Below are 72,089 nucleotides of genomic sequence, written 5' to 3'. Positions count from 1 at the left end.
GCTTACCGTGGCAATATCTCGCTTGCGGCAGACGGTGTCTCTGGACCTCGGGACAGGGCAGGCAGAGAGGTTTGCATGCACAGACGGCAAAGCGGTAGGAATTAACTTCGCCATCCTCTCACTCTTTAAACCAAGTGAGACCATCTTGGCATCCCCTGAGTGGTAATCCTCCTCCTTGAAATGTGCGCTGCATATTCTCGAGAAGGCGGTGACGGAGCTAGCTGAAAAATCTGCCCACCTCCTTGACAAATTGCACCTAGCTTCGGAAGATCCCTTTGTCCTTGGGGAAGCAATGGACCCTAAGTCCAGTTTTGCTGGAGTTCTTGCACCCGGCACAAACACAGTAGTAAACCATTTTATCTATTTATTTATATATCTACTCTCTCCCTCTCTCCATCAGCTATCTATGTTATGTTATGCTATGCTATCTCTCACTACTATCTATCTATGCTATCTCTCTCTCACTATCTATCTATCTCTATATATCTATCTATCTAGGCTATCTCTATCTTTATATTTACTTATATATCTGACACTGTTACTATCTCACTAGCTGCTACTCTCACTAATCGTAATCTCTCTCAATGGTATCAAGGCAGCCTTTCCTATGTCGTCCCAAAACGAGTACCTCATGTGACGTCATGGAATGCATTGTGGGAGAAATAAGAATCTTCGCAAACCTGTTGCTAACTGCTAAATATCACCTACTTTTCCTTATTATATTTCTTTTTTGTGATACTTTACAACATCAAATACAATTTATAATTGTTTAAATGTTTATTACCAACTAGAAAATTGCCACAGGCTTTAAGATGCTTTCGGGGAAGTGGGCCCTGTTCTAGAATCTTTGCTGCTGTTAGAAGTTCAGCTTTTTTGAAAGTGAAGCCCTTGAGCTTTGATGACTCAAACAACAAGCAACTACTGAACACCCTAGCTTTACTACCACATCAGTTAACGTCAGTTTAACATTCACCTAAGGGTAAATGACATAGGGAACAGAGCTCAGGTAGATATACATTAATTTTGCTTGACTTTAAACGAATGTAGGTGTATTCAACATGGAAGATAATGTTAGGCAAAGGTACGTTCGACTACCGACAAACACAGAGCGGGTCCAAAGAGCTCGCCCACAGGAGGGCTATATTTGTGAAGATTATGACCCAGTGGATGAATTAAAAAAGATGGTGGAAAGCTACAATGAGGAAAAGAAGAAACGACGGGTATGTTGGTTAAGGTCACTAGAGTTGGCTGAACAGTTTAACATGAATGACAATCATTATGTAAATCATAAAAGTATTCTCCTAGCAAACCTGGTGTTGATGATCTGCAGCTGGTCAGCTAAGCTAACGTTAGCTTCTAGCTGGCTAACGTTAGCATTCTAGAGTTCAGTGGTTAGGCTACAACACAACAGTACAAGCTAACGTACTTTCTATCCATCCATTATCTTACTTTGCCCTTAATTAGCCTACACTTTTTGTTTTTAAAAAAAATTAAAAATACTAACTATAATTAAAAAAAAAAAAATCCTCTTCCATCCCATATATTTCTTTGAAAGTTTAAAATGACTTAAAATTACACTCTGTTTCCTTAAAGGAACCGTATGTAAGAAATGTAATTCAATCAATCATAAAATGGCCCTGATTAATCACTAGACATTAGGAAATCATGCTAATTTCAAATACTTATATCACTAACAACAGTAGTCCGGCCAGGATATTGTCATTTAAAAAAGTGAAGTTGCAGCCCTCAACTGATGTTGATGTTTACATATTTGTGTTTTAGCCTGATCCGCCACCCTCCACCTATCTAGTAATCACAAAGTCAGTAGTGTTTCAGCATCTGGGTTGCCAGCTCTGCTCTAGTTACCACATCTGCGGTGTACACCGCTCTACAGTATTTTGAAAGTGATTGTAGTACCAGTTTTGGCCAAAATCCTACATACGGTTCCTTTAAAGTTAAGTTACAGTATGACCTTACAGTGGGTCATGCTAAATGAATAAGCTGATGAATATGCAACCAACACAACTAATAAACTTAGCCTAAAATATTCAAGCATAAAGTATAAGTATAATATTCAAGTTCAAGTTAAAGTAGTTTATTGTTATGTACTCCACAATTATAAGTAATGAAATTATTTTTGCCATGTTTCCTACTAAAAAGGAATGATAAGTAAGTCCCGCCCTCCTTAGTTACTGTTGCTATGTCTGACAAGCTTTAGCACCCTGCACGTCTATTACATAGGGGGAGAACCGGGACTTTTCAATGAAATGTAATTAACAAAGACATCGTACCACACTGAAAGCTAATATTTTGTCACTAGCAACCTACATCTGTCCTCTGTCAAATACAGTTGGAATTTCATCTCTGAACAAAACCGTTCATGAGTTATTGAAGCAAAAGTCGAATGTGCGTTTTGTTTCATTCGACACTCCTGGCCAGAATGAATGGAACAGGCATGGGGGACGAAAGAAACATACCATTTAAGCTATGTACTTCAATGCCACAACTTCAATATTTGACAACATATCATGAATGATACTTCAAATAGGTGTTATTTTAAATAGATTGCTGATGGGCTATACATCTTGGTGAACCTCTGTTAACAACTTCTTGCCGTTATCGTGAAGCGTGTATCTCGCGGTTATGGAAATATCATGCAATATGCCGTTTTTTTTACAGTTAGAACAATATGTGTTCCCAATTATATAGTGTTTCTATAGTGTAACATGTTATAAAAGACATAAAGACATGTTATTTCACTGTGTCTTTACGTGGGTTAGGGCACCACACATCCAAATAAGTGCCCTTCATGACCCACAGGCTTTCAGTCTCCACAGGTTAACATGGCAAAACTCGAAAAGCTTGTCAGACCTCCCATGCCTAGTGACGGGTTGCCAAGCCACTATTGGCCTGTGGCGGTTTTCGGGTGTGGCTTAGCAAAGACCCAGCTCAACTTTAAAGAATACAATTAAAAGTAGTAATAAAAACGAATATTGTCATATATACATACTTATGTAAATGGCATATTTCAGTCTTTTATTTTTTTTATAATTTTATGAAACACTACAAAAATCTGTTTTTTTTTGTGGAATGTTGGAGTATTGTAGATTAATGGGGGGGAAATGTGGGGAGTCTGAAACAACAAAATGTGGAAAACTTGAAAGGGTCTGAAAACTTTCCGGATGCACTGTATTTAAAAAATGTAATGATTTGTTCAGCTATGAGTTTTTCAGAAACTTTGAACACCACAGTAAGGATGCTGATAGGCCTGTAAAGAGACAGTCTTCACCTTATATTGGGGAGACGGCAGACACTCTGGGGACAGCAGACACTCTGGGGTTTCCAGCCACTCGGCTATAATTGAGAGGTTTACTATTTTTGTGATGGGATGGACTAGAGATGTAGAGAGTAACTGTATACCAATGGCGTTCTTAGCTCTTGATGACTTGAGAGATCCAACCACTCTAATGACATCTGACTCAGCAATAGCTTCCATATTAAATAATGGTTCTGTTTGTGTGAGATTTGAGATATTCCTGTGTTCAGTGCCAAACGATTTTACAATTGTTGCTACTGAATCAATAAAATACTCAACAGGGGCCGGTTCCCCGATAACGCTCACTTTTTAGTGCGCTAAGAAAACTCAAAAGATATATCTTACCAAAGTTGTTTATGTTCCTAAGTGTGCTCCCCGAAGTGTCCCTTAGGAAGCTTCTTAACACGCTCCCTCTTACGTTCGACGTTACAAAGGCGCTGTCCCAAGTGAAGGTGCTGAATTAGTTGGCATCGATTGCTCAGGAATTTATTTTCTACTTCACGTGAAGGTGCATGACAGCATTAGGAAAGACAACACGTTCTATGCAAATGAAACATTCCTCACATTATTCCAGTAACATTTATTTTAACATAGTTTAAGTTATCAGTAAAATATAAACTATTAACTAAATTATCAAATTGTCAGTAATATGTTCACACGATATTGTGACGGGTAGACTAACCGGGTAGGCCTATTCCTCGCTAATCATCCACCCTCCTTATCCCGTTGTGCCACTTGTGCCACTTCTTGACATGGGTTTAACAACTTCTAAAAATTATGTAATACACTTTTGTATTAATGTTAAGGTACCTTACAATCAGAATTGGCAAGCAGCTGCAGTTACTTCTGTTAAATGCGGTATTGATTGCCATTGGTTGATTTCTATTGGTCCATCTACAATGAACAGAGAGAGAGTTAGATACAGTATGGTGGGGAAGCAACGTAAAAAAAGGGCACCAAGCTTCTCGTCAGAGGAACTTGAAGTTTTTCTGGACGAGGTGAGCTTGCACAAGGACACTGTTTTCCAGCTTTCGGAATAACTTGTGCAACAGCAACAAAAAAGAGCTATGGAGCGACATGGACACGGCTCCGCGGCCGGCGCTGTTTTTGACACGTTGGATCGCTGCCATAGGCCTAGTTGGTCGCTTACTGGACACCACCATGCTTTTATAGAACTTAGCCATTTAGAGGCAAATTCTTTGCCAGCAAAAGTGATTGCCAATTTGAACGCTTTAATGACATTACGAAATAGCCTAGGCTAATTACCACCATATTAGTTCTGATACCAAATAAAGTTCATAAATAGGCCTGCATCCATTGCGAACATATTTTATTATTAGTCTTAAAATGTCCATAACATAAAATCATCGTTGAGCCACAACATTGTCAACATACTGTACCATAGAATCAAGTCCAGTTGGAGTGCTACCAGGAACTTTGTAAAAACTTTGTAAAGATGGTGCTCTTTGGTGACAGGCTTAGTTCATTTTAGAAAAGTTGTAGAATACCAAGGCACTCATCTTCTTTGTAGTTAAAATGCCTTTATTTTAATGGGCACAACATAATTAAAACACTTTGACGCGTTTCGGCATGAAGCCTTCGTCAGGAAGTGAGCAGTCTCTTGTGTGGCACACTAGCCTGGCAATTTGCCATCCCCTTGGTACGCTTCGCTTCTACAAGGGTCTGGGATCTCGGCTATTGACGAACGTTTGCAAGCTGGATGCGTGGACTCTGTAGAAGTTTGAAACGATTGGATCTGATTTCAACCAATCGCTAAAGTTTGGCCGTGACGTATGTTATGCGCCAGCTCGATCATGAAGTAAGCTACACTACAACACTCAGAATTTGTCCACAACAATCATTCCCCACCAAAGCGAACAAGATGGATGTAAATGACCATGCCAGCTTTGCGATACAAATGTAAGAGTTAGTGGAAGAATAGCAAATAACTATTCAACAGTAAGGTTGAAGATAACATATTGTAACGCCGATGAGAAGTTAGGAGACGGGGAGGCTGATATATCGTTCCAAAACTCCGGTAGTTTATTTCCTATAGATGTACAGGCTAGTGCACGGGCAACAGGAGGTGTCCACTACAAAACAACAAAATGATCGCTGATAAATCACGGTCTCAATCACTCGTCATTCACACTCATCGGCCAACAACACAATGCAACACAACTCAGTCGCACGTAATCCAAATCTACTCTGACTAAATTTAGACGTCTTAGAACCCCCTATTCTATTCCCTCCCCTTAGCAATCGCTAACCTATCCATACACCTAAATATTCCCTCCCGGACACCTCCCCCCAATCAAAACACATCAGAACTCATTGACACATTCCATGACACAGGAGGGAGAGGGAGACACAAACACTCGCGCACACACACACACACACGCCGGGAACACAGAAAGCCCAACACTGGGGCAAATAGCCTAGGTGATACAATATCATCACAATTGTCAAAGCTAGATGTGATCATCATTGAAAACACGGCGCTTCATTCATACCGGGTCTGCCGCACATGCTGTAATTTAATATCGAGGCTACTGCGCGATACAAATCAAACGTTTCCCAAATCCCATAGGGAGTAGGGCCACGACATCTTTGCCCGGAATAAAATGTGTTAAACACTCTTTTTGTTCGGAGTTCAGTTCCTGAATATTTGGAAGCGTAGCCAGCACGGACTGAATTGCTTCATTAACTTATGCCATTGCCAAACTTCTCGAGGACTACAATTCAAACACAGCGCAGAATCTCGACGTCGTCTCTCACAACTCCCGCCTCCTGCTCGCTGATTGGCGCGGAGTCGAATCTACCGCTGCGAACGCGGTGGAGGGAGATGAAAATCGAGCGGAAGTACGTAGGAAGGCAATTAAGACCAGGCTAGTGGCACACTGAAATAAAAGACATCAATTCCATGAGTGTTCTCAGGTGTATGGATGGGACCACATTAATAGTTCTGAAATATCCTCTGATTTGACGGTGATGTCAGGTGACTGCACGTCACAGCTATAGTTTAAACTTCGGATCTACACATTAATTCACATCAATACGAAAATAGAAACACTTTGACATCTGCATGTAAGCATCCCAAGTAGGTTATATACCACACAGAGACATAAATAATTGTAATTATTTTAAGATTAGATTGTTGCACCATGCAATAATTTTTCGCGGTGTCACTTAAGAACACGTTTGAAGATAAGAAAGAAGTCGAGTAAGAAAGACAGGAAATGTGTAGGCTTAGATTTTGATGCAGTAGGCTACAGGCCTAATAAAATATTCACTTAGCAAAGATAATGTCAAACTATTCTGGCAACGTCTCGTTTCATAACTTGATTGCATTTTTGTCCGCTTTTCATCACATTATTATGACCATTAAATGTAGGCTATTTTGCGCGCTAAAATCTGATTCATCACAGGTAAACACAATAAAGTATGGGAACGTAAATTGGATTATGTATTCTAAGTTGTAATTCCTCTGTATGTCCTGTTGGTGACCTCAGTGAGAAGTATACTGTTAAGACGCTCTTAGCCGGTAACGAGTACTCTGGAGCACTCGTAGTTCTACGAGTGTTTTCACAACGCTCTTAAGCTACGATGGTTTCAGGAAACAGTCGGCAAATCTTAAGACGTTCGTATGAAGGACTTTACGACGCTCTTAAGCTTAAGATGCTTTTGGGGAACTGGGCCCTGGGCCCAGTTTCCTGATAACGACGGAGACACGCTCTTAAGAGGGTTTTCTACGATTCATCTTACGATCGTTCGTTTGGTTTTTCTGACTGTTTCCCGAACATGCTCGTAGCGTGAACGCGCGTGCACTGCTCTTAAGATGCTCTTAAGAGGAGCTGTCCACGTTAATAGTTCTGAAATATCCTCTGATTTGACGGTGATGTCAGGTGACTGCACGTCACAGCTATAGGCCTACCATTTAAACTTCGGATCTACACATTAATTCACATCAATACGAAAATAGAAAAACTTTGACATCCACATGTAAGCATCGCAAGTAGGCTATATACCACACACAGACATAAATAATAATGATTTAAGATTAGATTGTTGATTAGATCAGTGTTTCCCAAAGTCTGGGTCGCGACCCACGGGTGGGTCGTAGGAGATTTTATTTGGGTCGCCAGCACAATTTATGTTGTGTTATAGCCCTAACTGATACCATTTGTCATTTGATACCAGGAAAGCTAACAGTTTTCTATTAGGATGTAGTTTGCTAACTACCACAGTCACGGTTTTGTCATAAAAGAGGGGAGGGGGTGCCAGAGAATGGATATCTACCTCTCAAAATGAAACCGTTCTGTGGGGCGCCTGCCATACCTCGCAGTTGCAAACTACAAGGGACATGAATCCGCCTATTTGCACTAACATTAACAGATACCAGCTCCTCAACTTTACCGATTAAAATCTAGTGACCGTGCTCTCAACTAAAGCAGACATCCATAGACCGGACAGAAGGCCATTCAATTTGCATGTAGATAGTTTCGATTGTAGATGCAATCTTTAAAGTTAATAGCAACCTCCTCACATTCTTATTTCTGATTTAAAATGCACAACAGTGCATTATATTAGGCTACAATTTAAATGGACATTTTAAACACTATTCCTCTCGTTTTCTACCTCGCTATCTCCAAAGTAAAGGCGCATTCTTCCGGCAATTGCGCAAAAGCCTCTTGTTCTGATATAACGACTATACAATATAATATAATACAACAATACAATATAACGACTTGAGTTATTTGCTGTTTACATCGGAATTGACGTCCACAGTGTTATGGACCCATTTGTCTGCAACGCAACGTAGCCTACATTTTTTTTTTAGAAATACAGGAACAGCTTACTATGCTGACGAATGACGACTGCGCAACATGCGAGAATTTCCCCAATCTTTTCAGTAGTCATTTCCAACTTTTCACGCTGATGGTGCTCAAAATGCAACACAACCGTGTTCAAAGCAGGATCTATCTATAGAGATCCTATAGCAATGTATGGTTGGGGAAGGCATAGAAAAGTTGGAGAACCTGTGGCCTAAAACAATATTGGTGGTTGCAGGGTAGATTTGAAGTGAAATGGGTCGCGATGGTCTGTCATTTTTAAAAAGTGGGTCCCCAGAAAAAAAGTTTGGGAAACACTGGATTCCATTGTAGATTTTCGCGGTGTCACTTAAGAACACGTTTGGAGATAAGAAAGTAGTCGAGTAAGAAAGTGAGGAAATGTGTAGGCTTAGATTTTGATGCAGTACAGACTAAACCACATGTTCCTTTCTCTGCTTTTACCTCATAGGCCTAATACATTATAGCCTTCACTTAGCAAAGATAATGGCAAACTATTCTGGCAACGTCTCGTTTCATAACTGGATTGCATTTTTGTCCGCTTTTCATCACATTATTATGACCACGCTAAAATCTTATTCATCAGGTAAACACAATAAAGAATGGGAACGTAAGTTGGATTATGTATTCTAAGTTGTAATTCCTCTGTATGTCCTGTTGGTGACCTCAGACGATGTTCTTAAGCTACAATCGGCAAATTTTAAGACGTTCGTAAGAGGGACTTTACGACGCTATTAGGCTTAAGATGCTTTCGGGAAACTGGGCTCTGAACCGTTGCCCCAAGATTATAAAATGATTATGGTATATTAGTCTCAAGAGCCCGCATCAACCTAGCCCATACCCACTCATTTGTGATTTGCACACATACAGTACATGTGCGCGCGCGCTATACACACACACACACACACAGACAGGCAAGCACATACACACACACACGCACATGCACAAACACCCACACACACATAAACACGTACATGCATGTGCGCACGCACATACACACACGCACACACACACCGTTAGCACCCTAACACACACAGACAGGCAAGCACATACACACACATGCACAAACACCCGCACACACAGGCATGTACATGCATGTGCGCATACACACGCACACACACTGTTAGCACCCTAACACACACAGACAGGCAAGCACATACACGCACATGCACAAACACCCGCACACACAGGCACGTACATGCATGTGCGCACGCACACACACACGCACACACACACCGTTAGCACCCTAACACACACACACACTCTTTACACAAAAGCAAACTCATGCACACACTCATTTACATGCACATGAGTTGCAGGAGTAGAAGATGGAGACAAATTGACAAGCGTGATTTATTTTTGGGGAGAGAATGTGCAGGACCGAGCAGCGATCATATTTTGTACCGCTATGCGATACATCTAGTTTATTGTTGCAGTTACTCACGTCACTCTGAGGATCTGACACTTCAAATGCTGGCATATCATGTTGTAAACCTTTGTCAATGAGCATCACATTTCAAATTAAACTGTGTTAAACAGATGTGAACTGCAGGCTGAACACGATAATCCAGTTACTGTGCAACAACAGAATGACAATTACGGGAAGATAATCGCTCAGATTTTTTTATTAGACCACTCGAAAATAGGTTATGCCAATCACTGGAGGTATTTTAATATTATGTTTTGTTTTGCTAATGCTGAGGCCTTCCTGTGGTTTTGATCAGCCTAATAATCTCTGAAACATCAATTGTAAACACTAAGGTGAAATGTGTTGCCACCAGAACAGACAGAGGCATTATTATGTCACCAGAACAGACATTTGTCAGCTTTGAGGTAAAATAAAGTCTCCAGTCTTGTAAATTCACATTATGTAACATCCACAATGTCACAAACATAACGCACCATTAATAAAGGTTTTAAAAGTAAGAAAGGGGCACAATTTGTTAATCATACTTTACATTGATATAAATCAGCTATGCACAGACACTTTGGACATTGTCGCATCAACACTGTATCTGTAGCGTAAACTTTTCCGATAAAACGTTATGGATGTGACATGGCCATGGAACTTGCTGACTTAAAAACAAAAGCCTTTCAAATGTAAGGAGCTGTGCTCTTAAGGCAAACTGATACACATTGATCTACCATTCCCTTGTCAATCTGGAATTTGTCAAATGATAACAATTTGTTGGAACCTTGCGTCCATTTATCCCCTTTTTAAATATGTATAATATTGCCATGTGAAAAATGTTGTTTCTGTATGGTTGCACACCATATTTATGATGTAAAAAGAGTAATTCTCCATGAAATTCAATCAGATCAGTGTCAAACAATAAAATATAGACCTAAATGAACATTTTAACAATAGTTTTATTTGTGTGTGCACAACTTTTTTTTCCATGGTAAGGATGACCTTTGGCTAATGAGATCAACCGTTTTTTATTCAGGGAGAAATTGACTGAGCATCAAGCTCTTTTACAGCAATGCCCTGAGTTACAAAACAACAACAATAATCAAAACAACAAAACAAGAACAATAAAAGATACAAAAGGCAAATAATAATAATAATAATAATAATAATAATAATAATAATAATAATAAAAATAATAATAATAACAAAAATCAAATAAAAATAATAATAAATATAACTCACACATAATATGATTTACGGGGTCCGAGCAAAACGAACATGAGGTAGCATAGCTTTTTAGTTTTACATATGCTTTGATTGTTTGGGCACAATTGTTCAAAAAAACAAAAAGATTGGATTTCGGTTATCGGATTTCAGTTACCGGATTTCGGCTATCGGATTGGATCAAATCTTGAAAATGGGTTATTCAAAGGGAAACAAGGATCCTGAAATTGGATTAGATCACATAATCTATTCTTGGTTTTGATCTGGATAAAACCTTCACTTTGTGTTGTTCAAAACTTTTGAGTTAGATTGGAATAAATTTGATGCATAAAATTAGGATTACCCTGTGCTGTAACATTATAGTGTGCTAACCTCCACAACCTAATACTATTCTAACAATACCCTATTCTAGTGTGCTAACCTCCACAACCCAACAGTATTCTAACAGTAGTATTCTAGTGCGCTAATCTCCACAACTCAATAGTATTCTAACAATACTCTATTCTACAGGACTATGCATTTGTCATGAAGATGAAGGGTCTGATAATGGAAGGCATTGTTTCTCACAGAATGGAATTGTATTTGTGGTGGTAGGTGAAGGGGGTGGGGATGGGTTCTGTGTTGGGAGTCAAGATGAACAGCCTATAATTATACAGTTATACTTGCCTTGAACGACAAGACCTGACTAGTAGCTGTAACGTTATAGTGTGCCAACCTCCACAACCCAACAGTATTCTTAACAGTATTCTATTCTAGTATGCTAACCTCCACAACCCAACTGAAGGAACTGTAGGGGGCGATGTGGGTCGAGGTAGAGTGAGTGTGTGGCGAGCAGGCAGAGCCTCGGTCAGAAGGCTCAATGGTATGGAGTGATGACACGGAGATGGCAGGTTTCGGTGCAACACAAGTTAACTTTATTTGAGTTTCAATTCATCTGTTCTTTTGTTCTTTACTTGTATGTGTGCTGCATCAAAGAGGAAACAAACAGGAAATGGAGTAATCAGTGAAATGGGGTAAATCAGTACAGATCCCAACTCACAAACAAACCAATTGACATTTGAACAATAAACTGAAATCATATGGCTATATAAGGTACAACTAAACAATACTTGACATCCCAAGTCAACCAACATCACCTAATCATCTCTCACATGGGACTCCAACACACCAAACCAACAAACAAAGACCTTAACTTTACACATGATGGCAAAGCTACTCTACAAACTGATAAACATTACAAAAGTCATAGTGAGGGTCATTAAAGTGATGACTTACGTTAACTCAAAGACGCACAGAGAGCAGTTTCATTTTCGTGTTTCTGCAGCATTGTTTCATGCGTGACATCCTTAACCGATATAGAGTTGTTCTGTCAAGTGGAAAAGCCGACTAAATATGTATAAGAAATGACAAATATTATAAGAATAAAAAATAATTATAGGCTACAGCTTATAATTATACAGTAATACTTGCCTTGCACTACAAGTCCATATTGACAAGTAGCTGTAATGTTATAGTGTGTTAACCTCCACAACCCAACAGCATTCTATTGTAGTATGCTAACATCCACAACCCACTAATGCTTCAAGTGGGATTTGAACTCTCAACCGACAATCCTACATATTAGGCAGTCACATTCACATGGTGAAAATGTGTGTTGGCAAACACACAAGAAAAACTCCAAGTATACATTTGACAATAAAATGAAGGGCTTTCCTGAAAGAGTACACCTGAAAACTTTTGGATATTCTGGGGCAATTAGACATTTGTAGAGAAGAACACTAATGGATGAAATATAAATATGATAGACTTAATGATGAAGGAAAAATAGTAAACAAAGAAGTTCCCCTAAATGTCAGAGTGTCTCGACATTCTGATTCTTGGCAACTAAAGACTGTGTATGTTGATTGCCTGATGTCATTCAGGTGCTGTTCAATGGTGTGAATCTTCAATAACCAATAGCATATGTAGGTTGAGCCTAAAGCTCTACCAGGATTCGAACTCTCAACCTAACAAACACCAGCACTAGGCATTATCCCACTGCCACTGACAATCCAACACATTAGAGTTATATTATTTACTAAAATGCGCACATAATATACTACATTCTATAGCCACTAGCCTACTCATTTTCTATCTGGTGCAAAACAAGAATCATTTCAATGCAAAAACACTTGATAAAGAAATAACTGATTGTAAGTTAGCCTATTACTGTATACTCAAACCAAATAACTCTGAAAACTGAACTGGCGGATATGCTGTCATAGAAAAAAATATACTGAACATCACAAGCAGCTCCAGAAGCTCTGAATTTGGTGAAGCCTTATTTTATTTCTGGCTTTTTTTTTGGCTATTCTGCAGCAAGTAGGCTAGCCTATTTGTTTATCTTGCACAGATGCACTGTAAAACTCATGACAAGACATGTCATCTCACGCTGCGCTATCAGCGTAATATACGTGACTCGCAGTGGCTCAAACGAAAAGTGCATTCTCTGATGGGATAGTGATGACAGACAAACTGAGAGGGATAAATGACAGCAGCAAAGTTTCCCTTTATTTCATACAAATCGTGTATTTTTCGTTCAGTCTAACTCAGGGGTCTCAAACTCAAATGAGCTGGGGGCCACTTCTGCCAACGTCATCTGATTGGAGGGCCGGCTATTTCTGAAAATGCAATGTTCTTTTTTTCAAATACCACACAAAACTGCAAACAGAAAGTGCAAGTGTTTTTATCTAGTTTTAGACACATGTGCTAGCAACCTTAGCTTATAAATAAAATAATGATAAAATAAATATTAATACAAATTATAAAACAAACATAAAAAGCATAAAAACGGGTATGTGTGTGTTTCACACCAAATAAAAATATTTTCCTCTCATAACTTTTTTAAACCTGGTTAACTAGGCGTCAGGGTTAAGAAAGCAACACCATTGGATTTTTATATCAAAATTTCAAAAGGCCATGGCTTGAAAGTGGTCAGAGATAAAGTCCTACTGTAAATGTAAAAATCTTTGAGTATAAACAAAAGTTTATGAAGGGGGTAAATGTACCCATCACTGGATGGCAAGCACCTCAAATTATGCACCTTTCAGTAAATACTGGATGAACATATTTGAGCAGGTTTACTTTCCTTTTTTTCATATTACCCACATAACAAATTAACAGGAAAACACCTAAGCTGTATACCAACACCTAAGATGTATATGGTTTAGTGATGTATTACTAAACCACAAGGCCTACAATAAAGTATTCTGGTCAAATCAGTTCCTATCGCGGGTAATCTGAGTACCCAGAAGTTCGCATCATATTGCGGGTGACTTTGTAGTTCTTTAGAGCCCTATTTCTACTAGCCCTGCTGTCTGTACCACGTCCATTACGGACACTTTCATCACGATTACCACTGCAACCTCCAAGCTACAGTATGTTGGGCAGAGGGTCGAAATAAGCATGGTATGCTTAGTGGACACCGTCGTATACACGCAAAGACGCACCTGCATTCACAGACGCACTGTGACTACTGTCAATAGACGATCGATCATAATCTCCAAAAGGATATTCTCCTTCAGAATCAGAAAAGGTGAATAACATAGCTTACCTAAGACTTCATCACACGTGAACGTTTTTCAACATTAGGTGTAGGCCTATTTCTGCTTCAATTTGTGCAAAACTATGGCCTGCCTCGCTTCCGCGTCATTACAAATGCACGTCTTTGTGTTTCTCGCGTGTAATACAAGTATTTCCTGAAAACTTTGCGCAGCGATTTTGGGTTTGAATCAAGCTCTGGATGTCTAGCACATAGTGGAGCAGAGTAGGCTACAAATGAGATTTGTCACCGTAGCCTACTTGGATCTATCGTCTATTTTAATCAGTATCGTTGTTTGTCGCAATTAAAAATAGCCTCAAGGGCCGGATTACATTATTATTTTCACATACGTCGCGGGCCGGAATTGGGCCGGACGCGGGCCGGATTTGGCCCGCGGGCCGGGTGTTTGAGACCCCTGGTCTAACTTATAATACTGATCTGTCATGGATTTGCACGAGTTGATTCTCAATAATACGGAACAAAATGCATTCCGTATCAGTTCAATACGGAACACATCTTTTTCCTTGCAAATACGGGACGATTCCGTATTTTACGGAACGGTTGGCAACCCTAGGTGGTACGTGAAGGGGGGGTGGGTTCTGTGTCGGAGTCAATAAGATAAACAGCCTATAATTATACAGTTATACTTGCCTTGCACTACAAGTCCATATTGACAAGTAGCTGTAATGTTATAGTGTGCTAACCTCCACAACCCAACAGCATTCTATTCTAGTATGCTAACCTCCACAACCCAAAAGTATTCAAACACTAATGCTTCAAGTCAGATTTGAACTCTCAACCTAAGGATCACCAGTACAAGGCATTATCCCACTGAGTCACTGTCAATCCTACATCTTTGCCAGTCACATTCACATGGTGAAAATGTGTATTGGTAAACACACAAGAAAAACTCCAAGTATACATTTGACAATAAAATGAAGGGCTTTCCTGAAAGAGTACACCTGAAAACGTTTGGAAATTCTGGGGCAATTAGACATTTGTAGAGAAAACAGTAATGGATGAAATATAAATATGATGAAGGAAATGATGAAGGAAAAATAGTAAACAAAGAAGTTCCCCTATATGCCAAGGAGTGTGTCGGAATTCTGATACTTGGCAACTAATGAGTGTGAATGTTGATTGCCTGATGTCATTCAGGTGCTGTTCAATGGTGTGAATCTTCAGTAACCAATAACATGTGCATCTTGAGCCTAAAGCTCTAGCAGGATTCGAACTCTCAACCTAATGAACACCAGCACTAGGCATTATCCCTTTGAGCCACTGACAATCCTACATATTAGGCAGTCACATTCACATGGTGAAAATGTGTGGTGGTAAACACACAAGAAAAACTCCAAGTATACATTTGACAATAAAATGAAGGGCTTTCCTGAAAGAGTACACCTGAAAACGTTTGGATATTCTGGGGCAATTAGACATTTGTAGAGAAGAACAGCAATGGATGAAATATAAAATGATAGACTTAATGATGAAGGAAAAATAGTAAACAAAGAAGTTCCCCTATATTCCATAGAGTGTGTTGGCATTCTGATTCTTGGCAACTAATGAGTGTGAATGTTAATTGCCTGATGTCATTCAGGTGCTGTTCAATGGTGTGAATCTTCAATAACCAATAGCATATGCATCTTGAGCCTAAAGCTCTAGCAGGATTCGAACTCTCAACCTAACGAACACCAGCACTAGGCATTATCCCACTGAGCCACTAACAATCCTACATATTGGGTAGTCACATTCACATGGTGAAAATATGTGTTGGCAAACACACAACATCAAGAAAATTCCTAGCATACATTTGACAATAGAATTAAGGGCTTTATAAGAGTACAGATCTGAAAATGTGCACTGTTAATGGTATCCACCTAATGATGGTTGTATGCTTGTTATCCAAGAAAAAAAAATACTCATATAGGAATATAGGTGATATAGGATAAATGGGCTGAGTGGTCGAACTTTATTGGCCTATATCTCTGAAATGGAACAACATATCCAAATTATTTTGATAACTTTTGTGAGGCTTTGTCTAAACATTGTCTGTGAGAATTTTGGTGAAGATTTGATAATTTTTGAAGCCTGTGAAACTTTTTATGATGTTTGGCTTTTCTCTGAAATTGTGGCAAAAGTAAAAAAATGTAGAGCATAAGACCAGGGTGAAAAGGATGCATCTGAATGTAGAGATTAATATGATGAAAGAATTTTGAGTCTAGGTCAATCTGGTAAGGAGAAATAAGCGTTTTTGACAAGAGCGCCACCTTTGGGTGCAGTACCCCAAATTTGGGTTATGGGTAGTGGGGGGTACTGGTAACAATACTTGAAAATGTCAAGTTTCTAGGACTTATGGTTTATAGGAATATAGGTGATCTAGGAAAAAAGGCCTAAGTGGTCTAACTTTATTGGCCTATATCTCTGAAATGGAACAAAATATCAAAATTATTTTGATAACTTTTGTGAGGCTTGGTCTAAACATTGTCTGTGAGAATTTTGGTGAAGATTCGATTATTTTTGAAGAGTGTGAAACTTTTTATAATGTTTGGCTTTTCCATGAAATTGTGGCAAAAGTAAACATTTGTAGACCATAAGACCAGGGCCAAAAAGATGCATCTGAGTTTAGAGATTAGTATTATGAAAGAATTTTGAGTCTAGGTCAATCTGGTAAGGAGAAATAAGCATAATTAACTTTTTTTCCAATAGCGCCACCTTTGGGTGCAGTACCCCAAATTTTGGGTTATGGGTAGAGGGGGCTACTGGTAACCATACCTGAAAATTTCAAGAGTTTTGGAGTTACGGTTTAGGCTGCAGTATGACTTTTACAGAATTTTGGCAAAAAATGAACGGTACAGAAACAATAGGGGTCCTGCAGCTACGCTGCTCGGACCCCTAATAAATAGAAAGAAAAGAAAGAGAATGTACCAAGAAGATGGACCAATCAACATAGACCTAGGTCACTAAGGGTTCCTATGCGAAGAGAAAAGACCCTGGAATTGCGGTCAGAGGAACTTTATAATCTCCATATCCATCTGGTGCGAAAGGGACTTTATAGGGTAGTGAGCAGATTACTTGGGACCCAATAGTGTTCCGGCCCTAGGAGAAGCAGACTTGGTACAGGCAATTATATCAATAATGTCAGACCAGACATCATGATGTTATGCGGCATCAATAGAAATGTGTTTTGCTTCTTTCACTTTGGCTTACATGGTTTTGGAAACGGACATAAGTTAACAGATCTTAGAGGACAGAAGGGACAGTAAATCATTATTCATGGTTTGCTTAGGCAGTGTACTGTACTTATAAGTGAAAATCATCTATTTGGCAAATAGCCCATAATAGGCTGTATCTGACTGTAAGCGCTTTCAGATATAACCTCCGGAGTACATGCGGAGGTTTGTCAAACGGAGGTCCTACCCTTCGGATGATTCAGATATGATGCTAACCTGCGGACCTAATACTGACCTTATACGGACTTATGTTTGAACGACATACACGCACATTACAGAATCTCCGTGTGGTTGTCGAGTGAGGGGTGGGGGCTTAGAGTTCACAAGATGCGAGATATATGACGCAGAATATATGCGGCCGCTGCCTGTCACAGCTGCTTTTTGTTTACAAAGTGTAGCCTATGCATTATAGGCTAAAGAAGAGAAATATATTGTGCGTAGGCTAATACTTGAAGTAGGATAGTCACGTAAGTGCGCACATACAGTATTTGTATGTGTGCTTCGAGTAAACACATTTATCTGTTTTCAACGTTATGTGCCAGAATCTGGTTTGCATTGGAGAGAGAGAGAGCATACACACACTTTATGGTAGGCTACCAGCCAATTCAGTAGGCTAACTCAAGACTTCAAGGCCATCATACAACGTTTTTAAGCAACAAACAAAATACTACATAACAGTGAAGTTTTTTCATGATTTATTTTTTCCCAAAAGCATACTATCCCCATGCAGGCGCGCTGGGACATATTTTTGACCATGGGTGCTGAATAACAAAATAATGGATGTCCAACGATTTCTCCCCTAGCATGATATTATTTGAATTTAGACAGCTACGCCATTTCAACGCGATGTATGAGTAGGCCTAAGAGCGAGAAGTTTTATAATGCCCTTGCCACTCCGACTCATCAATAAAAACTGCGTGCACACACACCAGACCAGCACTTGACTTTACATCATTAAACAATTTCAGTATATTGCTTTTCTGATTGTCAAAACCACACCTAACTTATGGCGTCTCCACTCCACAACAAAAGTGTCCTAACCACGTTACAGCTGTTTCTATCTGAGCGACTCCAATAGTGAAAGGATTTCAGTGTCATATTTCGGTGGCACTAGCTAAGCTGTCGTGGAACTCGAGATGACATGTCTAAAGGTCTCACCAACACGAAATTGTAATTGCAAAAGATGCATCCTACCTCATCTGTTGTACTGTAGTTATTCGAAATTGGGCTTTTCACAATCCAACGATATATCCAAAGTGCGAAGTAGTTGGTGATGGTTTATGAAAACTGCAGTATGCATGCTACGGAGTTCTGACAGGGCTGTGCATGGCCTAATAAGCAGGCAAGATATAACCCACGATCGCCATGGTTTCTTTGTCAATTCGTGTTTGTGGTAATAATGACAGCAACAATAAAACCATCTGTATCTTACGATCTTCATCATTCTTGACAGATCACCAGCCTCCTCTGGATGGTCATATGCATAATTAGCCTATAGCCTACCTTTAGTTTTCATTTAATTTTAAACACGAATCTACTGTCTTTACTGCCGGGAGAGAAAAAAATCCTGTATTCTTTTCTGTAGCCTAATTCTGCCTAAGGCTATCAATGAACAGAAAACCGTGTTGGCTAACAATTTATTAAATACTCCTGTTATTGTCGTCAACGACGTCGCTGTAGGCTACTGCCTTTTCAGCGCCTTCTGCTTATGATGATTCAGTCTTTTGAATTCGTTTGGCCTTGCCATGCAGTTGTAGGCTACAACGTGCCATTCCCTTCATGTGTTTTATCAAAATGTTGTATGCCCTCATGGACAGTAGCTCCGTGATGTCTGCATCTTTCCATGTCGGAGATTTTCTGGACAGCACTATGCCACTCCATCATAACACTGGCATTTAAGTCAGATTTAACCACATGGACGCACAAAAGAAACGTCACCAACACGCCCTCTCACTAGGTGTGATTTTAACTGCATGTTCTACGCCTCGTTCAGACACAGCACATTTACATAATGTCCGGAGGAAATACTAGGTCGGGGGTAGTATAAACACCGGGTGAATTCGGACTTCCATATGACCGGTTATGTCGTTCAGATATACGGCCCCACCGTTTAACATCGGCAGAACCTCCGGTCTTACACGTATGTCTGAAAGCGCTTTGTATCTGCTGGTTTTAAGTAGCCATCCATCCATGACGTCTTGGTCACGTGCCATAGCCTCAGAGGCTGGTAGCTGCCTGCAGTCGGCACAGGCTGCCTAGCGCTGGAGCTGAAATAGCTAACTAACAGATACGCTTTCTTATTTAGCTATCACAGGTCTCGCTTTTGACGGCGTTCGTCCTCAAGGAGACGAGCGTGTTTTAGACGTCTGTTGTCCGAGCAGCTAGTTTTTGGCCTCACTAATTTCCCATCTACATAGTAATCATGTCGGCAGTTCAACGAATGAAAGTAGCTAACGAAAAGCACAGCAAGACAATCACACAACGCGGCCACGTCCAAAAGACCACGGTAACGTTGCCAATTGAGCATCTATCGATTTGGATGGTTATCACTTATTGTGATAATTGACAGTTCGAACAATGATATGTCAATAACTGTGTGTGATTAATGTAATTGTTAGTTACTGTATTGACCAAGTAAACGTTAGATAGCAAGCTAACCTAATGTTAGCTAGTTAGCAGTGCTTAGTGGGCCAGCAACGTTATCTGAGTAGCATTAGCACACAGTCACCAGCCAATCGTGTTTGAAATTAGATGGTTAGCTTTGTCTGTTGACACACTTAGCATTTTGCTAACCTTAGCAAGCCTACTACGTTTCTTGGATCTCAATGAATGAATTGAAAAATGGAATGCATTAATCTATTATTTCAATGCGGGGACGATTTCGTTGGTAAATCATGTTATTTTTGAGTGATTATGTGTAACAATGTGTCAAGTGCACGCCACTCCGACAAATCTCCCGACAGAATTTTCTGACGTCACAGACATATGTATGTGCAGAGCAATCCCTGATTTATACTGCCCTACAAAGCCAAAAGGCAGTAACTGCATTTTTGGTCGAAAATGAGTTAATGTCATTTTTGGGATATTAAAGACTTCCTTTATCATGTGGATAAATATCTATACTCAATTTGACTGTTTTTAAAAAAAAATAGAGGGTTGTGTTCACCGTAACTCCCAAAACCATACAAGCAACCATGGCAGAGAGCCACAACTGCAGTTACTGTTCTTTGGCTTTGTTCTTCGACGTACAAGTACAGTTACCATACTCTGCCTTTGGTAGCAAATATTGATTATATGTCAGTTACTGCCTTTTGCCTTTGCATGACTCCTTATTTTTAGTACATAATACAAAGGTACAGTATCTGACAAATAAGGGTCAAAGGTCAACTTTGAGCACAAGTTTTTTTTATATACACACATTTCTTCATCAGGGCAACAATTCACCAGATTTTCATTGCTCTACCTATAATAGATTTGTGTAGACAAAACAAAAAACTTTAAAGTCATTTTTCTCAGTTTGACACTCTGGTCAGTTACTGCCTTTTGCCTTTGTAGGGCAGTATAGTCCAGTCATTTTAAGCCAAAATAGGGGTCAAGGTTGAACAAATTGCAACACAAGCAAACTTAACTGATTTTGAATCCTCAATATGTCCTGAGTAAGGGAAAAAAAGCCCCGAAGAATTCCAATAGGGGAAAGTTTCGAAAAAGACCCAAATATACCTATTCATGCGCCTATACAGTATTTTTCTCACGTGGATAAGGGAAACAAATTAACCTTCACATATCATCATGAAAATAACTGAGTTGATTACTTACATCAAGACAAACAAAAAATGTATTATACGTTTTTTGAAATTGTTTGTAAACATGGGCAAACAGGGCATAATGTAATTACGTATTAGGCTTATTCGATCTACGTAATAATCAGGTAATAACGTTCGCAGCGGCCATTTTGTTGATATAGAAAATGCATAGGTGGGTCTATTTAATGCAGCTGTCAATTGACAAGCGCGACAGCACCGGTATGATCGCTGTAGGCTATTTATTTATTTGTACAAAATTTAACGTGATGGTAGGCCTATGTTGTGCAATAGGCCTAGGCTACAGTGCAGGCCATTCTAACAACAGCAATACAGGCCGTTCTAACAGCAAATAGCCCTAGATTCACCCACTGTCAGAAACATAGCCTACCTGTCAACTTTTTTCCAGGTGTCTTCCTGTTTTAATATTTTCCCGTAAAATATCCCATATTTTATTACTTTCATAACATTAGCCCCATCGGACTTGGCCGTCTCTTTACTGTTGTCCTGTACCCCCTGCCCTTGCAGCGAAAATATGTTTTTAAAGCATCGTTTTGCTTGAGAGTGATCAGAACAGTGTGGGAGAGAGCACGATTTGATGACAATCTCATTAGACCTAGCTTAGCTTCACACCTCGTTTAATTAGTGCAGCAGTTTTGTAGTCCTACGACTTCTTGCTCTCAGCAGAGGGATAGCAACAGAAAGACGAATGTTGAAATTCCCCTGTATTTTGGGTGAGTAACCCGGAAAATCTCCCTTATTTTCGTTGCTCAATGTTGACATGGTCAGAAAACGAGAAGAGAATGAGACTGAGAAGTAGTCAGCGCAGGAGAGACTTGTGGCTACATATGATAAATAGCCTAGGCTAAACTTACAGCCAACTCCTCACATCGCCATTATTATATTTGTATTATTAATACTATATTATATTGTCCTCTGTGGGCTTAAGTTAAATACGTTTTAGACAGCGCAGACAGCTGCCCCTATGCAATGCGGAGACATCAGCAGTAGCCTGATGTAGTCGCCTACCATAGATTACCTTTGGACATAATTGCATTTGCATAGCATTGCTAGGTAGGCAATGTTAGCCAACGTTTACAGTAGCCTAAAGGCTAATATATTTATTCATGATGCGCCCTTTTCAGCTTGTCTTAGTGGCACGGCAAGTGGCAAATAGTAGGAACAAACTCAGCGGAGAAAGATATCAGTAGATACTTCTGATTTGTATAGTGTTTTGTTCACTTGGATTTTGGAAATGTTACAGAGAATATGTTAGCCCTTTCTGCCAGACATGTAGTTGCATCATAGATCCTCCTGTAGAAGTTATCAGACAAAAACGATCACTGGCTAACCCACTTTAAACTACTTTAGCAAAGTCCTTGGCTGCAGGTTGTGAGCAACAGGCAAATGCAAGATACAATTGCAGTCCAATGAGATGCAACTTTATTCTCTGCGATCATGGCAATGTTAGACGATGTCGTTGGTGGAACAAATATAAGTTCGCCGACCTTGACTCAGGCGACTTGAACGCTTGTCCCCTTCAGCTGCGACGTGTGCCGATGTATGAACAAGACAGTTAGGCTAAAAATAAATATTGGGGTAATTTACAGTTGACAATAATGACGGATCTTTACTTAATGCTATTAGATATGGGTCCATACGTTTATTTACTTATATTGACGAGATGAAGCCGTTAGGCTACTGTGCTCTGCTCAGCTCAAATCTACGCGCTACAGGCGATTGTCACATAGATAGAATATAGCCTATAGAACTGGAATGTCATATCAACAATATGGCCGCGGCGGTGTTTGCGAATAAGCCCTATAGTTAATTTGTATAAATATCACAACGGAGCTAATAGTCCAGGCAAAGGACTAGAAAAGTTGCTGCTACTGGAAGAAACTGGAATCCATGCATTTCCACTGAATTCTTTTTGGAATCTGATCCCTTATCATACCTGTTCATTCTTACTCGTCGCTCGACTTATCGTGACTAAATTCAAGATGGCTGCAAACGCTAAACTTCATGGAGATACTGTCTGTATAAATCGTCTTGTAAGTAAACTACCAGTGCTTTTTCAAAGTTCTCAATGTCTCGTTTTAAATGTCAGGGCCTTCGGTAGTATACCAATGAAGTGTGGAGATACATTGAGCCTCGTAAATGGTGTAAAACAGTGATTTATTTGCATGGCTAGCCCGATGCCGAAGCACCACCATTGAACAAGCTGTTGGTAGCATCGGCTAACTAGCACCAGATTTTGGAGTGCAGGGGACAAGCCGAGATGGGCTATGAGACATACGTTCACACTCGGTATCATGTTTCAACACACTTTAGGTCAATATCACACCGGAATTCTCCTTTAAGGGAAACAAATTAAACACCATAAACTATATATTTTCTATAAGCATATACCCTCTAGATGAGATATAATACCAGTTAAGACCTTTCCCATCTTCCTCTATGCCATGCACAATACATTGCCCTCTATTTAGTAAAGGCGAATCTAGTGTAAAGTGGATACAATTTCAAAAAACTTATAATACATTTTTTGTTTGTCTTGATGAAAGTAATCAACTCAGTAATTTTCATGATGATATGTAAAGGTTAATTTTTTTCCCCTATTTGCGTGAGAAAAATACTGTATAGGCGCATGAATAGGGTATATTTAGGTCTTTTTCTAAACTTTCCCCTATTGGGATTCTTCGGGGCTTTTTTTCCCTTACTCAGGACATATTGAGGATACAAAATCAGTTAAGTTTGCTTGTGTTGCAATTTGTTCAACCCTTTCTCCTAAAATGACTGGACTATTAGCCAATCTTAGTTGCATCTCGTGGGAATAAAAGTGGGCAGTGTATAGAGCACCGTGTGTGACACGTACAGCAAAAGTGCGCTGCACCGCGGGGTCATGGGGACTATTTATTCTTGTGTGATTACTATGTTTTCGCCGGTCTGAGTAGCCCTAATTGGTATGTTTTCTATGTTCTTGAATGTAGCGAGTGGTGAATGAAGACAAGTCGCCGGTGGGCCCATGGCTTTTGGCGCTGTTTGTCTTCGTGGTGTGTGGGTCAGGTAAGACATGACACTGAAATTGCTCAGACTCCTTTAACAGAATTGACTTGCCTGCCTCACTTGTACACATCTCCACATAGCCTCTACTGAATCCACCTGTAACCCCTCTCTTTCTCGGACAAACATGCAAATGTTGGTCACTTGAGGCAACTAACCAAGCCTTTGAGAGCTTTATGTTATTTGTCTACATTTTCATAGCCTAGCCACAGCAGTACACCATTTGAATAGTAAACAAATGCAGCATGTGTCTTCCTCCATTGCAAACACAATTTGATTTAAGGTGGTGACTTTCCTCTCCACAAACTTTTGTTTCCTATTGGAATGTTTCAATGTGCTGCAAGCAATGTTGCATAATAAGGTGAACGTGTGTAGGTTAATGATCATCTTTTTGTCTTGTTTCTGCTTGCAGCCATCTTCCAAATCATTCAGAGCATCAGACAGGGCATGTGATTGCCATTGCCTCAAGAGTGACTTTCACCATCTGCCATCCCTAAATGATGCCTGGACAACCAGCAGGATTACCCCCCCATCCCACCCCCCTCCCACACACAAGCAGTCAGACTCTCACCCAGTCCGACTACTTCTCCTCCATCTTTCTCCATTCTCCTCCAACTTGTTCTTGTTGTGTCCCTCCCCTCTCCTCAAAGCCCACAAGCTCCTTATACTGTGAAACTGACCGTTTCTTCTCTTTCTCTTTGTCTGGCTTCTTCTTTCCTCCTCACTTTCTTTCCTCCTCACTTTCTTTTCTCCCAGTAGTTTGAAAGAGAAGAGAATGACCCCCTTCCCCTCAACCCCCCAACCATCACACACATGCACATGTACAAGCCATTTTGGCTCCTTATACTGAAAATGCCAACTCCCCTTCTACATTTGTAAATGAATTATTATTATTATTATTATTATTATTTTTATTTTGTTCATTGTTTTATTTTAAAGAATCTGCCTCCTGTTAGTAAATGCAGAAACACTGGTTTTTAAGTTCTCATTGTGATTGGCTCGCCATGATTTCTATCTCTGATTTGATTGGTGGTTGAGGCAGTAAGGGCTTCGGGAAGGCCAGGGTCAGGTATCTGTATTTGTTCCTAGTTCCATCTGATCCATGGAGATATGAGCTTGTTTCGCTCTGCCCACCCCTCCTCATTGAGTACACACCCTCGATACCTCTCTCCTCAGCATGCCAGTTTGCCAGGAGAAGCAAGATGGATTATTTTCGTTGCTGTATTGGGGAATACTTCATGTTCTCCATATCTTCAACTGTGGATCTGGCTGTTCATTGTAGACCCATGCAAGTACTCACTTTTGGTTCTGTCATACACAGAGTTTGGTCTCTCAGCAGGTGGATACATTGGTCAACAAATCAGAAAATAATTTAAGTGACTTTCTAGTCTTATTTATTTTTCTCTGAGGTCATTGTGGAGGCCAGAGATAAGAAAGGGAGTCCCACACGTTGTGAATTGACCTTTTTTGCTGGTCTGTGGAGCACTAAACACTGCAGAAAGTCTCCTGAATCAAAAGGGTACTGCTTCACAATTTTACTGGGATCTATGGGCAGCGCGTCACATTATTTGCAGTTGAGTGTGTTGTTTGGTCATATTAGAGAACAATGAAGCTGCTATCTCAAATGTGTAATTTTACACACCAAGTCCTCAGATTGGGTCACATCTCCATTTGAACGCAGACCTTGTTTTATCAGATATTTTGTCATACAGACAGGACTGTGTGTGCACTCCAACCAGGATAGCCATGCTGACCCCCACCCACCCCCCAATACCCTTCTGCCCACAATATCTCATGCTATGCAACAATCAGTTTTGTTTGCTTCAGGTCATCTTTTGTGTCTTCTTTTTTTCTTTTTTTTTTCTTTTTTTTATAAATAAACTGATATTTTTATCTAACAGAACTTGACCTGTTTTGTGTGTGTGTCAAAGGAAATGCACGATTCATGTATCAAGTAATTCCTTACGAGCTACTGGTAAAGATGCTGTGTATGTAAGGTATAAATCTTTGATGTAGTTTAGATTTTTGGCCTTTCTTGAAGACTTTGATATGATTGACATTAAAGGTAATGCAAATTTAAATCCATATGTTTAGAAATTCAACCTAGTGAACGTTATGGATGCAGTTAAGCAGTACACCGGTAGGTGGAGACAGTTGTACATGCCAGAGCCGGCTCTGGTACTCGTTAAATTGATGTGTCACTACAAATTCCGAAGTTGTGCATATATATATTGTATATGGTATTGATATAATTTGTCACTGCGACCACAATTCTGTCAAAAGTGTTCCTGTCTCTTCTGTGTCTACAGAAGCCCGGTAAGCACTATCTTCAACGACGAAGACTGGCATTTTACGATGTTAAAAAAAGTCCCTCCCGTTTATATTTTTTTGAAAGCGGCTCTTCTTACTATCTTTATGCATGGCCTATCCGACGACTTGCTCCCTCAATACCATAACCCGTCCTTTGCGGGATCAGTCTCTCCCTTTTTGGCTTTCATCTCCCTTTCTCACACATACTCACTCCCTGCTGTCACTCTCGCTTGTCTGCGCAGTGACGTCAGTCTTCTGAAGAAGATGGCGGCGTTGGAGAAGGCGGAAGGTGAGGGAGGTTTTTGAGCTGCTTCTCTATCATCTGCTTCACAACCCTACAGGGGTTTTTCGTTAATTCTGTATGACAGTGATAACCAGGGGTTGTTGTATATATCTTACTTTGTTGTCGGACGTTGTGTGTTACATATGTATTGTGTTGGTAGTGTCTAGGTTAGCTACATGTTGTAGAACGCGTCTCGGTGTGACTGCTAGCGACGGGACGGTATTTAGAACATGTAATGTTCATTATTAAACTGCCAAGGCCTATGTATTTACTTAGCAGTTGGTTGCAACAGGCGTCTAGTGAGGGCTCTTGATGCTAGTGTTTGTTTATCTGTCACAGGAGGTTGTTGTCTTGTATGTATTTGGGTTGTTAGCTGAAATTGTGGCTAGCTGATTAGCGAGACAGGCTGCAGCCGGAGTGCTTAAAATGGTTTCTGTCGGTACAGAACAGGGTGGAGGGAATCGATCCTTTCCCCGCTGTAACTGGGGGCGAGCTATATGGTCCGGTAAAAAGGACAAGGCTTCAGTTCGGTGACTCCTGTTTAGTGCTATTATGAAGAATGTGTTAAACGTTGCGCCCCGAAACATCGTTTAACAGGAACAGCAGCACCTGGGCGATTCACGTCAGATGGAGTTTACATATGCCCTCCGCTGCTGGAAGATGTCATCGGGCATCCTCAGCTTCAGTTCGTCTCGCTGCAGTTAAAATGTAGAATATCATTTAGGTCAATGATCCAAGTAATTGGATATTCATAGATCTGAATCTTTAAAAGACTAATGTCGCCTATATTTTGGTATTTTTCGCCATAACATAGGCTACTTTGTAAATGTAAATACAACTCAACAAGATACGCTATCGAGCAAATCAGACATAGTTATATTTTATGTGAATCATATAAAAACAAGTTATTTTTGTTAAAGTTAGCTTTTAATTTAGGCATGAATAACACCCAGCTACGATGAGGAGAGTTTAGCCCAGGTTTATTTCCCTCCTCACGCCCACTACCATATGCCTTTAGCCTACAAATAGTCGCTTGCTGGGGGTGAACAGTATCGATCTCCTTATGTTAGCCTTCATACGACAGTAGGCAAGAGGATCGATATGGGTTATCACCATGTGTCAGTCATTTATAGCGGCTTACTAAAGATCTGACTTATAAAATGTGTCGACATATTCTCATGGCCGACTATTGAGTCGTGTTTTGGTCTGCAATCGGACACGTTACGTGGAGATTGTCCCACAGGCAGCCATATTAACAGGAATTGAATGAGCACAGGGTAATGAGACGGACTGACTGCTTGTTTGTAAAGGTGTATGGTACATTAGCTAATTAAGACACGACTCAGGGGTATACTATCGTGTGTGTCAGAGAGAGAAGATAAGTGTCAGTATCCTTCTCACAGTAGTTTTGTTTTTCTGTTTGTCAAATGTGTTATACATTAATTAAATGTAATGTAGACAGGACAAGCACAGAACACCACAGTACTAGGCTACACACACAGACCAATCCATTCACTGATTGAATGTATCATGTTCCTTCAGCATTAACTATGCACAATATGTGTACACTTGGTTATTTTCAGTCCTGATTAAATTGAGTGATCTTCATGAAAAGTGTGTGAGAATTGCGCCGGCTTGCTTTGCACCGAGTTCCTTTTGTTTGGCTCTGGCTGACACAAGGAATAGGCTACATAGCCCAGTCCCCCTTAAGTCTTGACATGTGTTAGTTGGTGTGGGTGATTGGGGGGGGGGGGGGGGGGGGGGGGGGGGTTGTCTGTCCACGTACACGTGTGTGTGTTTGTATCCTTGTTCATACATGTGTGTAGAGTGAGTGTATATTTAGGCCTACTGACATAATTTAGCTGCTCTTTACCCTCTCCCAAGTCACTGCAATGTAGTTGGTTTTGGATGGTGTTTGAATTTCAGTTGTCACTAACGAATAAAAAAACCAATGTGCCGCTGTTCTCCTCGTATTTGGTGATCTTTGCATATGGATGACCTGGGTGCGCACTAGCACTCATGTCTTTGTAATGTTCAGGACCTAGACCTAGTTCTCACCCGTTACTCCACTGATAGTTGAACATCTAGTCACGGTTGTTAAGAAGAGGGGAAAAGTTCTCACTCTCAAACATCAGACCACACAGCAGAGGGCTGTAACCCCTGAAGCATACGTCTAACAGAAAACTAAGCTATAAAGTCTTGAGCAATACAGAACCGACCTAAAGACTCAGTCATGAACATGTGCCGCCCGTTTCCCTGAACAACAACAAAAAAATATTGTTTCCCCCAGTGCAATACGCTCAAAATTGTCAGATATAAGCCCCAGTACCATCTTGCTATAGGAAAGATGAGACTAATATTTAGCTTTTCGAGAAACTGGGTGTAGGATATAGCTGCTTTCTGTACAGGATCGGCAGTTAACCTTGTTCTATTTGACTGTAAGCAGTGGAGGTAGCGTTGGACCAGCATTTCTGTTGAGGATATTAAGAGCACTCTTCTGAATTCTCTTTGTCTTTGACAGCATAGGACAGATAAAGTAAGCGTACAGTGCAGGAGCTCCCAGTCCAATGAAAGCCTACAGTGTTAGCAAGCGGACAAATTTATTATGACTCTTTGCCAGGGGCCATTTTGCTCATGACGCATGCTGGTGTAGAGTCAAACACCCTTGTTGTCTGTAAAGGAACGTGAAAACAAACACACAGTCACATAACACAGCCTTGAGCTCACTGTTTAAAAGCCAAGGTAGCTGTGGCAACCTGCTTACTGGGATGTGAGTTTCTGCAGAAGATTGACAGGCACTGTGTTGCCATGGTAGCACTTGCAGGGATGGAGGGAGTGTTGATGCAATGGGATAAAGGGAAGTTGTGGACAAGATGCTCTCTCTCTCTCTCAAATTCCCTTCTTTCTTTCAGCCTTTCTTTCTTTCAGCCTTTTATTTCATCCCTTGCTTTTCTCTCTTCTCTTCCTTGGCATATCCAATTCACCTAGCCTGCGATTGGCTGTTTGAATGACAGGATGTTTGTGTTTATGTTGCTGCTGTGGTTGTGTAAACATGCAGGAGACGTCGCCAGGGGAAACAGAAGCTGCGGCTGATTGGCTTGCTGTCACTAGCAGGGCAGAAAGGGAAGCCAGCATCTGCTCACTGTCACCCTGTAATGGACATCTTTCTCTGACCACCCCTCTCTGTCTCTCTGTCCTTCTCACTTTGTGTGTGTGTGTGTGAGTGAGAGAGCGAGAGAGAGAGCAAGTCTTAGTTCTATATCTAGGCCTACTGTTTAAGTGAAGCAGGAGTTTTTGGCCTTTAACTGAAGACTTCCAGAGTTTTGAGGCTCACTTGCACTTGGACAGGAAACAAAGCATCTGTGAAGACGCTAGGGATTTCTGGTCTAAACATATTGAATTGTACCTACCTGAAGCACCTGCAAAATCCTTGCAGACACCACCAACAGCCCTGTCGACTGCCAAAAGCCTGCTTACATGCTAACCGATATTATTTTTGATGGTGACATGTTGAGAAGCCTTTTCTTATTTTTTTACCAGGATGTTCCAACCCAATCTACTGAGTTAAGCCAAAATTGTTTTAGGCACGTCCCTCCACTCGGCGGCCATACTGCAACACACTTTGGGCACTTATGGGCATCTGTTTCGGGCAGAACTGCGCGTGTGCAAGGCTTCACAACACCAACCTCACTCCAGCTGTGAGATCACCACACATGGTTGGCTCGATGTATTTACATGTCGATTTTTGGCTGCGGAAGGGTCGGGATATGTGTAGACAACTGCCATGTTGGCGTTACAAACTAAACCCATTCATTTCCATGGGAGATTCTTTGAATGCTTTGTCTCATTAGAAAGTCTCTGGTTAAGTTATCGCCTAGCCTGATCTGCTAGTGGGAACAACCAGTACAGCCTTCACAGGGCCATATTTCATATTCCAAGATGATACCTGCTTTTAAAAGGCAGAGATTGTGTTTTCTTGTAGGCCAATGCTTATATAGTGACTGTTACCACTGATGGGTCTTATAGTAGTTTATACCATGGTCTAGGTCAGCGGTTCCCAAACTTTTTTCCCCGCGGACCACCTTCTACATTCTGACTCGGCTCGCGTACCCCCACCATCCAACACATAAAAAAGTAAATCATTCTATTGACACATTCCAGGCATCGTTGTTTAATTAGCCGCCATACATGATAACATAATCAAAATGTGCAACTGGTCTATGAGCTCTCACGTTAAAAAAAACAGTGTGGAGAACCACATTAGAATGGTTAGGTACAGTAGCATCTCACTGCAGACCACGCACTGTGGCTTTGGGCAGTCTGTCTCCCAATCCACATGAAGCCGAGGGCTATATGCCTCATCATACTTTCGTTTTTTTCGCGCTGTCTTTTCTGTCTCGTTCTTTCCTTTATCCCCCTGCGCTCCATCTCCACCTTCATTAGTCTGCCCCCCATCCCATTCCATCCTTACCTGTGTCCTGCTCTGTTTCTCTCGCTTCTCCTCTTCGATCGCTTTAATTAGGCCTTTTGGACAGTGTCCCTGTTTTTAGCCAGTTTTCCATGTTTACACAGCCTTCTACCTGCCCTATACTTCAACGAAACTAACGCGCCAGATATTCTGGCTGCCCGCAGGAAATCACGTGTAGCCTATTGTGTGTAGCTTATTTTTTAATGAAAACATACCCTATTATAGAGTTTACAAATGATTTCCTTTAATTTCACGTTTCCATATCATTATAACCTGATTCGAAATTATGTATTATTTATGAATTAATTATAGTATTAATTAATTAATTAATCATTTTTAACTCCTTTCCGCCATTGCCCTTTTCATCTCGCGTACCCCCTAGTGGCAGCTCGCGTACCACCGGGGGTACGCGTACCACAGTTTGGGAATCCCTGGTCTAGGTTGAAAAGGGTGTCGTTTAAAAAGTGATATACTACACCTATAAAAAGACGTTCCGTTCGAATTGCCTGATGACAGTTCTAAATCACTGTGCTGGCTCAAACGCTAGTTGGTAACCAAGGCAGCATTATCAACAATCAACTTATCAACATTCCACAGCGTTGCGATAAACAGCTGAAAAAACTCTAAAACTCATTTAGTATTGATAATTGATTTCATATTTATTTATTTCGTAAGTGACCATGGTATAAACGGGATAATGCCCTTCGATGCGTCCATTATCAGAAATTAATGGACTTCGCGGAAGCAACCGTCCTCCGCTTCGCGTCGGACAGTTCACGCCTCCGCGTCGTCCATTTATTTCTGATAATGGACACCTCATCGGGCATTATCCCTTACTAGGCTACCACTTGAGTTCAGCAAGGAGTGAATGCTAAGTTCTGGGTTCCATTATGACTGTTAAATTGCATAACCTGATATGATTTTTCTCTGTTGCCATAGTAACAGTGGTTGCTATGCCCAAGTTACAATTCAGCTATTGGTTCAGAGATGGTTAAGTGGATGTGTAGCCTACAAAACTATAACTGGTGGTGTTATCTACCTTAGAGTTCAGTCACACCAGTGGATTTTCTTATGTGCAGGCGATCCAGTGTTTAGTTGATACTAAAGTCAATGTTTAAGTGGGCCAATTTGTGGCTCTTCAGGAAACACACACACACACACACACACACACACACACACACACACACATACACACACACACATAGAGTAATGAAGTGAAATCCCAGTCTGTCAATGTTGTGATTTGCCTCTTAAGTCTATGTTAACAAATGTCACTTCCCACTCTCTATGGCTCACGCTATAGGTGAACATGAGTTCATGAGTATTAGATTGGGCAGTAGACATTCAGTGGTGTAGGAAGCAATTTGATAGGTGATGGTTGGTGATGTTATGGTTATATAACTGGGACACCCCCTCACACTGGTACCCTGAAGGGGGCTACTTCAAAACATTCAGACACTATGGACACACACACACACACCCCCACACACACACACCCCCACACACCCCCACACACCAACTACTCTACTAGTTCGCTTGACTTTATCCGTGTTCCCATCTTCCTGTTTGACTTGCAAATGTGTAATGGGCAGGGATGGAATCATCAGCTGAAGTTGCATGTAATCACACACACACACACACACACACACACACACACACACACACACACACACACACACACACACACACACACACACACACACACACACACACACACCGGGTCCATGGTGCTGTCTCCCAAGAGGGTGCAAAGAAAGAAAAGCTTTAATAGGATCATAAATCCTGTGATAAGATAATTGCCCAGTCTGCTCCCTTCCCACCAGATGAATTCTAATCTGAGATCAAGGTGTGTGTGTGAGTGTGAGCGTGTAGCGTAGACATCAGAGGCTGTTGAATCTTTAGAGATCATACACTCATGCTCACTCTCTACACACTACACATGCTCACTCTCATCTTTACATGAGAGAACCCCCCACCCCTTTCCTTTCTTTCTCCCTTGTCATGTCTTTTTCTTCACCCCTCTTTCTTTCTTATCTCTCTCTCTCTCTCTCTGCCTCTTTCTCTTTCTAACACACTCACACACACACACACAAAGAAGTGGAAGAGGATGCAGGGAGATTCTACACCCACTTCTGTGGTATCTAGGCAACAGGGCTATAGAGGAATGAGCGTACCAGTCCTCTTGACAAAAACTGTGTGTAAGGGGTGGCAGCAATGAGTGTGTGTGTGTGTGTGTATGTGTGGGAGAGGAAATGTAGAGGGTGTTTTATGTCTGTCACTGGCCGTATGTGTCTGCCTGTTCAGGGTGTTAGCCTAACATTTGAAAAGTCTGTTTCACTCGTTCAAGTATATCATTGATAATTGTCTGTTTGTGTGTGTGTGTGTGTGTGTGTGTGTGTGTGTGTGTGTGTGTGTGTGTGTGTGTGTGTGTGTGTGTGTGTGTGTGTGTGTGTGTGTGTGTGTGTGTGTGTGTGTGTGTGTGTGTGTGTGTGTGTGTGTGTGTGTGTGTGTGTGTTTCAGTGTCGCAGCTCGGGCCGCAGCTTTTGCGTGTGTGAGCGCGGCCTGCTAAGTGGAGGAGTGCTCCACCCTCACCATGAACAACAAGGAGAGCACCACCGAGTCCGGTATGTCGCACTCTGATGACATCACACACATGCCCCCGCCACCACCACATCCACAGCTCCTCTGTTCACCAGACTGGGGAATGTGTGATAAGTAGGTGTATGTCTGTGTGTTGCAGAGATGAAGGTGTTTCTGCCCAACAAGTTGCTTGAGTGTTTACCCCACACAACCATCCTGCCCAAAGAACGACTGCGCTGGAACACAAACGAGGTGAGAGACCGCTCACACGCGGTACTACACACCTAAAGCCTGATACCTTCTTATCAGACGGAAGTATTTAACGTTGCTCCAACATTTCTCCATTTCATGCGTAGGATGAAGGCAGTGTAACTGCTCATCTGTCGATATATCCTGATGTGTATCATAAGAATCTTCATATTGAGTTGTACAGTCAAATAATATCTCTGTGTTTTCAGGAAATTGCATCGTATCTGATATCCTTTGACAGACATGAAGAGTGGCTCTCTTGCACGCTGAAGACAAGGTGAGTGACGCACATAATTATAGCTATATGAATTAAGGATGTGTATGTGTTTTGTGGTCAAATTTGCCTGAAAGTGAAACCATCTTTTCTTGCATTCATTCATACACAAAAATACACGTATGACCAGTTGCTACAGTGTTCATATTCACCAAAATCGAACAACCCTTTGTCTGTGGTACTTGTGTCCATGGCGACGCCCTTTGACCTGCAGGCCACAGAATGGCTCCATCATTTTGTACAACCGGAAGAAGGTGAAGTACCGGAAGGATGGCTACTGCTGGAAGAAGCGGAAGGATGGGAAGACCACACGAGAGGATCACATGAAGCTGAAGGTGCAGGGCATGGAGGTGAGTCTCTCTTTCTCTCACTTACACACACTCTCTCTCTCTCTTTCTCATTCACACACTCTTAGATACATGTTAGTATGTGTTAAAGCTTCACCACTGCCTTCTGTTTGTGTTGCCTTAGTGGTCTCTCTCTCTCTCTCTCTCTCGCTCTCTCTCAATTCAATTAGATAGAGCGAAATTAGATTGAAAGGTCTAAATATCAGTCAAAGCAAAACACTGTACAACAGCCATATTGTCTGTTGCACCCTTAAGTTGGTCTACTGACACAAACTGATCTGACTTTAATCCTTATTAAAATTCTATATATCTATCTGTCAGTCTTTCTGTCTGTCTATCTTTCTTCACCCCTTACTGTACCTTAACTTGGGTCTGAGTGAATAATTTGTCATCTCTTTCTTTCACTCTCTCTCACACACACACACACACACACACACACACATACACACACACACACACACACACACACAGCCAATGGCCTTAGAAACACGAGTGCCATCTGCAGGTTAATATGCTCATGCATTGGTTCACTTGTGCTTCATTTAGTCACACAGCATAGAAAACCCCAACACAGGTTGTTCCTGTGAAGTTCACGAGAGGCTCAGATAAACGTAGTATACTCCATTTTATGCAGTGCGCTAAAGTTTCATGTGCCTGGTACTGTATACTGTAGGTTGAATTGAATTGAATTGAATTGAGTTGAAGTGAGTTGAAGTTGATGTAGCTGTTCCTCTGACCTCATCTCTGCTGTTCTCCTGCAGTGTCTGTATGGTTGTTATGTCCATTCCTCCATCGTCCCAACATTCCATAGGAGGAGCTATTGGCTGCTGCAGGTGAGTACACACACACACACACACACACACACACACACACACACACACACATACACACACACACATTTGGGCCAATAAAGGCTAAAGAGCTAGAGCATAAATTTAGTTCAATGTGGTAAGAAAAAATATCTATTCAGGATTTGCCAGCAAGCACTTTTGTCACAGTAGCTATTCAACAGTGATTATGATAAGCCTACTTATTGCAATATAACTGGAGCCATAGAAAATGTGTTTTGCACTGACTACTTGGGGGGCTTGTTTTGTGACACAAACCTAGAAGAATCCTTGGCCTGTGCTAATGCTAATGAGAGCTAACTTGTTCCAATATTACATTTCATAACAAAGAAACACTAGGTTTCAAATGGCCTTTAAATGGAAGTTTCCTTTCTGTAGCTTATATACCAATATATTGATATTCTCTCTCTCTCTCTGTGTTTGTAGAACCCAGATATCGTGCTTGTGCATTACCTGAATGTTCCATCCCTGGAGGATTGTGGGAAAGCGTGCCGGCCGTTGTTGTGTGCGGTTGCTGACCGTCGGGACAATCTGCGCTGGAGCCGTGATGAGCTGCTGTCCCAACTCAGGCCTATGTGTGAGTAACCAATCAGATCACACACACACACACACCTCATCCAGTCAGAAAAACCCATGCCCATTGCTGACCATTTACAGAAGTCCATCCAATCAGTTTCTGGCTGTTTGAGCAAAAGTCAGTTAACTTGACTACCAACGTTACCAAATAGTGATAACTTAGAAATGGTAAATGCTCTTGCTTGTCATTGGTGACCTCTGTTCACACAGCGAGAACGTAAATGCACAACCTTGTTACTCAGTAATCTGTATGTTTGGTGGCACAAGCTGCTTTTTAACTGTATGCAATTGCATGGGTGTGTGTTTGTATTGTTGTGGTGTTTCATTGTGTGTGTGTGTGTGTGTGTGTGTGTGTGTGTGTGTGTGCAGTCCACAGCATCAAGTGGTCGTGTGGCAGTGGCGCCAACGGCACAGGCTCGGCAGCGGAACTGAGCATCGAGCAGCTGGTGCAGCAGATCCTGGACTCCCAGCAGACCAAACCGCAGCCCCGCACACACACCTGCCTGTGCAGCCCTGCAATGGGTAATACACACACGCATTCACACTCTCTCTCTCGCACGCACACACACGCACACACACACACGCACGCACACACACGCATGCACACACACACCTACACACCTGCCTGTGCAGCCCTGCAATGGGTAATACACACACGCATTCACACTCTCTCTCTCACACACACACACACACGCACGCACACACACGCACACACACACACGCACGCACACACACACCTGCCTGTGCAGCCCTGCAATGGGTAATACACACACGCGCATTCACACTCTCTCTCTCTCTCTCACACACACGCACACACACATACACACGCACGCACACACACACCTGCCTGTGCAGCCCTGCAATGGGTAGTACACACACGCGCATTCACACTCTCTCTCTCTCTCACACACACACGTACGCACTCACACACACCTGCCTGTGCAGCCCTGCAATGGGTAATACACACTCACACATTCACACTCTCTCTATCTCACACACACACACGCGCGCACACACACCTCTGCCTGTGTAGCCCCGCACTGGGTAATACACATACACACACTCTCACACATCCATGCTCACGAGTGAACCCATTTGAATAAGAAATGCTCTGTGAAAGATAACCTCCTCTCTCTCTTTTCTTGTGTTCCTCTCCGTCAGCCTCTGTGGGAGGTAACATTCCTCACCGCTGTAACAGCACCAAGCACCGCATCATTTCCCCCAAGCTCCCGGCCCGGCCGTCCCCATACCCAGCGCTCACCGAGGTGCAGAACCTGGCCGTTGAGAGCCCGGGCGCCACGTCTAGCCGCGACACCACGGGACTGGCCGAAGCCTCCGTGGCCGCCGAGAGGAAGCCCGCGGCCCACGGCAGACCGGCGGTAACCCAGGACAACCGGGCGACCGCGGGCTCCCCGAGCTCTTCCTCGTCCTCGTCCTCGTCCTCAAGCCCACCCCAGACAACGCAGCATGCCCCGGCGACGGTGGCCCTGGGCAACGGCAATGGTTTCTACGGCGACCAGCGGGCCCGGGGCCTGGCGACAGTGGCTCTTCCCCAGAACGCGGTGATCGTCATGACGACGGCGCCGCTCCCTGGCAAAAGCGGTGGCGTTGGCGGCTCCAACGGAGGGGAGGATGCTCAGGGCGAGCGTGTGACGTCGCGCCTCTCGCTCACGCCAGGCGGACGCCTGGTGCTGTCGCCCGTCCCCCCCAAGCCCGACACTCCCTCTCCGCCGACTGTCGCCGTCGGCAACCCGGCCAGCCCCGTGCCCCCCTCGGCGTCTGTCTCCCAGACGCCCGGGGTCGCGACCCTCTCGCTCACGCTCCTCCCCAGCCCTGTGATTGGAGGGCTCCTGCTGACGGACCGCCTCCTGTCCGAGGCCCCCGCCCCTCTCCTCCAACCCCCTCCTCTCTCCTCCACCACTTCCTCCTCTTCCCCCTCCTCTTCCTCCCCCTCTCCTTCTCTCCTCCCTCCAGCTCCCCCTCCTCCCTCGCTCCTGCCCCCACCTCCTTCCCCTCCTGCACTCGTCTGCTCTCCTCCCTCCGTCCCGCTGAGCTTTGACCCCGACTCCTTCCTCAACAGCCCCAAGCAGGGGCAAACCTACGGAGGTCCCGCCCCAGCCTCCGCCCCCTCGCCTTCCTCCGCCTCTCCTCAGCCCCCGTCGCTTGCTCTCTCGCTCTCCCCTTCCTCCCCGCCCTCCTCTCTCTCATCCCTCTCTTCAGACACCGAGCGGAAGAGCGGCGACCGGGAGGCACATCCCCTCGTCACCTCCTCAGTGTCCTCTTCCTCCTCCTCATCCTCCTCCTCCTCTTCTCTCTCTCCGCCCCTGTCGATGGCGCTCTCTCCGTCCCGCTCGGCCCCTTCGCTCCTGCCGCTGTCACTCGAGGCCTCGCTGGGCTTGGATTCGCTGACACGGCCCCTAAGCCCCACCCCGGACTCCCAGCAGCCGCCACCCAAGCTCAGCCTGATTCGCCGGAGCTCATCCCCTGAACCTCTGGAGCTGTCGCCACGACAACCTTGCTCTGGAGATGGCCAGATGATGGTGATTGGACAGGAGCTCCACTCCCCCACCAATCGGATGTCGCCTCACCAGAAGCCCGCCCCCCAACTCATGCCCAATCATCAAAAGCCTAACCAGCTGTCAGCCAATCCGATTTCAGCTCTCCAACAGCCAAACCACCAACTCAGCCAGCTGTCCACCAATCCACTCCAAAGCACCCAGCTGTCAACCAATCAGCTCTCACCCAAGCAGACACTGACCAATCAGACGCAGGCAGAGCGTGAGAGTCAGGCTCAGGCTCAACTGCTGTTGCTGCAGCAACAGGGGCACAGCCGACAGCCGGCCGTCCTCCCGACGGCACACGGGACGCACGCTTTCACGCACTCGCTCACACACACCTTCGCCCACTCCTTCACACACTCCCTCCCCCAGCCGTCCGGCGTCGCTCCCCGCAACATGCACCAGTGTCCACTCTCCATGCCCGCAGCACACACACACATGCACGCCCTCGCACACTCACCGCCGGTGTTCTCATCGACCGACCTAGGAGTGCGGGTGAAGGAGGAGCAGTCGTCACCCCTCTCGCACCCGCCTGCCGCCGGTAGCGGCGGCGACGACGACTTTGAGAGTGAGGAGACGCCCATGGACACCCACGTGGCCCCCTCTCCGTCCACCTCCCCCTCCCCGTCCCCCACCGAGCACGTGCACCCCCACCACGCCCACGCCCACCAGCAGGCGGTGGAGGCCGAGCTCTCGTTCGACAGCGCCTTCCCGGAGCTCTCGGAGCTGATCACCGCCGAGGCGGCGGCCGCCGCCGGAGTGGGCAGCGGTGGCAACAGCGGCGGCGTGGCGTCGGCGGTGTTGGTGGCGTCGGCCGGCGCCGGACCCGAGGTGTTCCCGGAGCGATACGTGGTGCCCCCACAACCCTCGCCGTCCTCCGCCTTCATCCCCTTCCCAGCTCACGCTGCCACCGCTGGCCCCGGGGCGGATGCCCACGGCCGGCCCGCCAACATCACCGACTTCAGCCCCGAGTGGTCTTACCCGGAGGTGAGCCGCACGGACAGAGAGAGAGAGGGAGGGAGGGAGGGAGGGAGGGAGAGGGGGAGAAAGACAGGGAGAAGTAAAGAGTGGTCCTACCTAGAGGTGAGAGAGAGGGAGGGAGACTGAAGTAAAAGAAGGAGCAGGATGTTGGGAGAAATGTTGAAGTTCAAGTAGTTTATTGCCATGTGCTCAAAAAAGGAATTAAATGAAGTAAAGTAATGAAATTCTTGTGCTCAAGAGCCAGCTCAACTTAAAAGAATAAATTAAAAGTAGTAGTTAAAAAGGTATATTGTGTGTGTGTGTATGGGGATGGAATGGTCTGTGTGTGTGGTGTATGCGGATGGTGGTGGTGGGGGGGGGGTAATGGGGTGTGTGGGAGGGGGGTGATAAGATGGTGTGTGTGTGTGTGTGTGGGGGGGGGTAATGGAGAGCCATTGAGGTAATGGATGAGCCATGGAGAGAGGGGGAGGGTGGGGGTGAATGGAGGGAGACATTAAAAGAGGGGGAGAAAATAACACCACTAAATGTGTATTTGTGTGTTTGTCCTCAGGGTGGTGTGAAGGTGTTGATTACAGGTCCCTGGACTGAAGCTAGGGGCCGCTACCTGTGTGTGTTTGACCAGACCACTGTACCTGCCTCACTCATCCAGCCTGGGGTGCTGCGATGCTACTGCCCAGGTACGCGCACACACACACACACACACACATTCCCTCACTCAAACAATGTTGTCAGTACTCATAACCCTAACTCTCTACACACTCTCTATACACACACCGCATATGTGACCCTGCAAGGTAAAATTTGGTAAAATTTACAAAATTAATTTAATGTGCTCACATGAACGGCCATTGACTAAGCTTTCCAACAATATGTATATCGAGGGTATTGCAAAAAGTATCGCTAAGATAACCGCATCCAAAGTTGGCATGGTTCTACTGTCATGATACGCCAGAAGAGGAGAAAATCACCTTTTTAAGTAAATTGTCACGTGCGATAGTGTGAGGACACAGCTATTATTAGCCTTACGGTAGCATGACTTTGAAGCAGATGACTGACTATGTTTTATCAACTGAGTGTGAGTGTCTTTTTCTGCCCCCTAGTTAATACCAGGGACGGTCATAAGGTGTCACTATAGAATATAATTAATGTATTTCGGGGGAAGTAAGGGTAGAAGAAATTCTATGTACACAGATTGTGTAGGGTAGGCTAGGCCCACTTTTAAAATGTGCTACGTCAATGGAAAACTTCTCCTGGTCCGTAAAATGACGCCAGGATATTTCTAAAAGTTCGTGCCTTTGACCGTTCGTGCCCTGAAAGGCAAGTCTTTCACATTCATATTCGGTTACATCTGCCAAGAACGATAGAGAGCTTACACATTGGGTAAGGGGTCCTCACTAGTAACCACCACCAATGTGTAGCACCCACCTGGGTGATGCACAGCAGCCATTATGCGCCAGAATGCTCACCACACACCAGCTTGAGGTGGAGAGTGAGGGAGTGAATGAGCTAATTACAGTGGGGGATGATTAGGGGGCCAGATTGGGAATTTAGCCAGGACACCGGGGAACCCCCTACTCTTTACCATAAGTGCCATGGGATCTTTAATGACCACAGTGAGTCAGGACCTCAGTTTAACGTCTCATCCGAAGGACGGCATCTCCTACGGTGCAGTGTCCCCGTCACAGCACTGGGGCATTGGGATCTATCTTTTTTGGCCAGAGGGAAGAGTACCACCTACTGGCCACCCACCAACACCACTTCCAGCAGCAACCCAGTTTTCCAAGGAGGTCTCCCATCCAAGTACTAACCAGGCCCACACCTGCTTAGCTTCAGTAATTCAGCTAAGACAAGGTATCCATTGGTATGGCTTCTGGCCAGGCTGGTATGCTGTTTGCACATTTATTTATTTTACTTAAAAACATTGATCTTCCTGATGTAGCAGGAAGATCCTTATCCGTATCCTAAATAGTGAAGTACTGTAGTGAGACATTTATATGATGTTAAAGAAAGAAATTAACAATGGATTGCTGGTTTTAAAGACTGAAGGCTCAAAACTGGCAGGAACTAGGGTAACTTGGGACTACATAAAGACCAAAACAATCAAGAGAGTCTAAAGTCACAGTCCACTGAAGAACTGTGTCAAGTTCCTTGAAATACATGAAGAAACCAGCTGAATTCCTTTTAAATTATTTAAATTCTTTATCAGATCTAATATTGGACCTTTATTTTGATAGACTTTATTCATATGTGTCATTGCTATGGACATAGATAGATAATTTTTATGTGACAGCAAGGCCATGTTAGACATCATTTTAGCAGTAAACACCCTGAATATTTGAAGTAGGATATGGATTCACTTAAATTGATGACAAAATGGGACAGAAACCCCAGTGTGTGGTGTGCAGTGCATTGCTGGCACATGAGACCATGAAACCATCAAAACTAAAATGTCACATGGAAACCAAGCACTCCTGTCAAAGACAAACCTGTCAAGTAGCCTACTTTGAAAGGTGACATCAGGAGTTGAAGACACAAATGTAATACTAAACATCAGCATGTTCCAACCAAATAGACCTACAGGCACTTTGTATGCCTTAGCATGTAGCTCACCATATCTGTTGTTTTGAACGCTAAAAAAATATGGGTTGTGACTTGATGAACATGGGAAATTGTGGGTTCCAAAGCCAGACCAGTTAAGAACCACAGCTGTAGGCAATGCTGTTTTGAAAGCAAGTTGAACCAAATATTGATTTCTTTATTTTGTTTACTGCAATTTGCATGGTGTAAACAAGCTGTGAGATGTAAGTCGCAAGTAAAACTGATTCATGTCATTCTTTTGAACATCCACGCATTGTCTCTTGATCCTGGGCTATGTTAGATTTGAAGAATTGTTTTGAGAGAGAAGAAAGGGAGAAATGAGACAGAGAGAGGGAAATGGAGCTCAAATTCGCTGTCAACATACCAGATGCATCTAGAGTATTAAAGACAACAGACTTGTATTATGAAGATTAAGGGAGAGTGACTGGTGGTCACTGTAATGAACACTTCTGACCACCATGGGGCACTGTAGCATTACTGTACCCAGAGCCGTATAGACAGCTCTGACTGTTCCTCAGCTGATAGGCCTTCTCTGCTCGACTGAGTTCTTCCCAATGGTAGAAAAGGAGAAATTCCAGCATGACGATTTAGTTTTCTTTGAAGTTACTGATTGTACCAACTTCGCACGTCTTCCCTACAACAATTATTTGTTGATGAGAGAAATAAGATTGATTATTTATTGTAACTCTGTAGCACCTCATAAGAGATTGCCAGTATCCACTAGCTGGCCACTATCTATTCTACACTGTCTGTAGTGGAGACCATATAAAGAAGGAGACAAATCACTAACGGGAAAATTAACGGGTTCTTATAAAAAAAATTATGCTAAACATGGCGGAGTTGTGAACTGGAAGTTCTGCCCTGTAATGTAAATAACCACCTCAGAAAACAAGTTCCAATGACCGGCATTGAATAACAGTAACATAGGCCAATTTTACACAGAAGATGCTAAAGTCGCCACTAGCGTTTGCGCTAGTCTCATTGTCGCCAACTTCAGTTTCTGCTCTACTGCTCGACATATTCGCCACACTGCTCTTTCTAATGCTTCCTGTTTGGAGCCAACTTTTTTGATCCATCTTGTCATCACAGTTTCGCTTGTCAACCTGTCGGTAATGCTCCAAACAGTTGAACTAGCCTAGTAAGCCTATCGTGTGGTCAAGAATTATTCTGTCTTTATAAAACAAATCGCAGACTCCCGGAGTACCTGTAGAGGGAGTCCACCATGGGGCGGTGGTAGTGTAGTGGTTAAGGAGCTGGGCTAGCGTGCAGTAGCCTGAAAGTTGTCGGTTCAATTCCCGGCTTCCACCGTTGTGCCCTTGAGCAAGGCACTTAACCCCAAGTTGCTCCGGGGACAATGTGATCCCTTGTAATATAGCTGACATATGTAAGTCACTTTGGTCAAGAAGTGTCTGCTAAATGTAATGTAATGTAATGGTACGCGTGTACACAGTTTCAGAATCACTGCTCCATCTGATAGCAGGTAATGCTCAGATCTGCCTCATTAATGGATGTGTCCTGTTTTTGGTGTGTGTGTGTGTGTGCTAGCACACGAGGCTGGGCTGGTGGCCCTGCATGTTCTGGAGGACTCTGGAGCCGTCTCCTCTTCTGTGCTGTTTGAGTACCGCGCCAGAAACGCATCATCACTGCCCAGCTCTCAGCTCGACTGGCTCTCCCTGGACGGTGAGTGACGTACACACACACACACACACACACACACACACATCACATCAAGTCTTAACACAATGTGTTGAAACATTGCCAAACTCTCACACACACACAACTCTCTGATGCAGCAGTATAGGAGTAACTAAATAAAACAGCACAGCTTTAGTGTCTCTGTCTGCTCTCACGGCTCTCTTGAGAGTCATTACCATTAGTGATATCTAAACACAGAATTGAAGAAGAGACAATATCTGTAGGTAGTAGGGGAGTAAATCACAGGTTTCATGACGATGCAATACAGTATCAATTCTGTAAGCCATCAATTTGATTATTAATATTATTTATTACGCACTAACGATAGACCTACAAGCGAGGAGTGAGTGTTCGTTCTCTTACCTCTACCACTCTGACTGCTATTCTACTAAATCTACTGTTAATACTCCGGCAATGGTGCTGCAAGTACAGGCAGATGTGTTTACACACAAATGTAAGAACTGGTGCATAAATAACCACGCACGTCTCAATGTTTATGAGCCATGTCGATGCAACTGCATCGCTTACGATTAGGTCCATGCATCCATACAGCTCAATGGGTTGCTACACCCCTTGCAGGTAATTCTGAGTCTTAAACTGTGTGTGTGTGTGTGTGTGTGTGTGTGTGTGTGTGTGTGTGTGTGTGTATGAGATAAACGCTGTGTGTGACAAACAAACCTTATCACTGTCACAGCGCTGCAGACCCATGGCGGCGACATCTAGGCTTAGCAAAACTAGGGCGCAATGCACACACAGATCTATGCACACACACACACAAATAGGTTGCCTGGAGTGTTGGCAGTTGCTGGCTTTGGTTAATTAGCAAGGCCTTTGACACCTAAGGGGAGTCAGTATTGCCAGCAGCTACTGAACTACACACACACACAGGCACTAATTTCATAAAGCAATACTTGTTCGTAAAAGTGCATCGTGTGTGTGTGTGTGTGTGTGTGTGTGTGTGTGTGTGTGTGCCAGTGTTGTGATATTTGTATTTGTTATTTCAGAATTACAGATAGACCTGCTTTAGCCTAGCCTGGTTAAAACCAAACTCATTCACTTCATAAACAGAGTCTGGTCCCTCACTCTGGTCTGGGAAACCTTTCCAACACTAGCATGGTGACTGGTGTTGACATGGCGCTAACTTTGAAATCATTGGTCCAGCCTAACCAATCACATTGATCAGGGATTCCTAACGTTACTTCTTACTTCGCCTAAACTTTACAAACTGACAATATACAGCATGTAAATAAATACATATCCTTCCGACTGCAATTTTTGATGGTTGCAGGCATTGCTAGTACCGTTTACCACAGCCACTATCAATTTTGAAACGCTATCCCCTCTCGTCGCTGATTGGGCAGGTAATCTGCCAACCGATGGAAGCGTTAGTGAATTATGGTGTCCCAGACTAGGAGATCTAGGTGGGCGTGGGTAGGCTAGCTTTAGCCGGCAATAATATAAAAAGCAATGCTGAACTCTCCATTAACAAATGAAACATGTATGGATAAAACCTCAATAACAACTAACATTCCAAGTAATATTTGTTGTTAACCCGACTCAGTTGTGGCACAACATTGGGATTGCTGTGTCAGCCATTTGCGATGGCCACAATGGTGCAAATACTTATCATCTAAGCGTTTAAAGAAGTGTGTGCGTTTAAGGTATATAAGGTTAATATGTGTGACCTCTTGAGGTAAGCATAAGTGATACACAGACATTTACAAACATAATGATGTTTTATATGTACGTATAAAAATATGTGGCCTAGGCTACTTATTAAATCATCTTAATGCTCCAAACTGCAGTTTGATCCATAAGCCAACAGAAGGGTCTTGAAATGGTTAAAAGATAGAAGAAGAAATGCTTTATAAGCGTAAACGTTATTAAAAAGAGTTGTAAATATAGCGTTGTATAACATATGCAATTGGAGAGATGGGGAATGTAAATGGTAGACAGAGAGAGAAGGGAAAAGTGAGTGAATAGAGGTAGAGGATGAAAAAGAAGTAGAGGAGTGACCGACAGAATGAAAGAGAATGACATGGGAGGGATTAGATTTTCCGAAATGCTAACCCTCCAACCCACCCCCTGCATAGCTTCTCTCCCTCTCCCTCTCTCTCTCCCTCTCCCTTTCTCTCTCTCTCTCTCTCTCTCTCTCTCTCTCTCTTTTGCTTTCTCTCTCTCTCACTGTTTGCCCATACACACACACAGCTTTGATTGATGAGATGGAGCTGTTTTCCACTGTCAACACCTTGACACACACACACACACACGCGTACAGGAGCACTTGACACACACACACTCACACACTCACACACACACACACACAAATGCATATTTATATTCCTCGGCAGTACCCTGAAATACACTCAAATGCTCCCCTACAGTTTCCCGCATACACACACACACACACACACACGTGCGCGCAGAAAGTCATCATGCTTTTATCCTAGTGATTAATGGTAGGGATGCCCTTCAACCGGAGGGATAGGGAATCCGTTCATTCTGTTGACTTCAAAATAATCGTGTGTGTGTGTGTGTGTGTTTGTGTGTGTGTGTGTGTGTGTGTGTGTGCGCGTGTGTGTGTGCGTGCGTGCGTGCGTGCGTGCGTGCGTGCGTGTCTGTCTGTGTGCCATTTGTGTCTGATTGTGTCAAGTAAACGTGTGCGTGTGTCTGATAGTGTGAATAAACGAGTTGGCTTTTGTATAAGCTGAGCATGATATGATTTACTACTTGATTTATGTCTGTGTGTTAGCTGTTTGTATATGAGTTAGTGTCTCCCCAATTTTTTTGGATGATTGTGAGGGAGGATTACTGTGTGTTTGTGTGTGTTTGAGGGAGGATTACTGTGTGTGTGTGTTTGCACTACTGTTCAAAACATATGGGGTCACTTAGATTTCCTTGATTTCAAAGGAAATGCTATTTTGTCCATTAAAATAACAATTAATCAATCAGAAATACAGTGTAGACATTGTTGATGATATAAATGACTTATATTAGGAAATGTATTATTTACAAAAGTTTACAGAGGCCTATTATCAGCAACCATACATCTTCAAATGGAACATTCTGTCTGCTGATCCAAATTTATCATTTGAAAAGGCTAACTGGTCGTTAAAAAACCTTTAAAAAAACTTTTGCATGTTTGCACAGCTGAAAACTGCTGCCCTGATTAAAGAAGCAATACAACTTGTCTTCTTTAGAAGAGTTGAGTATCTGGAACAACATCTATTATGATTTTGATTAAAGGCACAAAATGGACAGAAACAAAGAAACTTTCAAAAGACTATTACTATTATTATTACCATTACCACCACAAAATGGACAGAAACAAAGGACTTTCAAAGAACATATACAACCCCAAATCAGGAAAAGTTGTGTAAAATGCAAATAAAAACAAAATGTGATAATATACAAATCTCTTAAACCCATAGTCTGCCTTTATAATTTATTTGCCTCGGGTGTACTGTGGAGTGGGTAAGACTGTTTTTAGTGGCAGGCTAACCCATACTGATGACTTGCGCTAGCCTAGTACCTGCAAACTCTGCAACTAGAAGGACTGGATGAAACGTGTTGAAAACGGTCTCCACTGATAAATATCACACTTGCTAACTTGGAAATGAGGTCCTATGTCCAAAATCCTGAACCACCCCTTTAATGTTTTGTACAAAAGCATATTAAGAGAATTAAAACCATCAACACTGATTTGAGTATCCAACTTGGTCAGTGGTCCAAACAGATACCACTGTTTTAAGTATAGCTTATACACCTTTATACACTTATTTATCATATTCATACAATCTATGTGTCAAAATCAAAGTTATCACTCACCGAGTGGATGTGATTAGACCGTTTTTTCCGGTTTAACCTTCTGACGTACGACATAAACCTCATTGTACAGGATAAAAGGAATCTTGAGAAAGGAAGGCTATCAGTCTGGTTTGCAACTCTATACTACACTTTGTGGATGGCATTTGATTGGAGCCAATTCATCCAAAAAGACGACAAAGACCAAAAGCACAGCTCCAAACTATGCAGGAGCCATGTAGGAAAGAATCAGCCAGCTGGTATTCTGTCTGTAATGGAGCGGAATGGACATTTCTAAGTGACCCCAAGTTTTGCACAGCTATGTATGTATGTTTGTTTGTAAGTATGTTTGTTTGTGTATCTACAGTATATACTTCTATATATCTTAATGTGTGTGTGTGTGTGTGTGTGTGTGTGTGTGTGTGTGTGTGTGTGTGTGTGTGTGTGTGTGTGTGTGCATGTGATGTGTTAACAGGCATGTATGTGTTTGGTTTTTATAGGCGCACACATAAATATCAAGGTGGAGAGTAATTATTGTTGCGCATCTGGATGCAGATCTGTGTTTGAAGTGTGCGTGCGTGCGCACACATACCTACAGGCCCAGTAGACGCTGAAGTGTTCAGCTCAGCCTGTTGCTATTCTTGGCCTACAGCTAAACCTATTTAAACCTCCAGGCGGGGGGTTGTGTCTGTGTGTGTGTGTGTGTGTCAGAGGTGTGTGTAAAAGAGAGGACACCCCATATGTGTGTGTGTGCACTTACACAAACTTTACAGTCTCACTTTCACAGACCTACCCTTTCACAATCTGTTTTTATGCCTTTACAATCTCTCTCTCTCTTTCTTTCTCTATCTGTTTTGGGAGGCTGATCTGGCAGTTTTTAACATATGTACTGGGATTTTATGTCTGAATGTATTTATGTATGTTTGTTTTGTGTGAGGGGCGTCATGATCTGTCTATCTATCTATTTATCTGTCTATCTATCTATCTATCTATCTATCTATCTATCTATCTATCTATCTCATAACATTCTTTCTTTCTCTCTTGTTCATCTTTTTTATTTCTTCTTTTCTACTTTGCCTCTCTCTGCTCCCCCTCCCTCTGTCTCCTCCTTTCTCTCTCTCCTCCCCCCTCTCTCTCCTTGTCTCTCTCTCTCCCTCTCCTTATCTCTCTCTCTCCCTCTCCTTGTCTCTCTCTCGCACACGCCCTGTCAGGCTTTCATCCCTGGCAGTGTGCTGTAGCGGCTGTCCCTGGTAGCAAGAATGCGGGTGCCAAGTCACACACACACACACTCACACACATGCGGAGCTTGCAGACAGACAGGCTGCTCATTTGGGACTTCCCCCTGTGCGAGGAGCAGTCGCTTGGTTGCTAACTCTCCTTTGCCGAAGCTACTCCTTCTTCTTCTTCTTCTTCTTCCTGTTCATCTTTGTCTTCTCCTCTTCCGAATTCTCTGGATTCCCTTCTTTCCTCCCAGCGTCTCTCCTCCTCTCCAGTGGCGCCTCTCTCCTCCTTTGATCCCAGTTTGGAATATCGCTCTCCTCTACTCTCCTCAGCAACTGGTTGCCTGCAAACTCTTCTCTCCTCCTCACTCTCTCTCTCTCTCTTTCTTGTTCACTTTCACCTCTCTCTGTCTTTCTCATCCAGTTGGTGTCACCAGGTTTTTCTAGCTTACCCGTGACGCGTGTGGGAGTAACAGATCAAGTATCCCACGTGAGAGATATAGGGAGAGTGTGTGTATGTGTGTGTGTGTTTTGAGTTTTTTTGATTTCCCAGTTTGTTTTGTATAGAATTTCCTAATGTGTCATAGTGTTAGCTTTGTGTTTGTGTGTATGTGTGTTTGTGTGTGAGTCTGTCCTTGTCCTGACTTGTCCTATTTCTTTGTCCATCTAGTCTGTGCTCTTTGCTTTCATTCTTGGTGGAGTGGCGGTATCCTGTGTGTGTGTGTGTGTGTGTGTGTGTGTGTGTGTGTGTGTGTGTGTGTGTGTGTGTGTGTGTGTGTGTGTGTGTGTGTGTGTGTGTGTGTGTGTGTGTGTGTGTGTGTGTGTGAGTCATGTCATCGTCTTCATTTAATGACATCGCATCAGTTTCCCTGGTGGAAGTAGCCATGCGCTTCTGAGAGAGGAGGAGAGGAAGGGACAGAGAGAGAGAGGGACAGCGGGAGAGAAAGAGAGAGCAATAGAGAGATAGAGAGAGAGATAGCTAGAGATTGAGAGAGGGACAGGGAGAGAGGACAAAGAGCGTGGAAGAAAGGAGAACAGGAGTGATGAAGGGTTGACCTGCGACCAAAGTGAATCATCTCACAATCAAAATCACACACACACAGTCTCAATAGTTTGGACAGAGGCCGCTCTGCCAACATGGACGAAGGAGACCAAGATGGTGTAGGTAGGCACTTTGTGTGGAGTGTGTGCTTCTGTCTGCACTTGAGCTGTCAGGTCTTTTTGCACTGTGTTTTGCTTGAGTCTGTGAGTGACCATGTCTACTGTATATGTGTGCAGATGTAGTAGGAAGTTTAATACAGGTAACACACACAGACACACACACACTCACTGGTGCTTGAAACAGACTAGCACAAACACGCACGAACACCAGTGGAACTAGAGTCCCTCTGCTCCATCCCTGGAATGACCACTTGTGCGTGCGTGCGTGCGTGCGTGCGTGCGTGTGTGTGAGTGTGTGTGTGTGTCTGTTCGTCTATGTGTGTGTATGCAGTCTGTGTTGCAGTGTGTGTCTAAGAGTGTGCACGGTGTTCTGTTTGACCTAGGAGATTCCAGGATCACTGTGTCATGTTATATTGGGGTGAGACACACACACGGTCCAGTCTCGTCCTATCAGAAATACCTCAGCATGAGGAATAGTTTCCATGTTGCAAGATCAGCGGGAGAGAGAGAGCAATGGGACAAAAGAGAAGAGGACAAAAGGTGAGGACGAGGAAGGGTAGAATACGAACAGGGTAGAGAGGAAGGGTAGAATATGGAAGGGTAGAATATGGACAGGATAGAATATGGACAGGATAGAATATGGACAGGATAGAGAAGAAGGGTAGAATACAAACAGGGTAGAGAGGAAGGGTAGAATACGAACAGGGTAGAGAGGAAGGGTAGAATACGAACAGGGTAGAGAGGAAGAGTAGAATACGGACAGGATAGAGAGGAAGAGAGAGAAATATGTGTATGTATGTACAGTTAAGCCCAAATGTATTCTTACCTGTGCAACATTTTGATTCATACTGAATTTGTATTTGACCAGTGGTTTTCTTCTACATGGAACTGACCTAACCACGAGACAAAGGACAGTACATTGCACTACAGATATATAGGTAGAGGTATAAATAATTATGGTGTTTGTATTTATGTATTAATTATATATATAGATAGACAGATACATAGATGTGTGTGAGTATGTTTTAAAGCTCTGAGTTATATATGCATGTACTGTATATATGTGTGGTAGCACTATGTTTTTGACGTTATCCTCTATTAGCATTTATGTATTAGTTGTGTTCATAAATATGTTGGCAGTGCTGGAGAGGAATAGATGCACTGTTTTACCAGTTGAGCAGGTATAAGGAAGGAGGACTTTGTATGCTTCCCTCACGGGATCAAAAGAGTATATATACGTACTGCTTATAGTATTTTTTCTGGAATATTTCTTTAACACGCACTCAAAAACACACATACACACACTCTCACTTTCTCTCTCTCTCTCTCTCTTCCTCATAGACACCGGTGGGGATCCCTTTTTAACGACCGCTGAGTCATTTTGATGTGACCTTGTGGCAGCCCTAATAAGAGTGTCCGCATTTGTGTGTGTTTGACTGTGAGCCCGCTAGTGTCTGTGCACTCACAACATTCAGTACATTGTTTGGGAAGGGACTTTGGCCGCAGTAAAAGCGAAATGTTGGCTGCATATCAATCATAAGATTTATGAGAGCCATCACTAATCTCTCTAATACTCTCTCTCTCTCTCTAACAGAGAGAGAGAAAGAGAGAGAGAGAGCGTGAGCGAGAGAAAGAGAGAGACTGTGCCTTATTAAAACTTTCGGTTATTGACACAATGAGCTGCTTTAAATAACTGATTGCCTGTATTACGCAGCTGTTTGTGGTCTCTAGAAGATTCTAAGCTCCTCCTTTGGGACGGGGATGGAGGCATTGTAGGTGTGTGTGTGTGTGTGCGTCTGCGTGTGCGTGTGTGTTTTACATTGATTAACTGGTAAACTAGAGACCAGTGTGGAGAGTTAAGAGAGAGCTAATCAGTGTGAGGCCCGTAGGGTATGGGTTTGTGCATGATGTTGGACATAGTTGGATAAGCTGCGTGTTGTTGGGCTGTTGTGTGTGTAAGTGTGTGTTAGAGAGAGAGAGAGGGAGACTCAATGTTGGATTGGGGTGCAGAGGGCAAGTGGCAAGTCCTCATAATTGAGGACAAACCTGACCTTTGTTAATGGAGGGGTTTATTGTTCCATCATGCTAAAATCTTTCTCTTTCTCCCCCTCTGTCTTTCTCTCTCACACTCTCTCTCTCTCTGTACAGATAATCAGTTCCGTATGTCCATACTGGAGCGCCTGGAGCAGATGGAGAGGAGGATGGCAGAAATGTCCACTACCCAGCAGCAGCAGAGCCTCCAACAGCTATCCCATCAGCCCGTGCAGCAAAGCGCGCCGCCGCCCACCGCCGCCACATCTGACGAGGATACACAGGTACACACACACTCAGTTTGTTGGATGCTAAAGTAGAGTAGATTGGGTGCTAACAGAAAGTGCTAGCCTGTTTGTAGTCAAGGTGACTTGGGTAACTTGGCAGGTTCTCTAGCTAACACAACAAGGGTAACCTAGGCAGTGCAACAGAGGAAATCTGGGTAACCTTTTACATTCCACCTTCAGTGTGGTCTATTGTTGCAGTGCTAAGAAAACTGTTATTTATTAAAAATGGGATAATAATATGATGTATTGTCCCTTGCACCCCTCGCACCTCCCCTACCCCTTACTTATCTCCCCTTTTCCATCCCTTTTATGCATGATGTCATTGGGTGACGTTGCTTCGACAGTCAAGTGGAGTAGCAAAAATAGAGTGTCTGTGGAGGGGAAGTGATTTCTGTGATACCCTCCCTCCCTCTCTCTCTTTCTTTCTCTCTCTCTCTCTCTTTCTCTCTCTATATTAAAAAGCAGTGTGTTGAGCTCACCTTGTTGGTGATTTGTACGTCAGCGTGTGTGTGTGTGGTTGAGGTCAGTGTGTTGTCTCCTTCCTGGGCTAATCTAACCCTCTTAAGTCCCTTTAATGACTCTCCTGGCTTTCTTAACTCTTGTCTCGTTCTCTCCATTTCCTCTGCTGTCCTCCATAAGGTGTTCCGTCCTTTTTTCCTCCCTCTCTCTCTCTCTCCCTCCCTCCCTCTATCTCTCCCTGTCTGGTTTCTCAGTATCGCCTGCCTCTTTCGTGTCATACATTTTTAGCCGGCGTTTCTTGCGTCAGAGGGGTGCATGGGCGGGGGTTGGGGTGAAGTGGGGGGTCAGTGATGTGTGTGTGTGTTGCGGGTGGGGTGGGGGTAGAGGGAAAATCTAGAGGGAGGGAAAAATGGCTGGGTTGGCTGGAACATCTGATGTGTGTGTGTGTGTGTGTGGGGAGTGTGAGGGAGAGAGAGTCGGGGGCAGAGAAAGAGAGTGCAAAGAGGTCACGGTGTTCTTCTGTGTTTGAATGTTTTGTGTGTGTGCATGAGCTCAGAGTGTTTGTGTATCTGTAAAGGCAGGAGTAGAAGTGTGTGTGTGTGAGAGAGAGAGAGAGAGGGAGAGGGAGAGAGAGAGTAGAGTGTAGAGAGTTTGTGTGAGGTATGAATGTAATGTGTCCTATCGGGTGACCCTCAGTGGAAAACTGCCTGCCCTCCTCAGCCAGAGAGAGTGAAAGGAGAGAACGTGAGAAGAAAGACCGCAGAGGAGGAGAGGAGGAAAGGAGAAGCAGACAGATGAGAGGCTTGGAGATGGAGGAAGACAGACAGGACAAACACAGGCATAAAAGGATAAATACTGTCCTCTCTCCCACTCTCTCTCTTTCTCGCTCTCTTTCCCCATCCTGCACTAATGGAATCTTTTTTAAAGTGTAACAGCTGAAGCGCAAACTGATGCAAACACATAAAGACATCTGTGACTGTAATGATATGATTGTCCCCACACACCAACGATGAGGAAAGTCTCTCCTCATGATGCTGAATGGGATGTCTAAAATGTGATGGACTCTGATTGACTTTCAGCTTTCTGTCGTTCTCAAATCGCTCTGAAAGTGATCCCCAACCACATCATTCTTTATGTTCTTTTTTATGTTATCATAGTATGAGGTGTGGACGTTGTCATTCATATTAGTTAGAGCGATAAAACTGTTGTGTTTGGCCTTATCGTTATTGTATGAATATGTGTCAATCATAGGGCAGTATTACATTCTAACCTCCAGTATGTCAAAACATCCGTCTGAGGTCTGGCTGATGTGCAGATGGACAGATAATCAGGGTTCCCACGGCTCATGGAATTTCTGGAACATCATTTTGACAGGGAATTATATCATATTTGAGGCAAAGCCATGGAATAATCAGGGAATTTTGCTGTAGCAGTTTAAAATATACTTGCCAAAATACATTAATGCAAATATATTTCCACGCTGAATTGGTGTATATCTGGTTCAGCTTTGGTGCTTGTTTGGGTGGTGATGGTTAAGCCCAACTTTGGTGCTTGTTTGGGTGGTGATGGTTAGCCCAACTTTGGTGCTTGTTTGGGTGGTGATGGTTAGCCCAGCTTTGGTGCTTGTTTGGGTGGTGATGGTTAGCCCAGCTTTGGTGCTTGTTTGGGTGGTGATGGTTAGCCCAACTTTGTTTATTCAATGCCCATTTATTCATCTTCCACACTAAAAAAGTCAAAAGATTCTTGAACGCTGCTCTAAAATCTTATCTCATAGATCATGAAAATTCAGGTTGAGGAATTCAGGGAAAGTCAGGAAAAAGTCATGGAATTTTAGTGGGAACCCTGGATAATGTTTTGTCTCATAAATCCTGCAGTGGAAGAAGAAGCTGTGTTAGGGGGCCGTCTACACAACGTTGTTTTTTTATTTTTTAATTTTTTTTTAAACCGGTTAACTTTTGCCGTGTAGACGGCAGAGCTGGCAATTTTATGACGACATAGTCCCACCTCTCAAGTCAGCCACTCCACTCGACCTGACACGCTGCTTGTCAGAACAGACCATTGACTAACGCATGTTAATGTTTTCTCCAGTGTAACATGCTCTATACCAGACCTAAGGCAAAACGTAAAAGCATTTCAATTTCCACATACCAGTCACATACCTTGAAATGAACTTTATTATTTTAACAGTTGAATTGAAAACTGAATTGTCTGTAGTCTCCTTCGTGCGACTGATTTGACTAAGCGAATTAAAATGTGAAGCCTCTGCACGGCCGTCACAGTACCATCAACTGGTCTGGCATATGCACTAGCCTACAGCACTTTTAGCCGCTTTCACCTCTTGTGTGTGCACGCAAGTTTTTTCTTTACCACTATCGTTAAAGGTGTGAAAGCGGTAAGAAAAAATACACCTGTTGGTTTCGTGTAGACCAGGGATTCCCAAACTGTGGTACGCGTACCCCCGGTGGTACGCGAGCTGCTTCTAGGGGGTACCCGAGATGAAAAGGGCTATGGCGGACAGGTGTAAAATGAAAATTTTAAATCTTTTGTAATTAATTCATGAATAAATACATAATTTCGAATCAGGTCATAATGATATGGAAACATGAAATTAAAGGATATCATTTATAAACTCTGTATGTGTTCATCAAAAAAGAGCAGCTTATTAAACATGACGCCTGGAATAGCTAGAATGCGTTACTTTTGAATGTGTTGGATGGTCTGTGGTCCGTGGGGGGAAAGTTTCGCGGATATAACAGGTTTTTGAAAACAACAAAAACAGAAAGGAGGGAAGGAGCAAAGCTAGGAGTTATTTCAAATGGGCAAGAAAGGTAACATTAAGCTAGGCTTTACATTTAACAAACTAAAGGTAGCCTAAGTTAAGCCTTTCTAGGCTGTATAGCCTAAACGAATGCATCCTTGTCAGGCGTTGTAGGCCTATTACAGTATAAGATATTGTATGTGGATGTAGTTAGGCTACTATGCAGGCTACTTTTCATAACTTTTTAACTGGGGGGGGGGGGGGGTACGCGAGCCGAGTATAGAATGAGTTACGTTTTTATGTGTTTATGTGTCGGATGGTGGGGGTACGCGAGCCAAGTCGGAATTTAGGCGGTGGTATGCGGGGGGAAAAGTTTGGGAACCGCTGGTGTAGACGTAGACTTAGGTTCTGAGGACAATGAGAAAAGGGCCACGCATTGATCCCTGAGGTACAACAGTACAGTGAGAAAAGGCTTAGGCCACCTGTCAAAACTCCACTTGACAATTCTTCATACGCATGCAAAATGTTGATATAATATACCTATATACCTTCAAATGTCTCTATTATCTCAATGATCTCTTTTTCTCTCTTGGTTTTCTGTCCCTCTCTCCCAGTCGGGCCCATGGTTTGAGCGGCGCATCGTGGGGGTGTGTGAGCGCATGATGGCAGGAGGGAGGTGGGGAGGCGGAGGAGGAGGAGGAGGTGGCAGTGAGCGCCTCGTCCACTCCGTCCGCCACCGTGGCATGACACTCCTGCACCTGGCCGCGGCACAGGGATACACACAGCTGATACGCACACTCATCCAGTGGAGGTGAGAGAACGCACGCACGCACCCACACACACACACACACACACACACACACACAGACACATTCAGACACATCTCTGGTGGAGCACATGATACACATGCAAGCATGCAACATGCACTCCCATCCAGTGCACAGTTGCACAAGCCACCTTGAAATCCTCTTACCCACACTGAAATGGAAATGACTTATTAATGAAATGCCTGGGATAAGGCAGTGATTATTGGGGTGTGACTGAAATTCTTCATCTCTCCTCAGGAGTGTGAACTCCGACAGCCTGGATCTAGAACAGGAAGTAGACCCTCTGAATGTCGATCACTTCTCCTGCACGCCTCTGGTAAGAACAACATGACAGACACAAACACACACACATAAACACAGTAAAATGGATGCACAACATTGACACATTCACTCATTGTTTCTTTGCTTTTCATCCATCTCCTCCACCCCCACGCTCTCTCCTCCTCTCCTCCTCCTGGTCCTCCTCTCCCGTCTCCCCTGTAGATGTGGGCGTGTGCTCTGGGCCACCAGGCGGCGGCGGTGCTGCTCTACCGCTGGAGCTCCGTGGCGCTGGGCATCCCCGACTCGCTGGGCCGCCTGCCACTGGCCGTGGCGCGCTCGCGCGGGCACACGCGCCTCGCCCGCTGTCTGGAGGAGCTGCACGCGCACACCCAGCGGGCACAGGCCGACGCCAGCGCTATGGCGCCAGCGCCGGGACCCGTGCAGCAGGCGTCCGAGGAACAGGCACACCAGCCGGAGCTCGCCATGAGCACGCACACACACCAAGTGCCGGCTACGCCACCACAGCTGCCGCCCTCACCGCTCTCCACGAGCCCAGACACAGGTGAGCAGTGTGTGTGAACACACAGGAGGAAGGTGTTGAATGCATCTCACACCATATACTCCCAATGGATGATTTATTATTATTATTATTATTATTATTATTATAGATTAGAGAGTGATGTTTTGAGCCCATTGGCTCTTCATACTTCTAACGTAACTGTAAAAAATAAAAAATAAAAACTCATGGAAACATCTTATGGGAACTATAGGATGTGCATTTCATTCCATACCTTCATGCTTTATTTTTTTGAACCAGTACCCAGTCAATTTTGGGTTTTGTGTGATTTTAGCACGCACGCACGCACATACACACATTCATACTCACTCACACCGGCAACATACAACTTCATACAGCTTCAAACCAAGCCTAGGCTGTTCAGTGCAGAGCCGAGACACACACACACACACACACACAAAGAGAGAGAACACAATGGTGATTAAAGTTCTCCGTCTCTGCAATGGATTTCCGTCAGCTGGATTCCAAGTTGGCCATGTATGAGCTCAGTGTAGATCCAAAGAGCAGTAGGATGTTACAGGACTTTGGAAGAAAGGAGAAAAGGGGTGTACGCTTACGAGCTGACAGACAATTCCTAAATCACAACAGACTGTTTGTTACAATAACTGTATTATTAGATAAGATTGTACAGTGTATATTTCCCGTTAACTTATGGAAATTTTCAGAAAAAGCAATTCAAAGTCTAACAGATTGTATTTACACACCAAACGCAGCCGTAAGTGATGCAATTGGTTTGCTGTCTTTTTTACGATTCTCTTTCAGCTTATTCATATTAACATTTATATGGAATGTACAGGGAAACTAGGTTTTGCTACCATAGTATTCACATACTTGTGCTGTGAATTTGGACATTTTAACATGGGGGGGGGGGGGGTTGTCTGTGACAATTGACTGATCGACGTTCAAGGTACTGCAGGTTTTGGAACTTCTCTGTTGGCTTCATTGTTCTGTATTGAATGTTGCCGCTTAGATATTCCCTGCAAAAGATTGCCCTCAACACATTTCTCATAGTGCATCATTATCATCTTGTGTTAGTGAAATAGTTTGTCAGAAAATTCCTAATTCAACAACATAATAGTGAATCCATGAATTATGGAGAGAGGTGGATTAACTGGGATTTGTTTACTGTGTGAAATTTGCAGCAGCAAGCCTTACACAAATGTTCCCATACTAGCTTCAGCTGAGGTAATTTTCTAGGTTAAAGATGGGGTTAGTGATACTGGTGAAAGATTGTTGATATTTGAACCAGAGACTTTATAATGAGGAGACACAGCACTCAAAGAATGCTCCATAACAATGTATTGGGTTAGTTGGGTTGTATTGTCGTATACACATAATATACATACATAATATACACACATATACCGCCCCTTCCTGTGATGTAAGTAACCAACCACATTGTTGGAAATGTTATGATTGACGTAATATTCCGAAATAGCTGGTCAAAATAACTGCCTGAAGCCGTTACCAAGATGGCCGCCGAGCGGTGAAACTTTTTTATAAGGACTTTGTTTGAACTCAACAGCCAAACAAATAGACCTCTCCCTTCAATGCCCATTGTGGGTGCGAACTAATGCCATCTGTGTCTAATTTACTGCAATAGTGTTTTGTGAGTGGATGTGCAGTCTGTGTTTAGTTTTGTTTTCAGTTTACGGAGCCAGAGCATTTTTCAGTGTGCTCAAGGGATTGACTACTAGCAGATCTTGAGGAGATATTTGCTGAATGAGACACTGAAGTGTGTTAGCTTAGGATCACTCACTATTCCTTTAACTATAAACACTGAAACCCAGTGGTGAGAAGTAATAGCAGGGTGTGTAGATGGTCTATGCCTGTGACAAACTTTACTTCCTTTTTCTCAGCATCGTCTGCCTTTTTGCAGAAACACCCATGGTGCTAAAGACCGCGCAGCCACTCTTAAAAAAAGCCTTGGCACCCGCCTTTTATATTTAAAAAAAGAAGAAGCAATGTGGGGCTTCCTCAATAATCTCCACAATAATTTGTAGAAAGGGTAACAAGGTAACATTGAGAAAGTTACTTAGCGACTTTCCAAGCCTACAGTGATTACAGGGAACTTAGCTAGATGTTTTTTCCCTTTATTCCCTGACAACAGGCACAGCACATAGAAGTACAACATGTGTGTAGTAGAGAGGTGTGCAAGACAACTGTAAGTCATATTCCTCTCTGTCTCTCTCTGTGTCTGCCCCCTCAGGTCTCAGCTCGTCCAGCAGCGTCCCGTCTCCCAGTGACCCTACCTCCCCCTCCCCAAGCTCAGCGTACTCCAGCGGCTCCGTGCCACTCGGCTCCCCGCCGGAGAGCCCGCCGGACCCCATGGACACGTCAGCGCCCTCCTCCCCCTCCTCCGCCTCCTCCTCCTCCTCCTCCTCCTCGCTCCCCTTCTCCCCCCTGCCCTCCTCCCTGCCGCTGGGCTGGGCGCAGGCGTACGGTGGTGGGGGGGTTCGAGGCTTGGCCCACGGGCGGCCCCCGGGTCCCAGGAGCGGCGTTGGCGCTGGCGGCGGCTTCTTCCTCATGGACTACGAGCCGGCCTGCCCGCTGTCCCCACCGCCGCCCGCAGTGTCCCGCTCGCCGCCGTCGCGGGCGCACGCACACTCGCCGTTCACGGCGCACGCACACTCGGAGTTCGAGGCGGAGTTGCTGAATTACAGCGAGAATGTGGAGAATGAGGAATACCTGCCCGCAGAAGTACTGCAGGTGAGGACAACAGACACACTAAAACAAAAAAGGGTTACAGTGACTTGGAACTCATACTAAGTATTACTGGTAAGTTTCAAGATACACCCCAGCCATTGATTAACTCCTAAAAATATATCTCAGTTCTTGAAAGATGCATTTTCATTTATTTGTTTTTATTTTTCTTGAAATGGCTTGTACGCATCTCTACTTGCTCTTCCCCTCCCCTCTTTTTAAAACGTCATCCTTGTTGGTGTTTACTGCTTGTTTCACTCGTGACATGTCTTGTAACGCTCCAACTCCTGGTGTTGACATTCCAGGTTGACATGGCAACACTGGCGGAGCAGATCATCGAGGCTACACCTGAGCGCATTAAACAGGAAGAGTTTCCTCGAGGGGCCGAGTCCCCGCTGAGGGAGAGGCGGGACAACTCGGCCGCCATCCACGACACCATGCCCTGGTTGGCCACTTACCTGGACACAGTGGATACAATCCCTGCTCTGTCCCCTCCCAGGTACTCTCTCACAATCAATCAGATTCCAGGTTTAGTGTCTTCTACACACACATGTATTCAACTCTCTCTCTCTCCAGATAGAATAGAATAGAATTCTTTAAGGTCATTGCACAGAATACAACGAAAATGGATGGCAGTCCCCTTGGTGCTGATAGATTAAAAAAATAGAGTTCTAAAATAAGACAACACAAAACATATCGGAACTCCCCCTATTACCGTCGGTCCCATATTTCCGCCGTCTTGCGTGTATGTGTCACTTAATATCCATTTCTATACAAACCAAGACGGCGGATTCCTAAAGAAACGCAACCACCCACACCATAGGTGTATCTAAATTAGCTATGTACCAAAAATTACATTTTACCGTGACTCGAAGAGCTGTAAACAGTGTTGTAAGGCTGTACACATCCGCTTGGAGCTCCAGTGGAATTTTAATTTCATGACGAGAATTCTCGGTTAACCGTTCATGTGCCGTTGAAACGGCGTAAATAGGCGACCCATCAGGCCAGCACTATGCGTGGTAAACAAAATCGGATATTTCAGGCAGTAAATGCTCCCGTTAAGAACCAAACCAGTGTTAAAATCTACACACCTATGGCTACTGAAAAATATAAGTTTTATTTAGCAAATGTTATTTTGAAGTGTTAAAAAACATCATTTTAGAATTTCCGAACAAAAGTGGTGATAATTGTGGGTGTTACGATACATGTCCAGCTGTGCACAGACAGCCCCCCTCTCTACCCTCCCATTATCCCCACATACATTCACATACATTCTCCAGTGCATGTTTTAAAGTGACAATGAGGTAAAATGGGAAAAAGTGCATACAGTCCGACACAGAAGGGCTCAGTCACTAAGTGACCGTGTGTGAGGGTCACTTTGCGCTGGGTTTAAAACTGTTTTTGAATCTGTTTGTGTGTGTTTTGATGGACATGAAACTAAACCCAAATCAAATAATCCACATGTATTAAAACTGTATAATGACAGATTGTGTGTGTGTGTGTGTTTCAGGTGTGTGTCGCGCTCCCCGCAGACGCCGCCCTCTCCACTCAGTGCCCTGGCTCTGCAGCGGCTCCGGCCTCCCAGCAGCGCGGCCTGGGCAGAGTTCCTCAACGCCTCGGCCAACGGGAGGATGGAACGCGACTTCGCCCTGCTGACCCTGACGGACAGCGAGCAGAGGGAGCTGTATGAGGCCGCCCGCATCATCCAGAACGCCTTCCGCAGATACAAGGTCTCAACGCACGCACACACACTCTTACACACACACATATTTAAACACACACAGTCACTCTTTTATCATACACCTACACGTATGCATACACACTCGAACATTCACACACACACACACACACACACACAAGAAACAAGTTTGCAGCTTTCTGAGATCATAGAAAGAATGTCTAGATTATTTTTTTTAAATCACTTTTAACACACATCAAAAATTAAAGAAAACCTTCCACAGCACAATGTTGTGGACTGTATCACCAAAAGACACCAGTTAGCAATTAGCATGCTCTTAGCAATACAAAAAGGGTCAGGGTGGTGTTTGCATATTTTAGGTAGCTAGCTCGCTAGTTCTAGACCAAAACTGGCATAGTTCTGTTTTGAAACAGCAAAATGTCTGTGTCTGATATACAGTAGTAACAGATATGCACAGTGCAGTGACTTTGCCTTGTGAAATGTGGGTCACGCAATGCCATGCCATGCCATGCCAATATGGGAATTAAGTGCAGCAGGATCTGACTTATTAAAGTTTTACCTCAATGAAGGTGACCAGCTAATTAGCTCATTAAATTGAATTAACTTAATCCGAACATCTTGCACTAGGGAACAGGAAACGAGCACGCACGCTTCACTGACATCAGTTCTGTGGCATGCACACCATTGCTGTCTTTTTGTTTTCTAGAGTCCTAATGCCAGGTAGACACAAACACAGAGAAGATTTCCCCATGACGTTCTTGTCGCACTGTTCTTGTCCAGTTTGTCTGTGCCAAAACACAGACACATACACACTAGGCTACAATGCTGTCCATTCCAAATCCATGTAAACATTTCTGTCTGCTCTGTTTGGTATCCAGGGGCCTGTACTACGAAGGGAGCTTAACCTACCCAGATGTAACCCAGGGTTACTTTGTTAAACCAGGGTTGACAAAACCTGGTTATCTTAAGTGGTGTTAATCGGTACTACGACGCTGATTATGAAGTTGATTTGTTGAGCCGGGGTTAACCTGTGCGCGTTCACATAAAAGGGGCGGGTTGCAGCGCAAGTCACCACTTTCAATGATGACGCGATCACCTTATTTTATGGATGAGTACGTCGGCAGTGAGCAAAGCAAGGCTGTTGGCAACGTATTACAGATCGGGTAGTCTAAATGCCTAAAAGTAAAGTTTTATTCCCACATGTTCTTCAAATATGTGTTACGGAGGATTAGTAGCTTACTGAAGTCTGAAATGAGTTGAAATAATTAAATAGCCTAATTTGAGTTCATAGAAAGGCCTACAGATGCAACCCAATTCAGAAGTGGGCATATAGATTACAGTAATAAGGATAATTGAATGTTTAAATAGCCCCCATTGACTGATTTAGTGTATGCCTAATCCTGTAAACATTTCAGATGCAACACCATTGCGAAACGCACATGGCAGCAGGTGAAAATGAAACACAAAAACATTATTCAGAATAGTAGGTTTATATAGTTATAGCTTGCATTAATATTTCTTAATTATGAAAACATGTAGGCCTAGCTTATAGCCTTCACTTGGCCTCTGTTTTACAGCTAACAAGAAACAGGTGTCTTCGAACACTACTGTAGGAGGAAAGGCACCAGTGTGTTTTACAGTAGCAGAGGAGTTGGCCATCGCAAATAATAGTGGAAGGCCGATTATGGAGGGGGTTGAGGGAGGCATTCGGTCGGATTCTGGTGCTGTGGAAATGTGTAGCCTTTATGTGCAGGGTACAGTAATATGACATTCAATTCAACAAGTTTGTTAAAATGGTGATTTTTATTTATTAGGCCTACTGTAGGCTATGTCCGATTTATTTTAGGCTATTCTTGCTCAGATGTTCAGCATACTGTAGGCCTATGTCCGATTTATTTTAGGACATACAGTAGCCTATTCTTGCATCACCGATTGAATACATGAATGTCCACGTACGGGCATTGCTATGAGACGTCTTCCTAGATCATCTGACAAAGATAACGAATTCCCTCGGCTGACAATCTATATCTTCATAGAGAATATCGTCCGGGTAGGCTATATATATTTTCTGGCGGTCTCTAAAACCCCTCGCCCTGCGAAGAGAGTCCCTCACGATTTGCGCTCCAATGTCGTATGGATCATCCAGGTACGCCGACATGTCTCGGGAGAAATTGTTAGTGGAGGAGTGGTAGCCTACTTATAAAGGGTGTGGTTAACGGAAACCTCGGGTTAACCAAGAACATAACCTGGTCGGAGCAGGTTTGAGATGCAGCGTAAATTGCCATGGCAGCATACCTCGGTTAAAACCTATCCACCTTTCGTAGTACGGGTTAATCGGGAAGTTACGCCACACGTGATCAAGTTACTCTCGAAGTTACCCAGATAAGCCAGAAACCCCGCTTCGTAGTACAGGCCCCTGTACTTCCATGCCGTCGTTGCCATGACGTCTGTGTGTAAATGTTACCATGGTTACTGTTTCCTAGGGGCGACGGTTAAAGGAACAGCAGGACATGGCTGCAGCGGTCATCCAACGTTGCTACAGGAAATACAAGCAGGTATACACACAGACACATACACATACAGATACACATGCGCGCGCGCACACACACACACACACACACACATGCATACAGACACACATGCACACACGTTCACTATGTATTTAGATTTTATGAAGAAGCACATATTAATGCAATACTATAAAGTTTCAGTGATGTTTGTTTGCTGTGAGGGTGTGGTTAAGGCCTGTTGTGCTCTGTCAGTATTTGTATCAACTAACCCACACTAATATGTGATGTCTTTATCATTGTCTTTCTCTCCTACATCCTGCTTTTCTGTTTCCTCCTCCTCCCACCCTTTCACTGTGTGCACTCGTTCTTTTCTTCACGTCTTCACAACGTGCTCTCTCTCCATGTCATTGTCTGCCTCTTTTTAAATCCTCTTGCTAGCTAACATGGATAGCACTGAAGGTAAAGTGTAACTGCTCATAGCTGCTAACTATTGCTTTCTCTGTTTGTATTCACACACACACACACACACGCACGCACGCATACACACACACACACATACACACACACACACACACACACTCTTTAGTAGCTCAGGGGAAAGTGGGAGTTTTGTGTTAAAAGATGGGAGGAGAAGCATAAAATGGGGCTAATTACGTATTTCCCCAATTGCACAAACTGCCAATGAAAGTGCATGTCTGTTTTGCGGTGAAATATTAGCGCCTGGTAAAAGCAGGTGTTAATCCAAATTACAGTTAAATGCGTCAATAAGAGGAACTTTCAAAGACAACAGAATCGCTATTCAGAGCACCAGTATTGCGTCTTTGCACTTTATCAAAAGCAACCTTAACTTTCGATGGCCTTTCAAATGTCTTACTTTTACTTTTATGATTGCTAAACGTTTGATTCTAATGTTGCCATCAGTTAACTTCATGCAACTGCACTTGTATGTAGGCTATGCCGTTCAGTTGTGGACTTAGTTGTAAATTGCGGTAGGGGGAGGAGAAAGGCAGAGAAAGGCGCAGGTTACCCAATGAACTGAAAGTTTGATAAATACCACGTACACTTGGCTATCACGGCGTTCGCTATCTGCGGTTTGGCCATGGCGCTGATAACACTACGTTGGCAAATGTACGTCCATCTGGCCCTGGGTGTCTGTCCTGTGGTGTGTGTGATCTCTGTAGCGGTGTGCATGGTTTATAAAGGATGTAAAGGGTCTTCCCTCAGATGCTTGTGTATAGGCTGTTTGCTTACTGTGTATATTCATATATATAAGTGTCATTATGTCTTACAAGCATGTATGTGAGGAAGCAGTCTTTGTTGTGACCTATATGTCCGTTTGTTTATTTTTGTGGGCGTGAGTAACATGAGGAATGTGTGTGTCTGTGTATGTGTGTACAGTACAGGCCAAAATTTCTCCTCCAACCTTCTCATTTCAATGCGTTTTCTTTATTTTCATGACTATTTACATTGTAGATTCTCACTGAAGGCATCAAAACTATGAATGAATGCAAAATTATTTGGCCTACAGATGAATATTTGTCAAGTTATGGCTTGCTGAATGGTATTAAATTTGTTTGTTTTCAGTCACACTGAGTATGTGTTCATTATTAGTTTTGATGAATCTACAATGTAAATAGTCATGAAAATAAAGGAAACACATTGAATGAGAAGGTCTGTCCAAACTTTTGGCCTGTACTGTACTGTACTCTACTGTATGTATGTATGTATGTATGTATGTGTGTATGTGTATAAGTGGTCATATGCGTGCTGTGGACGAGTGCATATGGAATACTCACTGCTCCTCCTCCTCCTCCTCCTCCTCCGCTTCCTCAGTATGCGCTGTACAAGAAGATGACACAGGCGGCCATCTTGATCCAGAGTAAATTCCGCAGCTACTACGAGCAGAAGAAGTTCCAGCAGAGCCGGCGCGCCGCCGTGCTCATCCAGCAGTACTACCGCAGCTACAAGGAGTACGAGCGCCTCAAGCAGGGGCCCCGGGGGGCCGGGCCCCTCAACCCAAAGATGAAGTAAGGGCCCCCTACACACACGCACACACACACATACATACACACACACACACACACACACACACACACACATACACACACACACTTTCTTCCTTCCTCACTCACTGTCTCTCTCACTCTCACTGTCTCTCAGAGGCACATTTCTGACTAAGAAGCAGGATCAGGCAGCACGGAAGATCATGAGGTTCTTCAGACGCTGCAGGCACAGGTAATACATTACACACACACACACACACTTACCTTACACATTTGCACACTTACGCACACACACACACACACACACTTACACATTTACACACTTACGCACACACACACACACTTACACATTTGCACACTTACGCGCACACACACACTTACACATTTGCACACTTACGCACACACACACACTTACACATTTGCACACTTACGCACACACGCACACACACACACTTACACACTTGCACACTTACGGACGCACACACACACACACACACACTTACACATTTGCACACTTACGCACGCACACACACACACACACACACACACACACACACACACACACACTTACACATTTGCACACTTACGCACGCACGCACACACACACACACAGTTACTTATGTATATGCATGCACAGCTTAATTGATAAAAGGTAGAAAGAACTATATATGCATACAGGCACGCAAACATTCAAATATATCAATGTCCATAATACAAAACAAATGTATGTTTGTCTTTTGCAGAATTAAGGAATTGAAGCAAAGCAAGGAGCTTGAGAGGAGGGGCCTTACAACCTAAGTCTCACATGAGCCCACACAAACACACACACACACACACACACACGTGAATGCACCTTTACACACATACACCCACACATAAGCAAATACATCTTTACACACCCTTACAAGTGTATCTATTTACTGACAATATGGTTTACACCTTAGCACACATTACACTTGGACACACATTTTTGAAAATGTTTGCACAAACACATAAGATGCACTCCTTGACACCTCTACACACACATACGCATACACATAGGAACAGCTCCATCCCCTCCTTTCACCAAAAGGAAAAGCGAGGGATGACCACTAGCACTCTTCCACCTGCTGGACTCTTTCTTCCCTTCCTGTCTGACTTCAGCAGCTCTGCATGCCAAAAGAGAGGAGCTGTCCTCATCCCTCTCTTCCTACCCTCTTCTCTGCATCTCTCCATCTTTACACAGCCCAGCCCAGCCCAGCCCAACCCTGGCCTGCCCTGCCTCTCCCTCATGCCCTTGCTTGTGGCTTTGCCTTCTCTTGTGCGGTTTCTCCCCGGAGATGCTGAATGGGAGGATGAACTGGGAGAGGGAGAGAACTGCGAGAGAGACAACAAAAGACAAGCGCAGAGATGACGAAGACTGACTGAAAGAGTGTGTGTGAGAGAAAGACAGGGAGGGAGGACCGTGGGGGGAAGTTGACCCCGAGCCTTACTGAGATTTTCATTGTCGGAAACAGGGGAGTGAGGAAAACAAAAGACAAAAGAGAAAGAGACTGTAGACTATCGCTTTACTTGCTCAGACTTGTTTGGACTTTGTGATTTATTTCTTTCCATCGCAGCTTTTCACAGAATGTATTGTACTTTTAAAGTATACAAATCTTACGAAACCTCTATAAAAACATATATATATATATATATATATATATATATATATATATATATATATATATACATAAATATATATATACCCATCCAACATATATATATATTCTACTTGATGCGTATATATTCTGAAGGTGATGAATTTCTTGATGTCTTTAATATTGTCTTATTTATGGAGAAATATGAGGCATGTTTTCTAACTCCGTGTTTTGTTTACTTCCCTCTGTCTGGTGGGGGAGGGGGTAAATTGATAGTGTGAGTGAGAGAGAGAGAGAAAGGAAAAAACAAGTCTTAAAAGAAAAGGGGGACAGAGAAAAGAGAGTGAGGAAGAGAGAAGCCTTGTTGCTTTTGCTCCCTGTCACTGGGTTGCAGATGCACTAACTGCCCAGGCTGGAATGACCGGTGTGTTTGTTTGTGTGCATGAGTGACAAAGTTTTACAATGAGAGTTTGTTTCAGCACTTTGAGCTCAGGGGGAGCCCCTACACATACAAAGAGAGAGACAAAGGCACACACACACACACACACACACACACACACAAACACACACACACACACACACAGATAGATAGCCCAAAGTGAGCAGAGCTTGTATGAGTGTCCTATAAAGTGCAGTGCCTTCAGGTTATTTTGCTCTGTCCACTAACGAGTTTGCATACACAAGAAGACACATATACAGTACAGTACACATAAATGCACATAGCAAGACACCCTCACATAAACACACACACACACACACACACACTTTCGCTCACATCCTCATTCTCTGGCTTTATAGTGGTCCGGCTACATTGTAATTTCTTATGGCTGATTTAATAGTAAATATGTGATTCATTGTTTGAGTAATTTGTGTGTGTGTGAGGGTGCATGTGCATATGTGTACATGTGTATCGATGTGTGCTCTAATCATTTCTGGTGCGACATGGCAAAAAGCACAGCACACAATTGCATCTTAAACAAATAGTGTTTGTGCTTGCTTGCATGTGTCAGAGAGATATGCATTAATTTGTACATATTGTAAAATGAGAGGAAAGCTATTATGACAATGATTATGTTGATTCTATATGATATTCTATATTTCAGCTAGGAGTGAAGGAGCGCTGCTTGAGCTTGAAAAAAAAAAAACGTTTAACTTTTTCCTGGTTTTAGTGCAGCTCTGCATGTTTATGATTTTATTTTATTTTTATTTTATTGTGAGAATGCACTTTTGCGTGAGTGTGTGTCTGCGTGTGGGCGTGTGTATGTATGTGCTGTTTGGCCCTCTATACAGCCGTTGGCATGAAACCATACTGATTTTTATTTTTCGGGTTATAAAACATATATTTATGATATTTAGTAATATTTTTGGTGTGCAGCTTGTGATGCTGGTGTGTAATGTATATGTTTATTTAAAAAAATATATTAAGGATTTTTTCTGTAAATTCATTTTCTTTTGAGTCCCCTTTTGCAGATGTTCAGAATGTTTTATTACGTCATAATGATTCATTAAATATTAATTCTACCAGAACCTTTTTTTGTTCTTGTTATTGTAATGCTGAGCAGCCTAACATCAACAGTGCTTTTACATTTTTGAGATTTTAAATATTCATTCACAAATCATTTTATTTAACCGGTGCCTAAAAGCTTGTTCCACCAAGCTTAAATCTGTCCTGTGAAAGGGCAATGCCGGTCTCACAGAACTGCTTTTTATGCACAAAAGTAATTATGTCCACTTAATAGATACCCTAAAGGCTATCTAGTGGTCATTTTCATTTAAGCACTACATGCTACATGGAACCCTGTGGTCCATGTAGGTCACACATGCACACACTCTCAGAGAGACATGCAGTCTCTACCCCAACCTGAACCGTGGCACCGAGGATGACAAAAAATGTTACGGTATGTTGGTCTCAAGGGCCCGCATCAACTTTGCACCCCCACCCCCCAGTAAAAAATGAAAATGCAATATTATACTGCTTTATATGCCCCTATCTTCAGATGAGATGTTCAGAACTGCACCAAATTTCATGTGTATGATTAACCTGACATTCTCTGGGTGTATGCCAAGTTTCGTGGAATTTCATCCATGGGGGGCTTTAAAATAAATTAATTTATGTGTACATTTAGTGACTGTACACCTATCGGCCTGTAGATGGTGGTGTTGAGCGAAGGGTTGCTGGTAGAGGATGATGCTGTCTCACACACTCTTTCTTGTAAACATAAACACATGCGCACACACACACACACACACATATATATGTAAAAATGTAGCCATAATTGAATCCTCAATCTACTGTAGTAAGCTAATGTTGTCTGTCTTGGCAGCCATGGCATTGAACCCATAACTGTTCTCTTTCAGTCCGTTAACCAATGGGAAGTCATGGTCGGATGATATCATCTGAACCCATTTCCGATCAATCCAATCTCAGGGATTTTTTCACAGGAGGCCGCACTGTGAAAAAGTTGTCCTCTTGAATTCTTCAATGTTCAGGAAGACCTCAAACCACACTTGCACTTGTTTGCAGCAAGGGGGTAAGCGAACATCTGGAAAGCGTACCCCCTATGGGAGATTCCATAGGCTAACAAGCCATCACCTACTGCTAGCATTCCATTGAACCCCATTCATTTTGACACTTTGTCAACATATAACTTTACATCTGATGCATTTAAAGACTCTATTTTTCCATTGTTTATTTCTAAAGAAACACAACAATGTATGAAAGGCTCCATTACCTTGTACCTCACGTTATGGCCTGTAGCAGCTGTTTTTTGTAAAAATAGGCTAATGATGATATCATGACCACGTGATTTTCTGTGGCACAGTAGAGATTAGTAGAGACAGGTTGCCCACGTCACATCTACATTGTCAAGCTCATTTTGAGGCTGCGCAGTACACTCAGCCATCACCATGAAAATACTTGGTTCTAATTGGCTTCACTTGTCTCCGTCGAAGTCTATGGGATCTATTTGTCCATTTCTTTTACTGTCTATGGTTTGGAGCCCCCGGCATCGAAGCAGCAAGTTGCCAGTAGACTCAGTTGCTGAGATCAATATGGATAGTTACTTTTTGGTAGCTCAACCCACGAAGCATGACCATCCGCCTCCTGTATTCCCAGATTTCGCCCAGGAAATCCAGGGCTCCTGAGGGGTATTTCACAAAGGCAGAATTAAGACATCCAAGATAAGTGATAAAGCGAGGTTTGACATAGCGTTGTCTGGTCATCCTAGCTCAACTCATTTCACTAACGCCAATCCAGGATCAGTAGGAGTGACTATGTCAAGCCAGGTGTAAGTAATTCAGGATGTGTGCGCGTTCTCGTTTCTGCCCCAAAGAACTCACGGTTGGAATAAAAAAGACGCGGAAAATAGCGTCATTCTCACAAAGTGAACAGCCGCTTTTGATATAGACTAACAATGAAGTAAAGTTGTCCTTTTTGGAATGGGGAATCATGGCTATTTCTGTAAAACAGCAGGAGTAGGCGTGGTAGACCAACTGAATGCAAATTTACGTATGCACCCACGTGTGAGTGCTTCCTTGTCTCGACACTCAACGTCATTAAAAAAAGCGCTTTCCATTACAAAGATGCACATAGTATGATATACCTTTATATTATAGTTGAAAACACCTTCGAAAACTTGCACCTCCACTTCCAATCAACTACAGTAGCCTAGGCTATTCATCAAACGTCTAATAAAATAAGCAAACAATGAGTAGGCTACCTTGTCCTATGTTAATAATTATAAGGCTATCACAATTAAAATAATAACCATATGGTAGTAGGCAGACAATCTGTTTTGTTTTGCGAGCAAATACATTTAGCAAATAGTTTATATATGGAATAAAGTTCTTTAAAAATGAGCATGGAGGTCTGATGTGAATGACAGCTGGCTAAACCAATAAGACAACATAATTAGGCCTACCAT

At 43.2% G+C, this 72,089-nt stretch overlaps 2 protein-coding genes across 3 annotated transcripts; both read left to right on the top strand.

Moving 5' to 3' along the window:
* The first annotated feature begins 19,671 nt into the window (after window positions 1-19,671).
* LOC143127746 (stress-associated endoplasmic reticulum protein 1) lies at window positions 19,672-26,383 on the top strand. Its single transcript, XM_076289414.1, has 3 exons — window positions 19,672-20,120; window positions 24,408-24,483; window positions 24,893-26,383. The coding sequence occupies exons 1-3, from the start codon at window positions 20,037-20,039 to the stop codon at window positions 24,931-24,933; spliced, it is 201 nt and encodes a 66-aa protein (XP_076145529.1). The 5' UTR covers window positions 19,672-20,036; the 3' UTR covers window positions 24,934-26,383.
* Window positions 26,384-27,035: 652 nt separating this feature from the next.
* On the top strand, window positions 27,036-69,687 carry camta2 (calmodulin binding transcription activator 2). Of its 2 annotated transcripts, XM_076289412.1 has the most exons (22): window positions 27,036-27,079; window positions 34,062-34,165; window positions 34,282-34,373; window positions 34,580-34,647; window positions 34,859-34,994; window positions 35,753-35,824; window positions 36,266-36,416; window positions 36,785-36,937; window positions 37,577-39,960; window positions 40,505-40,631; window positions 44,098-44,232; window positions 52,581-52,747; window positions 56,582-56,778; window positions 57,032-57,110; window positions 57,278-57,617; window positions 59,842-60,341; window positions 60,641-60,834; window positions 61,846-62,065; window positions 64,518-64,589; window positions 66,378-66,571; window positions 66,705-66,779; window positions 67,291-69,687. In XM_076289412.1, exons 2-22 carry the CDS (start codon window positions 34,135-34,137, stop codon window positions 67,343-67,345), a joined length of 5,442 nt encoding a protein of 1,813 aa, XP_076145527.1. In that variant the 5' UTR covers window positions 27,036-27,079; window positions 34,062-34,134; the 3' UTR covers window positions 67,346-69,687. The 2 variants fall into 2 exon arrangements, with proteins under 2 accessions (XP_076145527.1, XP_076145528.1); XM_076289413.1 differs by lacking the exons at window positions 27,036-27,079; window positions 34,062-34,165; window positions 34,282-34,373; ... (3 more) ...; window positions 36,266-36,416; window positions 36,785-36,937 and adding an exon at window positions 37,347-37,371.
* The last annotated feature ends 2,402 nt before the right edge of the window (window positions 69,688-72,089 follow it).

This window comes from Alosa pseudoharengus, unplaced genomic scaffold (assembly GCF_046254945.1).
Source record: "Alosa pseudoharengus isolate Yale_2024_CS ecotype anadromous, Long Island Sound unplaced genomic scaffold, YU_APseudo_1.1 YU_APseudo_1.1_scf_17, whole genome shotgun sequence".
NCBI classification, from domain to species: Eukaryota; Metazoa; Chordata; class Actinopteri; order Clupeiformes; family Clupeidae; genus Alosa; species Alosa pseudoharengus.
The sequence above is the reverse complement of the archived record's forward strand: the minus strand, read 5'-3'. Positions and strand labels throughout refer to the sequence as shown.

Coding starts and splice junctions, on each gene's coding strand:
- LOC143127746 (XM_076289414.1), top strand. CDS start 20,037: ATGTCGGCAGTTCAACGAATGAAAGTAGCTAACGAAAAGCACAGCAAG. Junction 20,121..24,407: donor GCCACGTCCAAAAGACCACG/GTAACGTTGCCA, acceptor TCTTGAATGTAG/CGAGTGGTGAATGAAGACAA. Junction 24,484..24,892: donor CTTCGTGGTGTGTGGGTCAG/GTAAGACATGAC, acceptor TTCTGCTTGCAG/CCATCTTCCAAATCATTCAG.
- camta2 (XM_076289412.1), top strand. CDS start 34,135: ATGAACAACAAGGAGAGCACCACCGAGTCCG. Junction 36,938..37,576: donor CCTGTGCAGCCCTGCAATGG/GTAATACACACA, acceptor CCTCTCCGTCAG/CCTCTGTGGGAGGTAACATT. Junction 60,342..60,640: donor TGCCCGCAGAAGTACTGCAG/GTGAGGACAACA, acceptor TTGACATTCCAG/GTTGACATGGCAACACTGGC.